General features: G+C 43.1%; 1 protein-coding gene and 1 pseudogene across 2 annotated transcripts; one reads left to right on the top strand and one right to left on the bottom strand.

Annotated features, from left to right (window-relative positions):
- Positions 1-14,545: 14,545 nt before the first annotated feature.
- Positions 14,546-15,445, bottom strand: LOC133382089 (nicotinamide riboside kinase 2-like; annotated as a pseudogene).
- A 9,475-nt stretch (positions 15,446-24,920) lies between these two features.
- Positions 24,921-66,315, top strand: RACGAP1 (Rac GTPase activating protein 1). Of its 2 annotated transcripts, none has more exons than XM_061615224.1 (17): positions 24,921-25,100; positions 42,753-42,852; positions 44,230-44,432; positions 46,060-46,190; positions 48,728-48,797; positions 49,087-49,140; positions 49,981-50,058; positions 51,634-51,751; positions 52,407-52,534; positions 53,302-53,466; positions 54,670-54,765; positions 55,006-55,204; positions 59,314-59,419; positions 59,643-59,775; positions 59,904-60,039; positions 64,390-64,498; positions 65,324-66,315. In XM_061615224.1, exons 2-17 carry the CDS (start codon positions 42,768-42,770, stop codon positions 65,397-65,399), a joined length of 1,887 nt encoding a protein of 628 aa, XP_061471208.1. In that variant the 5' UTR covers positions 24,921-25,100; positions 42,753-42,767; the 3' UTR covers positions 65,400-66,315. The 2 variants fall into 2 exon arrangements, with proteins under 2 accessions (XP_061471208.1, XP_061471207.1); XM_061615223.1 differs by having other exon boundaries at positions 24,922-25,086.
- Positions 66,316-72,089: the final 5,774 nt, after the last annotated feature.

Here is a 72,089-nt window from a genome sequence, read left to right as displayed (position 1 = left end):
ATGGCTGGAGCTTTGCTGCATAGTGCACTTTGTTGCCCAGTCTTCACTGCAATAAAATAAATGGGAAGGTTATGACAACTAGCACCAGCCTGGGAATGTCCAGACCTGTTTGCTGCTATGCTGCCACCCTCATCTTCTGCTGCTCTCTGGCAGTCATTTGTACCTCCTCCTAGCTGGAGGTTCCAGATTTAGGCCCCAAGATCCAGCTCTAATGGTGCCACTGACCAATGTATACCAGCATCTCATTCTGCCCTTTGTGATCAGGCCTTTTGGAAGGAAGGGCTGTAGCTCAGTGGAACAGCATCTGCTTTGCATGCAGATGGTCCCAGGTTCAGTCCCTGGCATCTCCGGGCTGGGCTGGGCGAGTCTCCCTGCCTGAAATCTTGGAGCACCACTGCCAGTCAGTGTAGACAAGACTGAGCAAGATGGACCCAGGTGCAGATACGGCCCAAAGCAGATACTAAAGCAGTCATAGCTCTTGCTTGGTCTTTAATGGGACGCAGAGATGCAGTCAAACATTTTACTGCTTGCAAAATGTCAGCAAGTCACTCCCTCTGGTAATCGCTAGAATCATCAAATTAGCATAAATCCTATTAACAGTTTCCCAGACGAGACGTTTTGAGGCCTGGCCCCCTTGACGCAAACAAAAGGGAAGATAATTGCTTTACAATAAAAGAAATGGCAAAAGGGGCCGTGATCTCCGCTTGCTGTTTTAATTCCTCCTTCTTTGAATCACATTGTGCATGAAGGGACCTTCTGATTCCCTCTGTTCTCATCGCTTGAAATCAATTGCATTGCCACGGCCATTAGAAGGGAAGCCTCTTTTTTTGTTTTTATACAAAGGGTTTGTGGAGCGGGTGTGTGTGTGTGTGAGGACCTAAGCAGAGTAATAGGAACAGAAGCAGTGCACAGAGAACCCTTGATCCCTGTTTATTGCACCAGAAGACAGAAGAACGCTTTGGGGTGATATATTTTGCAGGATTTCTCCTTTTCCCTAAAATACCCAGGTTAAACTGTTATTTAAAACGAATGTGTTCTTCCATCCCGCATAGTTGCAAAGATATGGTAAGAAATGGGATCACAACATTTTTGGTGGCTTCAGCACTGAACAAATTTCCCATTATTTTCTAAGCCACTAGGGGTTGCCATCCCCAGGGCTGGATTATCCATTAGGCTCAGTAGGCTGAAGCCTAACGGCCCGGAGCTCTTGGGGGCCCTCAATCCGCGGAAGCAGGACAGGAGACGCGGATCGCGGGACAAGAGCTTCCGAACTGCCCGCCATCCCCCTGCATCACTTACCTTTTTCTTCGCTGTTTTTTGCGGTTTGCCGTCAATCAAGAGGGCGGCTGAGGTTTCCCTAAGGGGCTGAAGCCCCTGCCGCCATCTTGGTTGATGGCACGCATGTGTGTTACATGCGCGCATTGCTGCCATCAACCAAGATGGCGGCAGAGGCTTCAGCCCCTTAGGAAAACCTCATCTGCCATCTTGATTGATGGCAAACCTGCGTGCGCAGTGCATGCAGCCGCAAAAAAAGCACAAAGGTAGGTGAAGCAGGGGGGATGGGATGGGACAGCAGGTGGCTCAGAATCAGCCTAGGGGCCCTCCTCAGCTTAATCCGGCCCTGGCCATCCCTGCTCACTTCGCTTGCCAACACTACCTACTGTCGCCTCCCCTTCCCCCATGGGTTGCCAAAGCTCCCCCCATAGGTCACCAAAGCCCCCCTCATCACACAGGTCACCAAAGGCTCCCCTTCCCCCCTTGGGTCACCAAAGCTCCTCCTACCCCGCAGGTCACTGAAGCTCCCCTTTCCCCCCTTGGGCTACCAAAGCTCCCCCTTCCCTCCCTTATGGGTCACCAAGTGTTGGAAATGGGGCAAGAGCAACTCCTGTTTTGTTCTTTTGTTTATGTTAGAGAAGGGAGATAGAATGGCTAGGTTTAACTACCTGTGATGCTCTGATTGATTCCCATAGGTAGACTGATATGCTTAGGGAAGCTTATCTGCTCTTCCTCCTTCTGCCCTTTCCCATCATCTCTTCTTCGATTGTCCGAGAGAGAGGAGACACCTTTGTCTCTGTTCTCTCCCTCCTGAGCCATGAGGGCAACTCCCAAACCTAGGCATTGCGCCTCCAATTTAGTTAGAACTAGGTATGCCTTTCCTATCTATTATGTATTTCTATAAATAAAGTAGCTTTTCTTATTTTACTAAGCCAGTGATCTCAATGCAGGGTAAAAGCCTGCCACTTAGGCAGGGCTGGCTCTAAAGGGTGGCCAGGTGGGGTCCTGGCTAAGGGCCCCATGGTCCACAGGGCCCCCTGAAGGGGCCGTCAGTATGGTGGGGGAGTAGCGCTCCACAGATCGCAGGGAGAGAGCTGCCCGCCCGCCCGCTCGCTGCCAGCTCTTCACTGAGACAGCAGTGTCGGTGGGGGTGCAGGCAGGGCTGGAGATTCCTTGGTAATTGCCAGGCCGTAACTCCTCAGCCGGCAGCTTGGCTATAAATCTGCCAGGCTAGCAAGGAGGAAGCAAGATAAGGGCAGAGGCCGTTCAAAGCTTACGTGCCAAGCCAGAAATCCAGAAGAGACGTCAGTGAAGGTCCGGGTCTAGTTTGCCAAGAGATCAGTCCAAGTCAAGGTTCAGGGGATAGGAAGACACACAGTGGTCACACCTGACGTTGTAGTCAGCAACAAGATGAAGCCAAGGTTTGACTTTTAAGAAGCAGGTTTGTCAGCAGGTGTGAGCCCTCAGTGTTTTGGCCTTAAGTGGACAGGCCTGCCCCTCTTCTGCCTGACCTTCTGTTGTCTACGTTCTGCAGGTGAGGGAGGAGTATCCTGTTCACTGTGTGCGTCTGGCTGAAGGGCTTCAGCTGTGTCTGGGGTGCTCTGCAGCTGAGGGGGAGAAGGAGCTGGGTTCTCAGGAGTTTCCTCCATTTCTCCTTCTGGGTCTGCTGCTTCTGGGTCTGCTGCTGTTACTCCCGAGTCATCCTCGTCTGATGAGTCCTCTGACGGGGACATGACACTCGCCGTCCTGCTCATGCCTGCCTGCTCGCTCTCCCCCCGCCCCACCTCACTTCCCCTCCCCCTGCTCGCTCACCCACCGTCCCGAGTGCCCCTCGTTGTGGTGGGGGAGTAGCATTCCCCTTCTGCGGCAGGCTGCCGTGGACCGCAGGGAGGGAGCTGTCCACCTGCTTGCCGGCCTGCCTGCTCGCTCGCTACCTCACTCGCCCTCCACCCCTGCCGGCTCCCTCACTCATTCGACCTCCTGCTTGCTCACTCGACCTCCCGCCTGATCTCCCGCTCCTCCGCCTGCCTGGTAGGTAGGTAGGTAGGTAGGTAGGTAGGTAGGTAGGTAGATGGGGCATGCATGCATGTGCCAGGGCCCAGGGCAGGCTGGTGCCCAAGGGCCCCGGTATGCCTGGGCAGGCCCTGTACTTAGGTAAATGCTCACACTGGCACACATGCATCTCAGACTGTTGACAATCTCTGCTAATATTTATACAAATTTACATAACACTAAGCTCCCCCCACTCCCCCACTGGTTGCCAAATCTCCCCCTGCCACCACAGGTTGCCAGAACTCCTCCTTTCCCCCACGGGTTGCAAAACTTTCTCCACACCTCCACAGGTCACCAGAGCTCCCCCTGCCTCCCCATGGGTCACCAAGGCTGGCCTCCCACCCCCCATCCACCTACCCACGCACTAAGGTCCAGGCCCACTCTCAGGCTGCAACCCCCTCACCTGCCAAGGCCTCCACCTCCACTGCCTCCGCAGCCTCTGCCTCTCCTTCCGTGGCCGGCTCTGCCTCCTCGACCTGCACAGCCTCTACCACCACCGCCTCCCCCTCCATGGCCTGCACAGCATGCCCCGCTACCCGACAGCCCACCTGCTCACCCAGCAGTCTTTGACACCTCGCCACACCCCTGCTGTCACATGATGTCACGCCATGATGGCGTGACAGCATGAGAGCTTACATTTTTGTTATATAGGAAGAAACACAGCACACATCATTCATTGCCATCCCTCAATGAGGTGACCTTTGATCAGTACAGAAAGCTGTTAGTGCCATTTGACAAATGTCCTTTTGTCTCTCCATTCTTTTTTAACTTGTACCCTAACTCTGGTACCATATGTTGCTGGAGAGGCCTTCTTTTAAGTCAGGATCATAACTCGGTGCATCCTCTAAATCCTCCCTGAGAGCAGTGGTGTCATGGAGGAGGGACTGGCCACCATTTATTACAAAGCAAGGACGATGACATCATCTCCAGGGGCACAGTTTGCCAGTCTCTGCATACCAAATAAATAAGTTTTGTGCCAGCTTGTTCCCTTTGCTTAAGTTTTCCTCTGTCTGGCTTCCTTTGCATTGCTGTGCCTGCTACCTGTGTACAACAGCCATTTGGAAAGCAGAATGATTTCAGATCTGCATTGGTAAAATGCTCTGCTTATGCAGCTACCAAACTGCCTGGAGATTGTTCTGGAATATTATTATGGTAATCACTCAAAGTGCTTTTCAGATTTAAAGTGAAGAACACCTAAAACGTCTGACATTCATTCTTGAAATGACCATTTCCTTTCAAAGGCAAGATTTCATAAGAACCAGATGCCATAGTCTGGCTAGCCTCATTTGCCACAGACATCCTTCCCACATGTTCTTTGGGGAATGATCTATACCACTTTATGACGCCTATGAAACCTTCTTCATTCCCTATAGTGGGCTGCAACCTGTGACAAAGTAGTAAGGATGTTCATAAACAGGGATGGAGAACCTGATACCTTCCCAATGTCATTGGACTCCAACTCCCATCAGCCTGACCTAGCGTGGCCAATATGCAGGAAATATGGGAGTTGTAATCCAGAAACATCTGGAGGGCCACAGGTTTTCCATACCTGTTCACATGGAACTCACAAAGTTGGGATTCAGTTCTCATGTTGTCTTATCTGTTTGCAACACCATTCCTGCCTTTGTCTTTCTTGCACCTATCACCATTTTGTGTCCTTTTTTAAAAAAGGGTTGTTATCTGAGATATTGAATTATTAAGAGGATAGGCACCCTCTCTGTAAAACCCATTCAGAAGAGGTCATCCTTAATTTTTCAAAAGCATGAGGCTGTCCTCCACACCACTTTATCATGTTGGGAACACTTAACTTTTCTAAACAATTTAATTCTGTGGTCTGTGAGCTTCCTCTCTCCAGCACTGCAATGCTTTTCTCCATAACAAAAATACTGCCACCATTCATTATATGTGAATATCACATTATCATTGCTGGACCATGACTAGCATGAGTATAAATCGAAGAAAAAAGTGCAATATGGCTTTCTTTTTTAAAAATCTAGGAATGCTCCTAGGCATTCCACCTAAACCAATAAATATAGGAACACGTCGCACAGTAGGAACATATAAAAAAAACCCTGTCATTTTGATGGGCTCATCCAGAACCTTCCAGCATGGCAAAACTGCAGATGGGGACACTGATGTATCATTCTGTAGGCAAGTGCATGAAGCTGATCCTGTGATTTAAGATTTACTTGGTTTATTTTTTTGTAACGCAAAACGTCACTGAAGCCCACTGGACCTTTCTTCTTCCTGTTTATCTTCTTCTGAATGTCTTTAGTCAGAATTGAATGAGTGGTTCTGAGTGCTGATGGATAACAGACAAGCAGAGCTTGGAAGTAACTAGTTACAAGTAACGAATTACTTGTAATTTATTACTTTTTTGAGTAACGAGTGGGTAATTCCTTTACATTTTGATTGTAATAGAACTAGGAGTAATTTTACTACGTTTGTGGAGTAATTGTAACGTTTCCAGAATTACTTTTGGGCATTACTTGGGGGGGAGCAGGGGAAGTCTTTTGCTCCTCTGATTTGCGGATGAATATCATGTGCCTCAAACTGGGCTTCTGTGCAGTGTCGCGCTTTCCTCATGCTCTGTGGAAGGGCAGGAGGTGACGAGGGAGGAGGCGGAGAGTGAGATGGGGTGGAGTGGAGAAAACAATTATTTAAAAAAATTGATGGTGGTGAAGAATGGAGTGGAGAGAAAAAGGATCTGGAGGTCACGAACATGGATAAAGGAGAAGGAGGGATAAAGAACTGTGGAGGTGAAAGATGACGTGTGTGTGTGTGTGTGTGTGTGTGTGAGAGAGAGAGAGAGAGAGAGAGAGAGAGAGAGAGAGAATACTGTGTTTGGACTTGGCACACAAAGTGGCCTCCACCACCCTCTCTGGCTACTGTGCTGCATTTGCAGTATTTTAACTTTTTTGCATCTCAGGGGAAAATGTTTGTGAGTGTCCCTTAGTTGGTGGCAGGGCAGGGTCTGGGAGGTGGTTAAGTGAGAGAGATTATGCTGGCTGGCAGGGGGGGTGTTGCACTTGGTTTGGCGTGCAAAGATCTGAGTAGTGGCCTCAGCCTCCCTCCCCACCACCCTTACTAGCGGAGAGACCACCATTGCTATCTTACGAATAAAAATAATTATTCTACTACCTCGTATTTGTTTATTTTTAATGTTGTTTTAGGCTACTTAGATGTGCAGCAGCCAAGGGCAGCACCTTGTAGGCGTTTTTTTAAAGTAACTGAAATGTAATTGTAGTGATTACTTTGGAGGAAAAGTAAAGCAATCAGTTACTTTCAGAGCAATTGTAATTGTAACGGTAATTACTACTTTTCTAGGCCATGTAATTTATTACTTTTTAAAAGTAATCTTCCAAGCTCTGCAGAAAAGTCCTTCTTTGCTTCTGTGTTTTCTCTGTCCTGTGGCTATGACATTCAAAAACCCTTCGTTGTGATCCAACAATTGGCAAAAACACTGTTCTGCTTTCGAAGCCGAGAAGCTGGGGCACTTGAGGGGGTCAGATATCAGAAGGTGGGATTTTTCAGAAACAAAGAAAGCTTTATAGAATGGGGAGGTATGTAAGAGGGAGATATGTCACCCATCCACTTGTGAGTACCTTGAGCCAAATAACTGCTTTTCCCATGCTGTCATGTGTTCTTTTCTTATGGGTAGCAGTATATCCACCTCCCAAACTGCTGTAAAGTTTCTCAGGTAGAAATGACTGAAAATGAAACTAGGAAAAGGCAGCGCTTCTGAGACAGACTTGGATGCTTAAAGACATGGACAATTTGGCAGCACCCAGTCATTGCTGTTCTGTTTTAAGATGGAAGTAGAACAACCACACTTCTGGCATCCAAATAACATTCAATCTGTACCCAAATGGACAGCCCTCCTTTCCCCAGTCCCAACTATTGTTGGAGGCAATTTTCATGGTGTAGTGGTTAAGAACATAAGAACATAAGAAGAGCCTGCTGGATCAGGCCAGTGGCCCATCTAGTCCAGCATCCTGTTCTCACAGTGGCCAACCAGGTGCCTGGGGGAAGCCCGCAAGCAGGACCCGAGTGCAAGAACACTCTCCCCTCCTGAGGCTTCCGGCAACTGGTTTTCAGAAGCATGCTGCCTCTGACTATGGTGGCAGAGCACAGCCATCATGGCTAGTAGCCATTGATAGCCCTGTCCTCCATGAATTTGTCTAATCTTCTTTTAAAGCCATCCAAGCTGGTGGCCATTACTGCATCTTGTGGGAGCAAATTCCATAGTTTAACTATGCGCTGAGTAAAGAAGTACTTCCTTTTGTCTGTCCTGAATCTTCCAACATTCAGCTTCTTTGAATGTCCACGAGTTCTAGTATTATGAGAGAGGGAGAAGAACTTTTCTCTATCCACTTTCTCAATGCCATGCATAGTTTTATACACTTCTATCATGTCTCCTCTGACCCGCCTTTTCTCTAAACTAAAAAGCCTCAAATGCTGCAACCTTTCCTCGTAAGGGAGTCGCTCCATCCCCTTGATCATTCTGGTTGCCCTCTTCTGAACCTTTTCCAACTCTATAATATCCTTTTTGAGATGAGGCGACCAGAACTGCACACAGTATTCCAAATGCGGCCGCACCATAGATTTATACAACGGCATTATGATATCGGCTGTTTTATTTTCAATACCTTTCCTAATTATTGCTAGCATGGAATTTGCCTTTTTCACAGCTGCCGCACACTGGGTCGACATTTTCATCGTGCTGTCCACTACAACCCCGAGGTCTCTCTCCTGGTCGGTCACCGCCAGTTCAGACCCCATGAGCGTATATGTGAAATTAAGATTTTTTGCTCCAATATGCATAATTTTACACTTGTTTATATTGAATTGCATTTGCCATTTTTCCGCCCATTCACTCAGTTTGGAGAGGTCTTTTTGGAGCTCTTCGCAATCCCTTTTTGTTTTAACAACCCTGAACAATTTAGTGTCGTCAGCAAACTTGGCCACTTCACTGCTCACTCCTAATTCTAGGTCATTAATGAACAAGTTGAAAAGTACAGGTCCCAATACCGATCCTTGAGGGACTCCACTTTCTACAGCCCTCCACTGGGAGAACTGTCCGTTTATTCCTACTCTCTGCTTTCTGCTTCTTAACCAATTCCTTATCCACAAGAGGACCTCTCCTCTTATTCCATGACTGCTAAGCTTCCTCAGAAGCCTTTGGTGAGGTACCTTGTCAAACGCTTTTTGAAAGTCTAAGTACACTATGTCCACTGGATCACCTCTGTCTATATGCTTGTTGACACTCTCAAAGAATTCTAATAGGTTACTGAGACAGGACTTTCCCTTGCAGAAGCCATGCTGGCTCTGCTTCAGCAAGGCTTGTTCTTCTATGTGCTTAGTTAATCTAGCTTTAATCATACTTTCTACCAGTTTTCCAGGGACAGAAGTTAAGCTAACTGGCCTGTAATTTCCAGGATCCCCTCTGGATCCCTTTTTGAAGATTGGCGTTACATTTGCCACTTTCCAGTCCTCAGGCACGGAGGAGGACCCGAGGGACAAGTTACATATTTTAGTTAGCAGATCAGCAATTTCACATTTGAGTTCTTTGAGAACTCTCGGGTGGATGCCATCCGGGCCTGGTGATTTGTCAGTTTTTATATTGTCCATTAAGCTTAGAACTTCCTCTCTCGTTACCACTATTTGTCTTAGTTCCTCAGAATCCCTTCCTGCAAATGTTAGTTCAGGTTCAGGGATCTGCCCTATATCTTCCACTGTGAAGACAGATGCAAAGAATTCATTTAGCTTCTCTGCAATCTCCTTATCGTTCTTTAGTACACCTTTGACTCCCTTATCATCCAAGGGTCCAATTGTCTCCCTAGATGGTCTCCTGCTTTGAATGTATTTATAGAATTTTTTGTTGTTGGTTTTTATGTTCTTAGCAATGTGCTCCTCAAATTCTTTTTTAGCATCCCTTATTGTCTTCTTGCATTTCTTTTGCCAGAGTTTGTGTTCTTTTTTATTTTCTTCATTCGGACAAGACTTCCATTTTCTGAAGGAAGACTTTTTGCCTCTAAGAGCTTCCCTGACTTTGCTCGTTAACCATGCTGGCATGTTCTTGGCCCTGGCGGTACCTTTTCTGATCTGCGGTATGCACTCCAGTTGAGCTTCTAATATAGTGTTTTTAAACAACTTCCAAGCATTTTCGAGTGATGTGACCCTCTGGACTTTGTTTTTCAGCGTTCTTTTTACCAATCCCCTCATTTTTGTGAAGTTTCCTCTTTTGAAGTCAAATGTGACCGTGTTGGATTTTCTTGGCAATTGGCCAGTTACATGTATGTTTAATTTAATAGCACTGTGGTCACTGCTCCCAATCGGTTCAACAACACTTACATCTCGCACCAGGTCCCGGTCCCCACTGAGGATTAAGTCCAGGGTTGCCATCCCTCTGGTCGGTTCCATGACCAACTGATCTAGGGAATAGTCATTTAGAATATCTAGAAACTTTGCTTCTTTGTCATGACTGGAACACATATGCAGCCAGTCTATGTCCGGGTAGTTGAAGTCACCCATTACTACCACATTTCCTAGTTTGGATGCTTCCTCAATTTCATATCTCATCTCAAGGTCTCCCTGAGCATTTTGATCAGGGGGACGATAGATCGTTCCCAGTATTAAGTCCCTCCTGGGGCACGGTATCACCACCCACAACGATTCTGTGGAGGAGTCTGCCTCTTTTGGGGTTTCGAGCTTGCTGGATTCAATGCCTTCTTTCATGTATAGAGCGACTCCACCACCAATACGTCCTTCCCTGTCCTTCCGATATAGTCTATATCCAGGGATAACCATATCCCACTGGTTTTCTCCATTCCACCAGGTCTCGGTTATGCTCACTATATCAATGCTCTTCTCTAAGACCAAGCACTCCAGTTCTCCCATCTTGCTTCGGAGGCTCCTAGCATTAGCGTACAGGCACTTGTAAGCAGTGTCTCTCTTCAAGTGTCTTTGGCACTTGTGGTTAGGCCTGTGGTAATTTTGCTCTTCTGAATTTATATCCTGTGCCCCTGCTCTCACAATGCCTACTTCTAGGCCTACCCCTTTTAAAATTTCATCATTTCTTTGGTTTTTATCCCAGGGGGGAGGTTTATTCCGAACCGGACCTTTCTCAGCTCCTGTCGGGTTTCCCCCCTCAGTCAGTTTAAAAGCTGCTCTGCTACCTTTTTAATTTTAAGTGCCAGCAGTCTGGTTCCATTCTGGTTCAAGTGGAGCCCGTCCCTTTTGTACAGGCCCGGCTTGTCCCAAAATGTTCCCCAGTGCCTAACAAATCCGAACCCTTCCACCCGACACCATCGTCTCATCCACGCATTGAGACTGCGAAGCTGGGCCTGTCTGGCTGGTCCTGCGTGTGGAACTGGTAGCATTTCAGAGAAAGCCACCCTGGAGGTCCTGGCTTTCAGCATCCTACCTAGCATCCTAAATTTTGCTTCCAGGACCTCACGGCTGCATTTCCCCATGTCGTTGGTGCCAATGTGCACCACGACCACTGACTCCTTCCCAGCACTGTCTACCAAACTATCTAAACGACGGGCGATATCCGCAACCTTCGCACCAGGCAGGCAAAACACCTTGCGGTCTACACGCCCATCACACACCCCACTGTCTATGTTCCTAATGATCGAATCACCCACTACAAGGATCCCTCCACCCCCTGGAGATATATCCTCGGCACGAGAGGATAGCTGCTCATCCCCCAAGGAATGGGTCCCTTCTAAGGGATTGTTTCCCTCTTCCTCAGCTGGATGCTCTCCTTCCCCGAGACCATCGTTCTCCATGATAGCAAGAGAGCTATCATCGTTGGAGTGGGACACAGCTATAACATCCCTGAAGGCCTCCTCCACACACCTCTCTGCCTCTCTCAGCTTTTCCAGGTCCGCCACCTTGGCCTCAAGGAAATGAAGTCGTTCCCGGAGAGCCAGGAGCTCATTGCACCGAGAGCACACCCACGACTTCTGTCCAACAGGCAGATAGTCGTACATGCTGCAGGCGGTGCAAAACACTGGAAAGCCCCCACACCCCTGCTGGCTTCTTACCTGCATAGTTTTGTTTAAGGTTTATTACGTCAATGGGTTGGAGACTGCGGTTTAGTTGAGGTCAGGGAACAGAAGGGCAGAGTGGGGGGCCCTGGCCTCCTCGCCCTGCTGCTGAACTCGCTCTGCTGCTTAACTCGCCTTGACGCTTTGTCAGCTGGGGCTCCCTCTAGCTCGTGGAGCAGGCTCCCTCGCTAGGGTGCTCTGACTTTATATGTGTGGCTGGTTCCTCCCAGCTACTGCTGCCAGCCAATGATGTGTTACTTGCGGCTGATGGCTATCAGCTGGGGCTTAACTCTTTAGTATTCTCTCAGGCTTCCTTCCTTCCTGAGCGAGGGGCGGGGCTGTTTAAGCTTTTAAGGTGTTGGGCTACGACCTGGGAGACCAGGGTTCGAATCCCCACATAGCCATGAAGCTTACTGGGTGACCTTGGGCCAGTCACTGCCTCTCAGCCTCATGAAAACCCTATTCATAGGGTCACCATAAGTTGGAACTGACTTGAAGGCAGTACATTTACATTCTTATATAGGGAAAAGGGTTAAACATATTCTCCATCCCCCTTGCTGCACTCCTGATCACGAACCCCAACGTGCAACGGGGGGGGGGAGGGAGAGAAAAGGATATAAGGCATTCCTGGAGATGAGAGGACGATAGAGAAGGAAATGGCCAAAACCTCACAGAACAGCAGAACAATGCGTTATCTACATGTCGGGAAATTTCACAATTGTTTCACTGTGTCAAAACAGTTGGATTTTCTGAGCTTGGGGGTGGGAGAAAAAAAACAACAAGCAGAAGCTGAACAGGATAAATATGGGAAGAGGATGTTTTGATCACAGCATCATGCAGATGCCTCAATGTGGAATTAGCTTTGGGCTTCAGTGAAGCCAGCAAGTGAGAATAATTATACTTTATGAAATCGGTTTTGCACCTTCATTGCCTCTACACTAGGCCTTTAGCCAGCCTTTTGTTCACCTACTTATCATGGAGCATCCAGACAACAATCATTTTCAGCCCATTGTATTACAGTGTTTTCTGTGTCATCCCTGTGACTTTTCATCCCTGATCTATGATTACTTTTTGTAATAAAATGCAACAGCACCACCAGTGTGGACATGGAAAGTGCTCGAGGCTTTTAAGGGATGCCTATCATGAAATACTTTCTGTTTACAAGGAGAGCCCATTTTATTGACCCCTTGATAAGCATAGGTGGGGGGAGTTGTAACAAATGAATTGCCCCTTGTATAGACTCTCGTAATCACTCCAGTGTCGCTTCCTGTTCCACAAGAGGAGGTTTTAATTACTGCTTTTACTCTCATTTAAAAATATCTAGTGAAACTAGGCCCCCCAGCTTGCTTTGCTCTCCAGCCAGGCACTGTTAAACGCACACACACACACACACACACTCCCAAACTCCCTAGAGTTCCAAAAGACCTTCCACCCCTGGCAGGTCCCAACAGCTCTCCCTCAGACACTCACCTCCACCATTTAGGCAGTGTATCAGCTTACTGGTCTCCCGTGTGCCCCGCTGCCCCGCCTTGACCACTTACCTGCTTCCTGCATTGTCACTGCCACCTGCTCCCCCTGCGCGCTTACCCCCCACCTGCCCACTTGTCCACCCCCTGCCTGTCATTGCCCCTCCTCCTGCCATTCTTGCTTCCCCGCTCCCTCCCTCCTTCCCTCGCTTGTCTGCCATCCTGCTGCTGCTCCCCGCCGCATGAATGACGGCTTACAAAAATATTATATAGTTAGATTAGACAGATAGCACTACAGGATACCTGTAAGATCGTCTTACTCTTTATATACCCAGTCGATCACTATGCTCTGCAGGTGAGGGCCTGCTGCAGATACCATCTTATCAGAAGGCCCATTCACACAGCATAGCATGCAGACTTTTAGTGTTGTGGCACCTACCCTGTGGAATTCCCTCCTCTTAAATATTAGACAGGTGCTGTCTCTGTTGTCTTTTGGGTGCCTTCTGAAGGCCTTCCTCTTTCAACAAGCGTTTTACATACAGACCTTATCTACATCTGTTTTGGAATTGCTTTTTAAAGAATTTTTAATATATATTTTTTAAAAAGATGTTTTTAATGTTTTATTTTAAATATGTTTTTAAGATGTTTTAAGTGTTTTGTCTCTTGTTTGCCCCCCTGGGCTCCTTCTTGGAGGAATGGTGGAATATTTCTTGTTGTTGTTATTATTATTATTATTATTATTTATTGCATTTCTATACCGCCCCATAGCCAACGCTCTCTGAGCAGTTTACAACCATTGTTGTTGTTGTTGTTCTGTTAAAATGAAAAAAAAAACGGTGAGGAAATCTCTATTTAAAATGTCCTCCACAATGGGAACAGAAACTGTCACTGGGGCAATGAAAAAAGCCTGTTCAGGAGGCCATTAATCACAAATCACCCACTCACACTTGTCAGGAACCAATAATTCTGGCTGAACCAACGAGAAGCATATTTTTAGTTATCCCTGCTGCGAACCTTTGCCAAACAGAGTTTACATGTGAATAAATATTATAGGGGGATCTCGACCATTGGAAAAGCATTGCTGATAATATCATGCTATATTAAGTGCTTGTGTAAAACTTCTATTTTCATTCTGCTTCCAGCTGACTGCAGAAAAGCAAGATCTCAGTAGTGCTAAAGCAACAAATGGGGAAGGCTGCAATCCTATGCTCACTTACCTGGAAGAAAGCTCCATTGATAATAGTGGAAACTACATATATAGGACTGCACTGTTAGTCATTCCAAGCATTTCCGTCCACTTTATAGTTACTCACATTTGTGTTGCAGACTTATTTTACAGTTATGTGAGCCTTCTTTGGGTATTTATTTGAATGTATTTATTTATTTATTTTATTTTATTTATAGACCGCCCATAGCGAATAGCTCTCTGGAACCACTAAGTACAGGAGAAGAAAGCTCTTGGGAGTTAAGAATGCCATGGATGGGGGCACTTACTCAACTGTTACCTAAATCAAAGTGTGGGGGAGGAGGAGTGTGGGGTGGGGAAAAAGAACTCTCATGAGGGATTATTCTTCTGAACGGAGATGTTTTAATAAATGATTTCATTTATGTGCTAAAGGGCTCCTAGGGAGCAGTTTTTTGTTTTTTTTTGGTGGTGGTAGATGCTTTTTAATCAAGGCCACATTTTAGAGACTTGAGTCAGCATGAAGCTATTTATTAAAAGCAAAGGGGAAAAGCTTCATAGAAGTTGGAACTTTACTGCCAAGCCAGGCATGTATAAGAAAAAAATAAGTTATTGAACAAGCGTCTTCTACTTCATAAGAATCCTCCAGCCACTTGTCTATCTCAGCAGTTCTTCCAAGCTGTTCTGAGTATGTTCATAGACTTGATTAAAGAGCTCCTCCCTTGATTTTCTTCCATCCAATTGAACCACATCAACATTAAGGTCTTCCATTAGCTGCTTATGTTTGATGTACATGGGCCAGACGTGACCATCAAACAATCCAGGTGGATCTGGTACAGTGTAATTCCTTGAACTTCTCCTCCTCTTGCATTCTTCATAGGGAATAGAAAGAAAATACCGGTAATCAAATACATCAATCAAGGGCCTGTAAGTATAAAGCAAGAATCCTTCTACAATAAGGATATGGATGGTATCATTGTTCTCCTCTGAATCCTCTATAGTTCTGGTATCTAGTGTATTAATGCCATGCGATCGTTCAAACTTTATTGGGTTTTTCTTCCAAGCGTTGATGGTACTCATCATTGCATCCATGTCCAAAGCACTAATAACTTAAAGAAGTCGTCTTGATGCACTACGCTGCAATTAGGCAGTGCCTGTTTGAGTCTGTTGGTCAGGGTCGTCTTCCCACCGTTGGTGATCCCGCCAATGCCGATGATGACTTTCATGATGATGATGACGATCCGCGAGCCAGGCGACGGCTCCCCTCACAGATGGTTCCTTGGGAGACTAGAAGACGAGGACGAGGGGGAACAGAAGGACAAAGGGGAAGCGAGAGAGCACGAACGTCAGCTGCCGAGGGGCGCCATAATCTTTGGGAAACGGCGGCAAGAGGGAGACCCGCCCGTGCCGCGCAGAAACGCTGGTAGAAAGAAAGACTTTATGTGCTAAAGGGCTCCTAGGGAGCAGTTTTATTGAGTGGATAAAATAACAGTGTCTAGTGGTGGAAAATAATGTATCTGATTATCCAGCTGTTTGCTCGCTTTGCCTCTCCCCCACTCTCTCTCTAAAAGCAACAGCCCCTGAGCGCTGAGCTTCTGTGCCTCAGTTGTTGACTCACTCTGTGTCCTTTTTAATGAGTTTTCTCCCAATAAAGTTGTTTTTAAGACAAAGACACAGACTACATCTATAAAACAAACCCATAAACTAATCAAGCTGTTTTCCCTACAAATTGCAAAGAGATATTTGCATTTTTATCTCTGTTTTAGACTGTTTGTAAGAAGTGCCAATGCTGCCAAGGAGGGACACATAATACATTACCTAAATATCTACCCGCATGATGTCTATGCTTTGGGTTCCAGACTAACCAACATATGGACTGACTGACCTTTTGCAAGTGGCTTTATTCACGTCTCTCACTGTCACTCTGTCAGCTCCCATCGGCAATGTGGAGCTAATCTCCTAATCTAAATGTCTGCCTGTCTATTCTAATCCTTTTTAACCTGGATCAATCAGTTAGTTGTGATGTGCTATTTGTCCCAAGTGGTATTTTCATTGTTCTGTCCAAGGTCCACATATATTTTGGACAATCCTCTCTAAAGCCAAGGAATGTAAAGGTGTGGAGCAGGGGTTGTCAAACTTTTTGGGCTACGGGGCACATTTCAAATTTGGCAGAATTGCTGGGGAGTGCTGGGGGCACCATTCATGAAACGGCTGCCATGGGGGTGAGTAGCACAACACAAAATTAGAGAGCAGTAGTCATGATGAAGCTTTACCTATAATTGTATTTTCTTACTAGCAAAGATTTGACCTGTTAAATTTCTGCCTGCCACACAGCTGTTAAAGGCACAAGAAACTGCTTTTTCCTCAATGCCGCCCCTAAACCAAAGCTTAGGCTGCTATCCTGTACTCATAGACCTGGAAGAAAGCCCCATTAAACACTAAGAGACTTACCTCTGAGTAGGCTTGTATACCATTGTACTGTAAGTTAATCATACAGTGAATTCTTAGAATCTCTGGTCTTCAGCTCCTGCAAAGCACGATACAAGCTTAAGTTCTTTACAAAGTTTTCACATTTGCCTTTTGGGAAGAACATTCACCTGAGCTTTGTGTAGCAGTACAGGGGAGTCACTACCGGGGTGCGGGGGGTGCTAATTGCACCCGGGTGACACCATGAGGGGGGTGACACCCAGAGCCACCCCGCCACGTGCCGTTGCCTGGCAAAGGAGCCGAGAAGCGCTCCGGGTCCTCCTCGGAGGCACACAGGCAGGCAGGCGAGACCAGGAGCAGCATCGGCGGGGCGAGGGAGGCACGCCAGCGTTCCCAGGCCTGCTTCTCCGGCTGGCTGCCCCTCCGGCGTGTGCCCTTCCAGAGGCATGGACAGGGGTGGCTGGCCTCACGCGCACGCTTGTGCTCAGCACAAGATTTGGGGGCTCGCCAAGGCCCCCCCCAGCACCCGGTCCGGTGCACGCCAAAAGCAGGCACCCGCTCGCTGGCGGTGAAGCCTGGACGGGCCTTCCACCATCAGCTTGGAGCACGCGCGAGACCAGCCACCCCTGTCCATGCCCCTGGGAGGGCGTGCGCCGGAGGTCTGCACCCCCCCACACTCCCGCTAGTGACGCCGCTGTAGCAGTATTTGCAGAAAATAACTTCTAGGCACTACGTGATCTCAGGTGAACCCAGCACAGGAAAGATGTATCCTGATTGCTAGTGAAAAAGGAAGAACAAACTGTGGAGATTCCAAGGGGTAGAAGAAGAAAAAAAGACAGAAACAGGAAAAGTGCATTAAAGGGGAAGGCAAACCAGCAACTCCTTAGGACCCCATGGATTCTTATTGCCTGGGTCCAAACAAGTCACTTATCAATCACAGCTCTGTCTTCACTCATTGGTTAATAATTCTTATAGGCTGGAGCAGCCAAGCTGGCTCATTGCACATAAATCGCTTAGAAAGATACAGTACTTGCACATTTTGCTCCATAACATTATTTCTAGGAGGGCTAGAGACTTCCTTTTTATAAATGAAAGCTCAGATTCTGGGCTACCTGATGGGGATGTCCCTGAAAGCCTTTGTGGGCATTATGGCACCCACAGGTGACAGGTTGCTGACCCCCAGTGTGGACTTTAGCAGCAGCACATATTTATTTTTAAAAACCTCATGGCAAAGGTGCTCAGTTATTCCTTTATGATAAAAGTAAATTGGAGAACTGAATTAAAAAGCTCCAGAGATCATTAAAAAAATCAAGACTTTTTTTGAAACACATTAAGTTAGAAGTATGTTTTCTTATATTTTAATGAGGAGTTTGCAGTGGTTCTGTCAAAGCTGGCTGGGCCAGAGTACACAGCACGCCCGAGGCAGCAAGGAAGCTGAGTGTGAATTGTTTCATTTACTATTACATTTTCTGAAGCTTGGTGGGCAGGGGTCACCATTTGGCTTTTCTGCTCTAGGCACCAACATTTCTTGGTATGACTCTGAAGTTGTTGTTTTTAAAGACAGGCAGATACCAACAACCCCTCTAAAGCATGAGAGAGAAGGGGAATGACGGCCGAGTAAGTGTTTCAATTGTTAAATATACACTTAGTTGTAAAGGTAGCCTCATCTCAGGGCTGGGGGTCTGCTAGGAACTCTTTTTAAAGCAAATTTGCATCTCTCTTCACTCTGTGAGTCCTTGAGATCAATTTCCTCTACAAAGCATGGGTGTCATTACTAAAGATTATGTGCCAGCTCAGCACAGTGATGCCAGGTCACAAGCCTCAAATTTCACTAGAAGAAACACTCCGTAGATTTCAGGGGCTTTTAAAAGGCATATATTATAACATATATATTATATTGCTAACATAGCAGTCCAACAAAACAAATAATCACCCACCTCCTGTCCTGGGCTATCAGAATGTATATTTACACTGCATTGGACATTGTTACTTTGATTCATAGATAGATGCATTCATGTTATAATTAGGTAGTTAAATCAGTACAGGTTTCCCTAATTACTTGTTTTCAAAACTGTGCAATCAGGACTCTAAATCATGGGGTGGGGAAAGTCTATGAGCACTGAGCAGGTTCACCTCAGGGTCTCAGCATATGGACAGTGGGGAGAGGAGTGGGGCCTAACAGGACTGCATCTGTGGCATGCCTTGCTCTCTTCCTTCAGAGGATTATGACTGCACGGAGAACAACACCTGCAGGCAGCTAGTAAGGAAGGATTATCCTGGCTGAGGGAGGTGAGCCCATACTGCTGTTTGCAGAGCACATCTAACCCTTCCAGTACAGTTTTGTTGTGTGGAACCTCCCAATCAGCTGCTAGTAAATGTTTGAGAGCCCCTCCACACTGGTGGGTGGTTGGGTGTATTCTGCAACATGTCATTGATACAATAATAATGCATTAGTGGTGGATACTGAAACATTGTTCTGTTTTATTAGTTGTTCTGCAATGCTTCCCCAATGTTTCCGCATTATTTGGATCTGGGAGACTCTGGAGGGGCAACAAAACTGGAAGACACTCCCCTCCCCAAATATTTGCAGTATGAAAAGTTACAGAAAGCTTTGGGACATGGAACCAAAGCAGTATGGCTACCCAAAACTTTTGCAGACTCAAAAGGTATTGAAAGTGAAATTGTGTATAACTGCCCTGATTCCATCCTGAGCACCGATCATAATGAATGCACAATAAAAAGGATATCCAGAGGGGCCTTTATTTCACTCGGAAATAGTCTGGAAAGGCCTTGACACTCTGCCCTTTCCCTAGTCTGACCCCATCAAGTAACCAGAGTGAAGGAGCAACGTGTGCAGGAGTTTCTTGCTGCATTTGTGGATTATTCTCTCTCTCTCTCTCTCTCTCTCTCTGGGCTCATCCAGACGACTGTAAAATGTGTGACATGATCGCTTTGTGTTTTCATTATTTTTTGGTCGTCCATATTACGCCGCGCGCTTTTCCGCATTTTCGCGTGGTTAAATCCGCTCCTGCAATACCGCAAATCATGCGATTTGCTTTTTTAAACCGGGAATCATCCGCTGTACCTTCAGGTGCTCGGATGCAATACCGTGGACTTTACAGCTGTGGGCGTTTGATGGGCGGTTCCCCATATCCCTTCCCTCATTCTCAGCCAATCATGTATTTCCACTGTTGCGCATGTGCGCGAATGTCCGCAAGAAATGGAATGTATCAACATTATAATACTTGGCGTGAGTGAATTAAAATGGATGGGAATGGAACATTTTCAATCAGGCAACTACAAAATATTTTATGCAGGAAATTAGAAAGAAGAAACGGGGTTGCTTTAATAATGAGAAGTGATGTAGTACAAGCAATTAGGAGCTATAATGCAAGGTCTGAGCGAGTTATATCAATGAGATTAAACGGGAAACCTATTAACATAACCATAATTCAGAAGAAAAGGAATTGGAGAGATTTTACGCAGAAGTACAGGAAGAAATTGATTACACACCAAAACAAGATGTGCTGATAATCATGGGGGATTGGAATGCAAAAGTAGGGAACAGAGAAGAAGTAGGAATTGTGGGGAAATGGGGCTAAGGAGATAGAAATGAAGCAGGAGAAAGACTTATTCCATTCCGTGAAGCCAATAATTTGTTTCTTGCAAACACATTTTTTGAGCAACCAAAAAGACGACTGTACACATGGACATCATCAAATAATCAAATATAGGAACCAAATTGATTATATAATTGATAGCAGAAGATGTGAAAACAAGACCAGGAGCAGACTGTGGTACAGATCATGAACTGGTAATATCGAAAATCAGAGTAGAGTTAAAGAACAACAAAGCAATCATAATGCCAAAATACAATTTAAATAACATCCCAGAAGAATATAAAGACCAAATAAGGAACAGATTTAAAGGTTTAAACTTAGTTGACAGAGAACCAGAAGAACTATGGAGTGGTCAGAGTCATCAGGGAAGAATGCAAAAAGACAATACCTCTGGTTAAGAAGAAAGGCCTCAATGGATGACTGAAGAAACTCTTAAAATGGTTAAAGAGAGAAGGAAAGCAAAGGCGATAGAAACACGGTTAGAACCCTAAATACAACAGTACAGTGACTAGTATGAAGGGACAAACAGAACCAATAATTATTGTATAGAAATAGAAGAGGACAACAAAAGGGGTAGAACAAGAGCCCTATTCCAAAAGATGAGAGAAATTAAAGGGAAATTTAAACCAAGGGTAGGGATGTAGAATAATCAACAGAGGAACACACTGACTGAGATGAAATAAAAGGAAGATGGAAGCAATACACTGAAAAACTATATAAAAGAGATGCAAGGATGACAGATTCATTTATGGAGGAACCGTATGATGAAGAACCAGAAATTTTAGAATCATAGAATAGTAGAGTTGGAAGGGCCCTACAAGGCCATCAAGTCCAACCCCCTGCTCAATGCAGGAATCCAAATCAAAGCAGTCCCGACAGATGGCTGTCCAGCTGCCTCTTGAATGCCCCCAGTGTCGGAGAGCCCACTACCTCGCAAGGTAATTGGTTCCATTGTCGTATGACTCTAACAGTTAGGAAGTTTTTCCTGATGTTCAGTCGAAATCTGGCTTCCTGCAACTTGAGCCCATTATTCCATGTCCTGCACTCTGGGATGATCAAGAAGAGACCCCGGCCCTCCTCTGTGAGACAACCTTTCATGTACTTGAAGAGTGCTATCATATCTCCCTTCTCTTCTCCAGGCTAAACATGCCCAGTTCTTTCAGTCTCTCCTCATAGGGCTTGGTTTCCAGTCCCCTGATCATCCTTGTTGCCCTCCTCTGAACCCGTTCCAGTTTGTCTGCATCCTTCTTGAAATGCGGAGACCAGAACTGGACGCAGTACTCAAGAGGAGGCCTAACCAGTGCTGAATAGAGGGGAACTAATACTTCACGCAATTTGGAAACTATGCTTCTGTTAATGCAGCCTAATATAGCATTTGCCTTTTTTGCAGCCACATCGCATTGTTGACTCATATTCAGCTAATGATCAACAACAATTCCAAGATCCTTCTCACATGTTGTATTGCTGAGCCAAGTAGCCCCCATCTTACAACTGTATATTTGGTTGCTTTTTCCTAAGTGTAGAACTTTGCATTTATCCCTGTTGAATTTCATTCTGTTGTTTTCAGCCCAAAGCTCCAGCCTATCAAGGTTTCTTTGAATTTTGTTTCTTTCTTCCATGGTATTAGCTATGCCCCCCAATTTTGTATAATCTGCAAATTTGATAAGTATGCTCTGTACGTCCTCATCCGTTAATAAAAATGTTGAAGAACACTGGGCCCAGGACCGAGCCCTGTGGTACCCCACTCGTTACTTCTGCCCAGTTTGAGAAGGAACCACTGATAAGCACTCTTCGAGTACGATTCTGGAGCCAACTTGGATCCACCTGATAGTTGTTCCATCTAGTCCACATTTAGCTAGCTTGCTAATCAGAATATCGTGAGGCATGAATATGAGGTGAAAGCTGCTCTTAAAATACTTGGAATAAACAAATCACCAGGAACAGATGGCATACCAATAGAGATGCTACAAGCTACTGAGACTGAATCTGTCCAAATTTTGACAAAAATTTGTCGAGAAATATGGAAAACTAAACAATGGCCCACAGACTGGAAGTGTTCTATATCCCAATTCTAAAGAAAGGGGATCCCAGAGAATGCAGTAATTATCGAACGATTGCCTTAATATCCCATGCAAGTAATGCTCAAGATTCTACAACAAAGGCTCTTACCATATATGGAGCGAGAAATGCCAGATGTCCAAGCTGGAATTAGAAAGGGAAGAGGCACCAGAGATCATATTGCAAACATACGTTGGATAACAGAACAGAGGAAGGAATTTCAGAAGAAAATCACGCTGTGCTTTGTAGATTACAGCAAAGCCTTTGACTGTGTAGATCATGAAAAACTAAACCAGAACTATCACTAGAAGCTAAAATGATGAAACTGAGGTTATCATACTTTGGACATATAATGAGAAGACATGATTCACTAGAAAAGACAATAATGCTGGGAAAACAGAAGGGAGCAGAAAAAGAGGAAGGCCAAACAAGAGATGGATTGATTCCATAAAGGAAGCCACAGACCAGAACTTACAAGATCTGAACAGGGTGGTTCATGACAGATGCTCTTGGAGGTCGCTGATTCATAGGGTCGCCATAAGTTGTATGGCATGTAACATAAGACATATAACAACAACAATAACTCAGAGGTAACTTAATCCTGTACATACTTACCTGGGAGAAAGTTGCATTGAACTCATTGGGTAGACATGTATGCATGAATGAACTGTCAGAAGTACAGTAGAACTTAAGAGACATAATATAGGTAAAGGGAAAATGCACATATCAAAAGTAATCCCCCAGAATAAACGTTGTCTCTTCTCCTGCAATTAAAAATATAGTTTTGCACAGCATATAGTTAAACTATGGAATTTACTACCACAAGAAGCAGTGATGGGCACCAACTTGGATGGCTTTAAATGAGGATTAGACAAATTCATGGAGGATAAAGCTATCAGCGGCACTTAGCAATGATGGCTGTGTTCTACTTCCACTGTCAGAGCCAGTATGCTTCTGAATATCAGTTGCTGGGAATACAAGTGAGAAGAGTGCTGCAAGTGCTGTTACAACACGTGCTCTTGGGAACCTGAGTGCATGACTTTGCCACCCTCATGTCCCATGAAACACACCTCCTTGAGAGGAGGGGATCTTTTGCTAGGGAATAAGAACAAGCGCTTTGCCCTGAAATGTGCCTAAATGGTATATCTATATTTTCCCCAAGAAATGCAGGTCCAAACCAAAATAAAGCAAAGCTTTCTTTTATTGAGAAAAGCATTACAGAATTACTTGAGTGCGTGGCAGCATTAATCATTAATATCCTAACCCATTCATAACTTTAAACTAAAGAAATCAAAGGACCCTATTACTATAAGAGGCGAAACGTAGGAGAGATATGCCCGGAGTGGGCGGTTGAATACAGCTGAAGCTATGTGGAAGAGCTCTGATCCAAAACTAGGAAGGAATCTCTTGGTCTCAAGGTTTTGCACTGAGACGCAGAGTCTCTCCCTGGTTCTGTCCCTGCAGTCTTTTGATGAGCTCCTTGAGAGCGTAGTACACGTGTGGAGCTCTGATGTTGCTTGGCCCCCCTTCTCTTTTTTCCACTAGATTCAAGCCTCGGGTTTAAAAGACTTTTTCCTCTCCCCCCCCCCCTGCCAAGGAGGACGCTGAAAGTCTGGTGATTTTGTGTATGTGTGTGTGTAACTCTGACCCTGAAAACTAAGGCTCCTAATGAACAATGGGATTCACTGTGGGTGAGGGAAATCTGCCAAAGGAAGAGATAACATTTCTGCAGAACATTTCTGCAGTAGCTTTAATTTTGTATCTTAATTCTGCCCTAGTTACCCTTCGCACAAATCCACTGGAACGCATCACCAGCCATACCATTAGGTGGGAGTGTGTGAGAGTGGGGGGTGGGAGTATAGTTCTTGGCCTTGCACCTCCTGGGTTCCACTTGAACCAAAATGGGGTTAGCCAAGCAATTGTAACAGTGCTCTCAGGTCCTGCCTGTGGGCTTCCCTTCAGGGCTGCAATCTCGTTTCTGGGAACCCTCACACTTGCACATTCACATTAGGCCACGGCTTGGCTTAGCGTTATGTATGGCTTCAGCATCAAACCAGCTCACACATTTTGCTTAAAATCCAGTTTGATGAAGAGTTCTGGACTGAATTCAAAAACTTGGCCACTATTTTGGGACATTTTGGTTGGTCCTCTAAAGGTAATGACCCACTGTGGATTTTTAAAGCATTTATAATGTTGCTGCAGCAGCATTTTTTTCCCTTTCAAAGCCTTGTTGCCATGTAGAACGTTTTTATTTTTGTTAATCCTCTCTCCCGTCCTCCATGTAGTTATAAAATTCTCATGAGTTCTGCCTTCCCCCCCCCCCCCGCGTCCCCAAGCTGGTAAACCCTATTTTTTTTTCTAATATGAAAGAGAAACCCAGCAGTCAGGGTTTCTGGAGCAACCTTCAGCAATCTGGATTTTAAAAATGTCCACTAGACGCCAGTATAAATGAAGTGTTATGCAAATCACAATAAACAACTTATTCCAGATCAACAGAGATTTTCTGTTGCTTGCTTTTGCCTTTCCCTTTCATCTCCCTTCCCGCTTGATTTTCTTTGCTCTGTACAAATTGAATAGGAACTGCAGAAGCGAGGCCCTTTCTGGAGGGCAGATGGCTCTCAAAAGAACACCGCCTACTTAATTGCTGCCGGCTGGGGCGGGTGGACGCAGACTTGCCCTTGAGAAAGAAGGCGCCCAGAGAGTCCCGCTTCGAAGTCCATAGATCGAAGCTCGCGTCTGTGTATGAGGAGGTGTCATGCTTGGCTTCACCATGCCAGTACTTCACAGCCAATCAGAATTGGAACAGGCGTTTGGCTGCGGCGATTCAAACTGGGAGGCGGTTCTGAACGGCTGTGCGAAGCCGTTTCTGCTGGAGTGGCCGCCGTTAGCGGCTGAGGTGCTGCGCGACGGTCCCGGGAGGATAGAGGGCATTTCCTCCCACGCGGACACCGGTAGGTAATAAGAGGTGGGCATTGCTCCGGTGCTCGTCTGAGAACACGTAGAATGCAGCAACTACCTTTTTTTTTAAAAAAAGAGTGAGGCGCAGGCCCGTCGCCCGCCTAAAAGCAGAGCTTGGAAAAGTTACTTTTTTAAACTACAACTCCCATCAGCCCCAGCCAGCATGGCCACTGGATTGAGCTGATGGGAGTTGTAGTTCAAAAAAGTAACTTTTCCAAGCTCTGCCTAAAAGTTAGGGTAAGGGACCAAAAAAAGTGTGGGTTTTTTTCCCTATAATATATTTAAGTATTCATTTTTGTTTAAAAAGTAGGCGGGGCCCATAGTCTTTTTGGGGGCGTCCCTCCCCGACAACGGACCTGGTAATGTGACTGGAAATAGTAAATGCTCCCTCTTGTAGGATATGCTCCCTTATGAAGATGATGATGATACTGCTTAGTTATGAAGCTGGAGGAAGGTTCTGGCTAATAACGAGCTTCTGTGGGGCGAGATTGTGGGAGCCACTACATTTATTTATTTATTGTATTTATATACCGCCTCATGGCTGAAGCTCTCTGGGCAGTTTACAACAAGTAAAAACATTTATACTCCATCTTCTCCTACCTTCAAGTCAGCTGGCATCATAAATTGTCATAATTAGTTCAAAAGTTTTTCCCTCAGTATAGCAGAGAAGAGAAAAAACATCGAGACTTAGGAGGCTGGTTTTGAAAAAATATTTTTGGAGAAGGATTTTCCACTCAACCTTCCTCTTTCTCCCACCAACCCCCCCCTCAATTCCATTTGGGGTAACTGCCTGAACAGGTTATGGGATATGAGATGGGAGGCTAGGATTTTCCCATCACCATACAACTTGATAAAGCGCTCTAAAGAGCTCTATTTTGTGACCTTTTGGTTGGCTTAACGAAGATATTACTCTAATACGGATTTTTTTTCTTAGGGGCCAACACAGCTACCTTCTTTTTTCTTTAATGTGTGTGTGAGTTGCTAATAGGTTGATAGAAATATAAGATATTAGCCTTTTGCTTCTATTTATACAGAGCCGTCTAGGTGCATAGTGTGTTATACTTTGCAAATGCCGTTTTTTGCCTTCAGGAACTTGCAATCTAGAACAGGGGCAGGGAATCTTTTTGTCTTTATGGGCCAGATCCTTATTAGGATCTGCCTCAATGACCAAATTTAACAGTTGGGAAGGATGCCCACCTGTCAAAATCCCTTGTGCTTTCCTTAAGTCTGATGGGTTTGGGAGAGGTATTTTAAAAAGAGAGTAGAATAATGGAAACCCCATGTTAGCCATCTTGAGTTCCATGATGGAAGAAAATATGAATGCACTAAATAAATATTAATAAGATATGGGAGGAAATTCCAGGTGTAAGAGGCAGGAAGGGAGAAAGGGCAAAGTCATTTTAAGAAACAGGACACATTCTGTACCTGCTGGAAGTGGTAATGGATAAGCAAAAGCAATGGGCAGGGATATTTTTGGATGAGGTGGGGAACTTTTGACCCTCCAGATGTTGCTGAACTGCAACTTCTATCGGCCCCTGCAAGCATGGTCAATGGCTGGGGAAGATGGGAGTTGTAGTTTATCAACATCTGGAAAGCCATAGGTTCCCCCACTTGTTTTAGGAGATGAGGGTGGAACTTTTTTGGGGGGGCAAGGCCACAGGGGGCTTGAAGTTATGGAAAGTATCTGCTGGATGCAAAAGTAAACAGGAGATCAGTGTAAGCATTTAAGGAGGGGCATCACGTGAATCTGAGTAATGAGAGTGAATGATTAGATTGCTGAGTGACAATGGATGAACACAGAGGATTGTTATTACAGCCACAAATGGAAATGCTACAATGTGAACTAAAGTTTTTTGCTGAGAGTGGAGAGGAAGGGCCATATTTTTGCAGTAATGTCTATGGAGAAGTGACCTTGATGATAACAGACTAAATATGGTACAGAGGAGGAAGCAAAGATAAAGTCAAGGCTTTGCGCCTCTTCAGTAGGGTGGAGGGTGGTCATTTCAAGCAATCTGAGGAGAGGAAAGCTTGGAAAGATGAGAACTTGGTCTTAGATACATTGGCAATGAAACATGCAAGACCAAATATCAGACAAGCTGTTGGATATGCAAGATTGAATGTAAGAGGAAAATTCTGGGGTAGAGAGACACACCTGGGTGTCATTAATATATGGTGCTAGGAAAAACTATGGGATGTGATTAGCTTACCCATGGATATGACAGAGAGACAATAGCAGAGGGCAGAGAAAAGGGGTAGAGAGACATTTCCTGTTCTGCTGTAAAATCAGGTGGGAGCAGTTCAAGTGCCTTTTTTAAAAAAGAAAATCAGTTTCAGACAGATTTTGCACCTGATCAATATATCAACCTGTTGCCCCTCCAGGTGTGGCCAATGGGAATGTTTTGCTGTAGGCAACTAGTGTGCTCATAGCCCAAGATGGGTTCCAGTGTAGAAGAGGAAAGCTAAGGAAAAGCTTCGCTCTGTGGAAATGCTGAGTTAACAAAAAGAGAGATAGGACAGTTGTAGGAAACCAGAGTATGAAGGAAATCAAGCAAGATCAGGTGTATAAAAGGCAGCAGGCACACTTGGAGACAAAGTGCAGTAGAGACATTTGATTTGGCAGCAGAATAATCATTGGTCATTTTGGTGATGGCAATTTAAATGGAAGCCAGATTGTATGTGTGTGTTAAGTATATAGAAAGGTTGAGTCAGCAGGAATAAGTGGTACATTTCAGGAAGTTGCAGGCACAGGGCAGAAGAGAAATCAGGCAGTGGTTGCAGGTGGCAAGAGGTCATGAGAATCTATACCATGAGATGTAATGATGGCCACTAACTTGGATGGCTTTCATGGAGGATGCTACTAGCACCAATGCTATGTTCCACCTCGAGTGTTGGAAGCAATATGCCTCTGAATACCAGTGACTGAGAATAGCAAGTGAAATGCTGTTACACTCATGACCTGCTTGTGGGCTTCCCATAGGTACCTGGTTGGAGTCTGTGAGAACAGTTGCTAGACTAGATGTGCCTTTGGCCTGATCCAGCAGGGCTTTTCTTATGTTGTTTCTTTCTTTGAGATTGTAGAACATGGTAGCATGTTTTAATGGAGTAGGAAAGGAGCCAGTTGAGAGTTATAAACTGATTAAGTGGTAAAGACGAGGGATAGCGGTAACCAGAAGTTGGGATGGAATATTATCAAGGAAGTGCATGGAGGTGTTAAATAGGGAAAACAGGGTATTCAGCTTGTCAAATATGGGCTGGAATGTCTCTTCTTCCTGCACAATAATAATGCCTCCTAAACTTCTTCTTTATGCTACAGTTGCTGCCTGGAGGGCAGCAGTCCTGCTTGCAATTATTCCTATAATAATCTGATAACAGCTACGTCTTTTCTGTGTCTCAGGAGATTCATCCTTCAAGTCCTTATTCTACTAATGTCTGAGCCTCCAGGGCTAGAAACTAGGAGTGGGTGTCATGCTGCCTTCTAATAGGTGCCTCTCCTATGATTGTGATATTTATTACAGTGGCCACATTTGAACTGGCTTGAGACGATAGTTAAGCAAATTAGTTTGTGCATGAGGTGTCAGCCTGGTCCCTCCTTTTCTCTACTCCAGGAAGGAAGGAGCAGGAAACCCTGAAGTGCTGGCTTACTCCCATTTGTGAAGCTAAGGTTTGTTCTTGACTTCCCGGTCATGGTTTATTAAGCTAATTTACTTATGGTTTATGGCCAGTGTTGTTGCATCTGAAAAAGCAGCCATTATAATATTAAATCTATGATTATGTAAGCTGCATCAATAAACTCAGGAGGAATGAAGGTTCTTGGTTCATGAGCTCCACTTGTTCCAAAAAAGCAATAATAGCCTTAATAATAATAAAGTAAAATGGGTTTACTGCGGCAAGATTGCTGTCTGGAATGATACTCAACTGGACAACATGCACAATGAATTAAAGACATTTATAGGCAGCTTCCCATACAAAGGTTCCAAAGTGATTTACCAAAAGAAATTCCAACACTACAATCTTAAAAACATATAAAATTGAATAAGAAGGATACACATAAAATCAACAACAAAAAATGAGCAATGCCATGGATATACACAATATCTGGAATGAAGCAATAACCTAAACATTTAATTTTGATCCCTTGGGATTAGAGCTACAAGCGGGGCCAGCAGCAAAATGTTGCAGCGTAGAGTTCTCTTGTCCACTATTTAGTCAGTTAGCCTCCACAATACCCTGTTCCATTCCCCCTTTCCACTCTTTTCCTCCCCAACATTCTGTCAGCATTCCTTGGCTGCTGAACATGCTTAGTTTTCACTGGGCTCTCTTGGAATTTAAGAGGTATTAAAATATTTTTGTTCCTGTACTTCTGCAAACCTCAGGGTTCTACTGAGCTGGCTGATAGCTTCCTCTTGTGCATAGGTGCTGCCCTTTTGGCTACATAAGCTTGAGCACTTACACCTGAGCATCAGAAATAGAGGGAATTATATCTGTTCTTGAATGGACTGATATCTGAAGGGTCTCTGGTTACAGAAGAGATAGGTCCATCAAGATCTATTTTGGGGTCTCTTCCTGTGTACATAAAAAAAAAACTTTTGTTGGAAATTTATACCTCTATCTGCCTCTTACAGACATGTAAGAGAAGTGTACCTATGCAGTATTCCATGTGCCTGGTTTCATTTTTGGCGGGGGTCTTCTCTTACTGTGCATGTAATATTAGCACATGGTGTAGCAACCATTAATGTCATAGACTCATGGTATGACAACATGGTGTACACATGCAAGACAAATCAAAATTATATACTAATTGTAGAATTTTGCACAGAGTGTAAATGTTTTTGTATTTATATGACCTGAATTCTAATTTAAACTCGGGGTTTGTGACCCTCATTGAGTTAGAGAACTTTTCAATCTGGGCATGCCTGAAGATGCTTGTAATTTGAAAGAGGATGAAATGGAGTTAGTCAGCTACTGAAAACATGGGAATTACCTACAAACAATCCTGTGCGAGATTGAGCAGTTAGCTTTAACCCTTAGTAAGAGTGCCTTGCATTTTCTTCTCTTTTTGTGCCTTATCTGTGACCTTTCCTTCTTACATTTTGTTCTGAAAACATGGCATTTATAAAGCAAAAGAAATGTGTTGTTTTAAGTATCCTTGTCTGAAGTATACGCATAATATTTCAAAAATGACTTTTCTTTCTCATTTCTCTATAGTAAAAGTACTGTCCCTGTTTGTTTTTTTTGCGATATATATAAAGGTGTTTTTCTTCATTATACTAATAATTTAAAAAGCCTAAAGGAAATGACAATATACACCAGCAGTATTCACTATGTGGACTGAATAGTGAATATTGTTGGTGTGGATTTAAAGTGACAGCACTATTTATTTACTAGCACTCCATTGTGTGCTTACCTGGAAGTAAGACTCATGAGTTCAATAGGCCTTACTTTTGAGTAGACATGTATATGATTGTGCTATTAGTATTACTGGGCAATAGTTTTAACCTAAGTATTTGGGACAGGGAAAAATATAAACAGTTCATGCTTCCCCAGATGGTAAGTAGTAAGCCTTTTGCTGACGTTCAGATGTGGCTTTCATTTATTTATTTGCAATAGATCCTTGTATAAAAATATACAAGTTGAACATGGGGAAGGAAGCCCATACCTAGCCAGTTCTGATTTTTAAAGCAGCTTCCCTTCATCCCACAACAACAGCTGGGGCTGTTTGTCAGTTGGGTCTACTGCAAGACTTCAGATTTCTGTCTCCATTTTATCTGCTGCTATTTCTCACCAGCCCTCATCCAAGCCTCATCCAAGGTGTGGACATTGCCTAGTAGTTGTCAAATACCATCAGTGTTCATTTAAGTAAATCTCTTCTAGTCATCAGTGCCTTTAAAGGCATATCATTAGTTATTGCATTTATTCTAAGCTTTTATATAACTAATTTCTTGCTTGACAGAACAATGTTCTTGTTACAAAATGTGACAGAGGCATAGATTAAGCCAGAGCTGCCCATCTTTTTGGGACATGAGCACAACTCCTGCTGGTTGCTTCTCTCCTCCCTCCCCCGAATACATTTCCTCTTCATCGTGGGAGACAGAAATAAAGAAAAAGTATCCACACATATTCTTTTGCAAGAGATCTGAGTAAAAATCAGATCCAGTAAAAAAAATTTTTTTAAATCCTCTTCAATTAATATGATTCTACATGGGGTTTCCCCCAAAAAATCCACAGTAAAAAAAAAAAAGTCTGGTGATTTTTCATATAGGATGCTAACAAGACCACCACCAATCACAGAACACAACTTTGTACAGAGAAGTAATCTATGATCGATGGTGGTTTTGAGGTGATTCCTTGAAAAAAATTGAGGATTCATAAGTATCTGTGTCTCAGTTCCATGCTTTTGTGCCATGGCAGTGCTGGAAAGCCCCAATTCTATGATTTGTATGGTTCAGTCATTGGAGACAGATGTAATCTGTGATTTGGTAGTGGATATGGGTCAGGGAGAGTGACCCATGAAAAAATTATGCAATTTTAAGAGGTTTCTTTTTACTAGATCCAGTGTGTGTTCATGTGCGCATATACCTTCCCCACCTTTCTCTCTCTGATACTCTATTAGGTCTCCCCTCTGATTCCTGTGGCATCCCACTTTTTCTCATACTGTTGTTCCATTTTCATCCTTCCAGTCTCCAGATTGCTCCCCCTTTCCTTCTTCCCTCTCAGTTGCTTCATTTTCCGTTCAGCTACTGGGGTGTTCATCAGTTTCTGGAAAAGCTCAAAGACCTGAAAAAGGAAGTGGGAAAGAGTGACACCTTGAAAAGTACAAAGAGTTGAAGGGAGGAAGATGGAAAAGGTAATCATCCTCACCATCTCATGATAAAGAGAGCAGTTAACAGGGGGGGTGCTCATAGGCTTTGCGAGCACCAAGGACAGTCCTCAAATGTGCAATTATGGCGACCCCAGGATTTAGAGATTTTGAGACACCTTCAAACAACCTTCTAACCCTTGGGCAAATCTTATCATTTATTGCCTAATGGTGAAGTATCTAAAAGGGTAATTTTCTAGGCGTAAACTGTAGGTTAGAAAGCATTTCTTATTGCATAATACTTGGTATGTGGGATGTGATTAAAGACTTTTCTGTTGTGGAAAAATATAATTGTGGCATTCTGCTTGAGTGGGGCTGAGAGGAAACATTTTTTTCAAAAAGCTATTTTTCCTGCAGAGATGAAAACAGGGCAGTTTTCTACTTGCCTTTTGTGCTTCCCATAATTTATATTTCAGCCCCCGGTATAAGTTGTTAAGATACAGATACTTTGACTTTTGATAAAATAGTTGGCATTGCTGTTGGCAGCCTTCTAGAGTGGCCAGCCTCTCCTGATGGTTCAAGAGGCTGGAATCAGGGCTTGTCCATATAATCTGTAATGTAAACCCCTTGTGCCTGCATTCACCTTCATCCACATGACCTTCTCCAGTTACTGCCTTCCCACACTTTCCCCTCCCATGGTCCGGAGATTCCAATACCAACTATACACTGAAAAGGAGAGAGTTGCTGAGGAGAGATGCAGTATGCATTGTCTTGCATTTTCACCTCCTTCCATGCCTCCTGCTTCTGTTGGGTTCCCATTGGCTCCCTCACCCCTCTCCCTTCTGATCTGAGCCAATCAGCAACACAACAAGATGAGAAGGAAAGAAGGAGTTTGTCAACAAAAAAGGGCATGCCTACAAGAATGGATGAGAAAAAAGCTTGATTTGAGTACAAAGAAGACATAAGACAATTAGGTTTGGACTGCCACAGAACAATTCCAATAAGGAAAATGTGGATCTTTAATATGGTCAGGATGAGCCCACAATTATGCATGACTGATTTTAATTTTTTATTCCGAACAGATTTCTAAACTTTCCTCCAGTTTAACAGTTGAAATATCCTTAGACCTGGTTCATATGTGCTAAAATCCCCATGGGGTATGGCTGCAGTTGCATTGAGAAAGTCATACATGAACCAACAGTTTTATACTGTTTTCTAACAGTTATCCTTTCAAGCATGGTAGGTAAATTACAGTTCAACTGATTCATGCTAATATGTAGTCCCATTAGTTCATACGTTTGCATGGTTCACAAGCAATGTTAAGATATAGTTTAAAATAAATTATGATTGAATGTGAGTGAGCAATGTGCTAGTGCATGGTACTCAATATTGCCTGATTTGTTCCTCCTGCCTTTGCTGTGCTGGGAGGAAACAAGGCATTAGTGTTATGTGGAATCAGCACTCTGGTTTGTTTCTCCACAGTGCAGTGAAGGCAGGAGAAGGGGATTATATTAACAAAAATTTAAAAACAAGTCTACATAACTAGATTATATGTAGACTTGCTGATATAAAATATTTTTAGCAGGTGTCCAAAACAGTATAGCGAGGGTGCCTTCCTAATGTTAAATTCCAGAGCATAGGTTCTGCCACACTAAAAGACTGATTTCTCACAGATGTGGAATGAACATCATATGGCATTTGTAAAAGTGTAGGTTCTGCAGATTGAAGCAGTCGAGCATACATGGGTGGGGCCAGGCAGTCCTTCAAGTGAAGTGGTTTTACATGTGCAGGCCAGGTCATTTGCTCTGGAGCCATACGGTGGGGATTGTAAAGTATGAAGTGGACCTCAGCTGGTGGTAATAAATATCCAGAGTTTGTGACTTGAAGTTTTCCACTTTTATTAGGATTCTTGGGGGGCTTTGCCCCCACTTGCTTCGCTCACCAATCAGGGACTCTAAAACGCACAAGCACACACAGGGATTCCCAAACAGGTCATTCTCTCCCCCCCCCCCAAAATGGAACACCAAACATTCTCCTCTCCTTTAGACATTCTCCTGCAAGGAAGAAGGAGGTGGCCAGCTGAGGCAAGCGACACATGAACAGTGGGGAGTGGTTGGGGCAGTGCCTCAGCAACTGTCTTTCTCTCCTGCTGGTTCCCTCATCCTTGCCTTCTGCTGCTGAGGTTGTCGGGGGGACAGCAACAGCAGAGCAGTACGGTTGATAAAGAGCTTTCCTGGGCTGTCCTGACTGGGCCACCTTCTCTCCCACCTTGCTTGCTTGCCTCATGCCCTGCCTTGCTTGCCCACTGGTCTGCTGTCCTTGCTTGTCTCACATCTGTGGCATGCCCACAGCATGCCTGCCACCCCTCACCCCCGTGGAACGCTGCTGTCATGCTGGATGACAGCATGACAGCTTACAATAATATTATATGTATTAGGGGCTCTGCCCCTGCTCACTACACTCGTCAACCTGCCCCCACATGGGTCGCCAAGCTTCCCCTTCTTCCCTGCTGCCACATGGCTCACTGGCTCGCCCACTGCCACAGTGTGACGGCATGGCAGCTTACATTTTTATCTAGATAAACAGAAAACAGAAGCTCTTTAGATAGGTGTGGGTCTTGATTCTTACCTTCATGCAGAATAGACTTGAAGAGTGTTGATGAATATCCATATAATTGTATTCACCAATAGGCAAAAAAACCTTGCGGTTTAAGAACATACCTATAGCCCACAGATATTTCTATCAAACTTTAAAAAGCAGGGAAATTGGGCAGCTCTAATGAATGCACCAGGGGAGCTGACCTCCTCTCTGAGATATTGTACTGTCCTACAAATTTGTCAAAATGCAAACACAATTTGGGTTGGTCTTTCACAGTCCAATCCATTTCCTGTGTAGCTTGGAAGAATTTAATAAATGTGCCTCTGAGCATGTGGTGACATGTGGCAACATCTGCAATCAGGACTGCATCTCCAAAGATGGAGAATTATATTTTTGTATGTTTGTTGGTGTTCTTACTTTGCTTCTTTCCTGTGTTACTAATGTTTCTACAGAGAATCTAATCCAGAAAATTTTTTCCCTCATTATTCATCCTAGAAATCTGTGTCAAATTTATTTTTATTAATTTCAAAGCCTTTTTATTGGTCAATGTCATATGATGGCGAAGACAGCCTTTTGTGTTTCAAATTGGAGGTTATGTTCTATTTCTATTTTGGGTGCATTAACAGTTAAATTTGAAACTGCAGTTTGAAGTAAAATCAGACTGATTACAATATGTTGCTAAGCAATATGTACTTAAGCAATGACTCTAGCTGCTGGAAAAAACAAACTTGGCGTGCCCAAGATGCATGTTTTCAGCCTGCTATGCTTAAAGCATTCCACTTACGGAAAGGTGGGCATGGTCAATTAAAAACAGAGCACACCTAGAAATTTGCTAGAACATATTTCACTTCCCATTATTTTATCTTGTGCAAACAGAGACACTTCTCATGTCCATTGGAGACTATTCTACAGAATAGTCACTGCCATTATTCCACAGTTGTTTTTGGAGTTTTTTAGTGTAAAATTTGGAAAGCATTGCTGTACTTCACATATTCATAGAAGCAAAAGAAAATGATTTACTATAGGAAGCTTCACTAAAATTGCTAAGTAAATCAAACATTTAAAGTGACTATCTGAACTATATCAACTGTTTTAATATTGTTGCTTCCTCCCCGCTAAAACAAGATCAGCACAGGACGTGTCTTGTTTCTGTTATTTGGGCTGATGGCAGGTGTTGCCACCACTCACCATATGCTCAGAGGCACATGTTACCAAATTCTTCCAAGCTACACAGGAAGTGGATTGGACTGTGAAAGACCAACCCAAATTGTGTTTGCATTTTGACAAATTTGTAGGACAGTACAATATCTCAGAGAGGAGGTCAGCTCCCCTGGTGCATTCATTAGAGCTGCCCAATTTCCCTGCTTTTTAAAGTTTGATAGAAATATCTGTGGGCTATAGGTATGTTCTTAAACCGCAAGGTTTTTTGCTTATTAGTGAATTTCTCTGCTTTTTAATCCGGGAGGCAAGAAATGGGATCCTGTGCAAGTTTGCTGAAAATGTATTGATCATTTGCATGCTTATTGAGTTGAGTGGGATTTACTCCCCTGCAATCATGCTTAGGATAGGTGAAACTGACCACAGGGGATGAGGAGCGGAGGAGGAGGGAGGGCAGGGAGGACAGAGGGGGGGAGGGATGGGAGCAGGCAGGAAGAAGAGGGGAGGAGAAGGACAGGTTTGATCGTTTGCATGTCTAATGAGTTCAGTGGGATTTACTCCTGTGCAATCATGCTTAGGCTAGGTAAAACTGACCAGGGGGGACGGACGGAGGGAAGGCTGGAGTGGGCAGGGGAGGAGGAAGAGGGGAGGGAAGGAAGAAATGAGAGGAGAGGGGAAGGGAGGGGAAAGGCAGGTCTGATCATTTGCATGATTATTGAGTTCAGTGGGATTTACTCCTATGCAATCATGGTTAGGACAGGAAAAACTGACCATGGGGGAGGAGGAGGGGGAAGGGGAAGGAGTGGATTGTAGGGGGGCAAAGGAAGGGGGAGGGGAGGCAGGTTTGATCATTTGTATGCTTATAGACTTCAATGGTATTTATTCCTGTGCAATCATGCTTAAGATAGGTAAAACTGACCATGGGAAGGGGGAGGAGGGGGAAGCGAAAGGAGGGGATTGGAAGAGGATTAGGAATAGGGGGCACTATTTTACGGTGGTTCCATTCCTATCTCTCAGATAGGCATCAGCGGGTAGCATTAGGGGATGAGGTTTCAGACCCTTGGCCTCTCAACTGTGTAGTGCCACAGGGTTCTATGCTCTCCCCCATGCTATTCAATATCTATGTGAAACCGCTGGGAGCCATCATCAGGAGTTTTGGGCTGCAGTGTCATCAATATGCAGATGATACTCAGCTCTATCTCTCATTTAAGTCCTCACCAGAGTTGGCTGTGAATACCTTGTCCAAGTGCCTGGAGTCTGTAAGTGGATGGATGGGAGAGAACAGGCTGAAGCTAAACCCTGACAAGACCGAGGTGCTGCTTGTGGGTGACAAGGGAAGGTTGGGAGATTTAGACTTGGTGCTTAATGGGGTGAGATTACCCCTGAAGGACCAGGTCCGCAGCCTAGGGGTCATTCTCGACTCCCAGCTGTCCATGGAGGCTCAGGTTTCGGCAGTGAGCCGCGCAGCTTGGTATCAATTACATCTGATACAGAGGCTGCGACCCTACCTCCCTGTGCATCTGCTCCCACGAGTGATACATGCCCTGGTCTCCTCTCGCTTAGACTACTGCAATGCGCTGTATGTGGGGTTACCCTTGAAAACGGTCCGGAAATTGCAGCTGGTACAGAATGCGGCGGCACACTTGATAAAGCATAGCTGTCGCCGGGATCATATTACTCCAGTGTTGGTAGACCTACACTGGTTACCAGTTGCTTACCGGGCCCAATTCAAGGTGTTGGTGTTAACCTTTAAAACCCTATACGGTTTCGGCCCAGTTTATCTGAAGGAACGCCTCCAGTATCACCAATTATGCCGCCAAACAAGTTCAGCCTCACAAAACCTTCTCTCGGTCCCACCAGTCAAAACAGCTAGGCTGGTGCGGACCAGAGAGAGGGCATTTTCGATTGTGGCCCCCACCCTCTGGAATTCACTTCCTTTTGACCTTCGACATGCCTCCTCCCTGATGGGTTTCCGCCGAGCCTTAAAGACCTGACTATTCAGGCAGGCCTATAGGATTTCAGGGGTGGATTAGTTTTTATGATGTATTAATTGAAGGATGGTTTTAGATTAATTGATGATTGTGGTTTTTGATTTGTATATTGTATTTTATATTGTTGTATGTCGCCTAGAGTGTCCGTTAGTTCGGACAGATAGGCGACTAACAAATAAAATTTTATTTTATTTATTATTTATAGGATGGGGATAGGTAGAGAGGGGCAAAGGAAGGGGGAGGGAAGGGGCAAGAGGGAGGGGATGGGGGAAGGGAGGGTGGGTTTGATTATTTGCCTACTTTTTGAGTTCAGTGAGATTTATTTCTGTGCAATCATGTATGGAAATGGACTGCCTTCAAGTCAATCCCAATGTATGGCGACTCTATGAATAGGGTTTTCATGGTAAATGGTATTCAGATGAGGTTTTACCATTGCCTTCCTCTGAGGCTGAGAGGCAGTGACTGGCCCAAGGTCACCCAGTGAGCTTCATGGCTGTGTGGGGAATCTCCCAGGTTGTAGTCCAACACTGACCTGGGAGAGGGGCAGGGAGGGTAGGAGGGGGGGAGATTGGGTGGCTGGGCACCGGGCAGAGGGGAAGCACCTTTCCTTTCCAAAAGGAAAACATTGCGAACAGTATCATTGCTTTTCAGGGTTTCCCCCACCTTTTTATTCTACAGTAGGCACATGTAGCTTCCCACCCAAATTTAAACCAAAGCTGTCCCTGGCCACATCCACACCAGGCCTTTATTTCACTTGGGATAGTCATGGCTTCTCTCAGAGAATCCTGGGAAGTGTAGTTAGTGAGGGGTGCTGAGAGTTGCTAGGAGAGACCCTATTCCCCTCACAGAGCTTCAGTCAGAGCAGCTGACTGTTAAACCCCTCTGGCCACTGGAGCTCTGTCAGTGGAATAGGACTCTCCTCTCAGCACACTTCACAAACTACACTTCCCAGGATTCTTTGGGGGAAGCCATGATGGTCTCAAGTGAGATCAAAGTCTGGTGTGGGTGTGGCCCCCTGATTAGGCAAGCCAAGCAGCTAGTAGTCTGGCTTTTAGAGCACTGACAGTTGGTTCTTGCTGACCATGCCGAACATTGTTCAGTGCAAACTTTCTTACATTAATTAAAAATCAGCCAGGCATTTTTTAAAACTTTTAAACTGCAGAAGATGAAGGTCAGAGTATGGGGCAAGGTCAGTAACAACAGGATTACAGGTACACTGTGAACATGGCTGATTTTTAATGAATTTCAACAGATTATGAGAACTCTGACAGAAAAAAGTCCAAAAGGGCTCTGGGTTTTTTCCTGCTCTTTTTAGTCTTTGAATTCTCTGTTCTCTCTGACAGTTTTGTGTATCACCATGAAAATTGACAGGGTTGTTAAGCAAGCGTTTCTGAGTTCAGGACTATAAGTTTATAAGGTTTTGTTTTGAAATGAGCTTATGGGAAGCATCAGAATGGCATGGGGGGTATTTTCAATTTAACATTGTGGAATGTGAAAAATCCATGCTGGCTATAGCATACAGCCACTCCCCTGGCTGTATAATACACTTCCAGTGTACTATGTACTATGGTGCTGCTTGTGTCACTGTAGCTGCACCTAGATCTTATATAAGGCAAGTGAGGCAGAACTATCAAGTTGTGTCCCATTTCCCTTCAGGAATCTACTATATCCATACCTCCTTTCTAAACTCTTATCCCAGAATAAAAATGAAAATTCTTGGGAAGCTTTATAAGAAGTTATTGCTGGGCGTTATCTCTCTCCCCCTGCCCCTCCTGCTCTCCCACTGCTAGTGAGCTGTTGGGTTGAGGTATAACAGTAATAATGTCGCTAAAGCCTTAACATAGTCCCTACCACACTTGCTTGGGGAGGGGATGGAGGCAATACAGTAGGGCCTAACTCATATGGTGGGTTATGTTCCAGATCCCTGCCAAAAAGCAGAACTCTGTCAATAAAATGGTGCCCAACGCCAGAAAAATGCAGTAAAAGCGGAACAAGTGCCGTATGAGTGGGGCCTTACTCTAATTGAAAGCTGTATTAGCAGAACACCGAAAAGTGGGGCCCTACTGTATAGAGAAAACCCTGAGCAGAGGGATTGTCTCCACAAAGGTTTTCTTATATTTAAAAATTAGTTATTGTGTGACTATCTTTGTAATGATAAGTGATTGTCTACATTTAACATGATAAAGTAATCATAAAAGTATTGATTTGAGTTTTTTATTGCTCTGAAAAATCAGTTTTTTGAACTGATTCTTGACAAACTTGTAGAAAAGTTTCTACTTGTAAAGATATACTTCTTCAATATTTAAACTACAACTGGTAGATTTATTTACTTACTACATTCACATGTCATTTTTCTTTCTCTAAGGAGCTTTGGCGTTTCCCCTCCCCCTTTAATCCACCCAACAACACTGTGGATAGTTTATGCTGGGAAAAAGTGGCTGCCTTTGAACATTATGCTAAACAATTACATGAATGAGCCATGCCTCCCCACCTTTCTTTTTGGCATGGCTTGAGGAGGAGACTGGAAAGTACTATTTTGGATTAATTGCAGTTTACCAGGTCATTCAAACCCTAAACTGCTTAATTTTAACTATAGATTGTGAAAATGAGCCAGCTTCATAAATAATAGTTTGAAAGTGGCTTGTTTCAACAAATCCTAGCTAAGATTAAGTACAGTTTGCCTAGGTTTGGATGATACAGCAAGCTGTGGTTAATAAAAAATGGAAACAAAAGCTGACACCTCTTCTGGCCCTTCAGAGAGGGGAGCACATCAAGCTTCAGGGGGGTAAGCTTGTTCTTGTAATGCTAAATTGTGGTATAATGTGATGTCTTAACGTGGCTTGAGATCACCCAGTGGGTTTCATGGCTGAGATTAGTTAGTTAGTTAGTTATTCTTTATTTATATCCCACCATCCTTCCAATACTGGAACTCGCGGCGGCTTCCAGATAAAAGCACATATAATTAAAACATACAGAATCTACATTAAGATGAAATTAAACTACATCCAATATTAAAACCAATCATGTGGTTCTCCTCAGTTCTAGTCCAAATCTAACCACACTGGCTCTTTTATTGAACTCAGGTGACTTCAGAAATCACAAAATGTTGTTCTGTAGTCTACAGCATATAGGGTGAATTTGATGTTTTTCTTCTTTTAAGAGTGTTGCTGTTGGGGTGTGTGTGGGGGGGAGGAATTGGCCAAAACTTTCAATAGGCACCTCATTCTGTGGAGCCTTTTTTGAACATCTGAAATCTTCCATGCTGAATAGATACTGTAGCATGCTTGCTCAGGGTGTTTTTTGTATTCAGTACATTGTATACTGTACAATGTAAGTGTTGGCCTCTACTTGGTGATAATTTATTAGCTATAGTTCCCATACACATTTCCAGCAGCTACATGGATTGAAGAAGCAATTTCCGCACAGCTGAACTAGCAATTTCTCCCTTAATCACTGCAATGATGTCACTGGCTCTGCTGCTTGGGAAATGTGCTGACCATGTCATGGATTCTAAAAGCAACTTGAAATAGGAACAGTAGCTTTGTAAAAATAAAAATTTAAATCCAAGCCTGTCCAGAGATCTCTCCCCAAATACACCTTTTATATTGTGTGTTAAATGTTATGCTAATGTTAAGCTTCACTTGAACCATTTTTCTAATCCTCCAGATAGTTTTGATACAGAAATACTGATTTGTATTCCAGCCCATTCTGAATTGAGAAAAATCCAATATAAAATAATGATTTGAATTAAATTTCCCATTTTGTAATTCATGTCTTTTATGAACAAGCACACTTGCTAACTAGTTGTTTGAACAGTGAAAACACACTTTTCACAGCTTTTCAGCCTAGTAGTCCTTTAATACTACCTAGGAATATACTTGGAAAAATATGAATATGCAGCCAAAATGCCCATAATTACTGTTACAATTATCCTGTTTTTCTCAGCAGTGGATTTCTGCCTGGCACCCTCTAGACATATGCAAATTAGCCACTTGAAGACTAAGGCCAGGATCCAAAGAATCATAAAAAATGTTTCATGAGACTTAAGGAAGCTTAGGATGCCTTAAAAATAAGGGGGATGTATTGGTAGTCAGCTGTTCAAACATCATTGTGTGAGCAAACATAGGTCTTTGGATCCCAACCTTAGTACCCTAACATTCCAAAAGCAAGCGATCATGACTTGAAAAGCACATTTTCAGTACTGTATAGACTTGTAACAGTTATAAATATTTGTAGCTTTCCATAAGAGTAACATGCATAATTTGTTGTCATACTTATAGTACTTAAGTTCATCTCAGAAATGCTCCCTGTATTTTGAACTTTGACATTAACATAAAGCTTGCTTTTTTTACATGGTTCTTGGAGGGTTATGAATTCAGTTATAAGATATTGGGTTGTATCCAATGCTGCATCAATGGGGTTCCACTGGTGCAATGGGGCTTCCCTCTCCTCCCCCTCAAATCAGCTCTAGAGGGTCCCCCAACCCCCCAGAACTGATTTTGAGAGTGTGCAGGGGACAGGTGAGGAAGAAGCTATACTCCATTCATAGAAGTCTGTTGCATCAGCGGGCCTGCAGCATTAAAAATGAAATATACTGTAGTGATGCCTATCTATTTTGTGCTTAAATGTTTTTGTAAAACACTTTATTCATTGTGTAAATAAAACAGCGCTACAAGTCTGACATTGGGCTAGCACAGGTGTGGGGAACCTTTGGCTTTCCAGATGTTGCTGAACTACAACTCCCATCATCTGGTCATTGGTCATGCTTTTTGGGATTTGTTGCTGTAGTTCAGCAACATCTGGAGGGCCAAAGGTTCTCCACATCTAGGCTACTAGCAGATGGGAAGGGATGTCGATATCTTACAGCGCAATCCTAATTATGTCTACTGGCTTCCTCCTAGATTAGTGGGATTAAGACTGTACCCATAGTAACTTTTTGTATATGGAAAGTGTAAATTAATACAATGGCTATGTTACTCAGATTTCAGTTTGCCTGCAAATAACAACCTCTATAATGTGTGTTGACTCCTGAGTTATAGACTTAATCTTGCTGGCAAGAATTTCTGTGTCTGGCAGAAGAATGGGGAATAGCTAACTAATTTCTGAATCATTTCAGTTCCTTGGCACAAAGATGGAGACACCAATGCTGAATTTACGGAATCTCTTTGACCAACTCATACGCCAAGCAGAAATCCTAAACGAAGGCAATGAATTACGTAAGTTGTCATCTTTGTCAATATTGGGCCAGTGAGGATACAGAAATTGTTATCATATTTGAAGGTCCTTTCCTGATCTGTAGTCAAAGGATCCCTTGAATGGCTTGGTGGGAGTGAAACTTCCTCATTTTTTAGATCTGCCAGTTAATATGTTAAAATTGCACTGAAAGCTTGATTACTGGAATAGATGCCTTGCTTCTATAGAAAACTGATCTGCATTTCAGCCACCGGTTTTTGTACGATGTGGTTTCTAGGCAACCATGCAGAGCATGTGGTTAAAATGTTAGAGTTCCAGGAGTTATCTTATTCTATCTGTTGCCTTAGGGATGTGATGTTGCATTGCCATGTGCTATTGCAAGAGCCCAAGGGAAGTCTACTGCTGTGTTACAGAGTAACGGCCTCTGTAAATGTAGTGGTGGTGATGGGGGCATTGGCTGGAGGCAGGTTTGTCCAATCTTCTGTAGAAGATTGTAGCTTTGCAGGATGGAACATTTATATTCCCTTTAGGGCAGTGTTAAGCAGCTAAAGGAAATTGGCTCTTTCCTTTTGAATCAATATTTGTTTAATTATCTAGCTGAATAGAGTTGCTGGCCCAGACACCTATAATACTAATCTACATCTACTGAAGCATATTATAGCAGTTAACATTTAAATTTTACTGTTGAATGTCTTTCTGATGTGCTAATATGTGACCATAAAATAATCTGTCCTCAAGTTAATTATAGCTGCAGCTTCATCCTTGGATATGACAACTGTCAGCAAGTTCATATTTTTATTGACGTTGCCTTAGTCACATACGTATCTTCTAAAACACTTATCAATTTGTTGTTCTTGACATGATATCTGACTGAGTAGCCCAATAGAAATCCTTTAATTTAGAAAATGGGAGAAACTGACCTAATCCATGATTATAGCTCTCTTGTAACACAATATTTCACATGCTTACTTAGAAGCAAGTCTCAATGTGTTTAGTGGGGTTTACTGTCAGGTAAGCATGCATAGGCCAGGACAGCCTGTGGCTATAATCACTCTTATGCTAGTGGAATACCTTCAACTAGTGCTAAGGGATTTCTTCCCCATCTCCTCCCTGTGTGCCATCCCCAAATCTGCTCCAGGGGGTTGGGGGGATCCCCAGAACCAATTCAGAATATGTGCAGGGCACATGCAATTGCAGGAGGAGGAGAAAATCCCCTTGCACTAGTTAAAGTTGTTCCGCTAGCACAAGAGGTTAGTTGAATACTGTCCTACGTTCTAAATAATACCAACATGCCTATATTGTAAAAGATGATAGATTTCTACTGAGAAAATGTTTAAGGAGGAAATGCAGATATGAGAGAGATAAGCCATTATAAATGGATTCCAATGTGTTTTTCGCAGAGTTTATCCAGCTGGCCAAGAACTTTGAAGACTTCAGGAGAAAGTGGCAGAAAATGGATCATGAGGTGGCTAGGTATAAGGATCTACTGATGAAAACAGAAACTGAACGTAGTGCCCTGGATGTGAAGCTGAAACATGCCCGAAATCAAGTGGATGTGGAGATCAAGCGGAGACAGCGAGCTGAAGCAGACTGTGAAAAGCTGGTGCATATAACATTGCTTCAACTTGTCTTAGTAAAGTAAAGTGGCAGACTTACAATGCAATCCTAACCATGTTTACTTAGAAGTAAGTCCTAGTGAATTCAGTGGGACTTATTCCCAGGTAAGGATGGTTGTGATCGCAGTTGTAGCATAAGAACATAAAGAGCCTTGGCTAGATCGGACGTGGGGTCCATCTAGTCCAGCATCTTGTTTCCAGTAGTGATTACTGGTATACCTTACCTGTGGAAAACCTACATATAGAGCAAGAAGGCAGCAACACTCCCCTGTTTATATGTCCCAAGCACATGGTGTTCAAATGTTCCATTTCCAAGAAAACCTTAGGGGCTTTCTAGATTCTGTTTATAGTGCAACAGATGCCCAGTTGCTGGTCACCTCTGTGATGTCTTGTTCCAAGGAAGTGCCTCTGCTTCCAGGATATTGCAGTTTTCCAGCTTGTTGTGAAAACATGACTTGCTTGACTTGTCCTGAGTGCCCGCCCATTCCATATGACCTGGACTGTGGCCTTTGAATTAGGACTCGTAAAACTATCCCACAATGGCAAGCATATGGCAGGGAAGACAGGCAAGAAAATATTTAGAGATGGTCATCTGCGCTCCCCAATGCTCTTCACCTTCCCCCTTCATTGTGTACCCCTCCCTCTGTTGTTGTTCCATGCATGCAGTCCTGTGTGTACTTGGCTAAACATTCTTGTATTAGATGAAACTTGGCCAAGTCTGCACATGGCCAACTGCTCTTTGAGGCTTGGGCAGGAAGGAAGAAACCAGTTCCCCATGAACTGTTGAGAATTTCAGGTACTCCAGGCCTCAGAGGGCAGGAACCCCTTGAAGTCTGGAAGGAGGGAACAAGCCAATGGTTCCTCCCTGTCTTTGTTGCCTTGCTTGTTCCCCTGGAAGACATGTACTGAGTGAGAAGTGAGGAGGAGAGAACACTGTGTTGGGCAATGGAGTTTGCCTCTTTGCCTTATTGTAGAGTGGCTGGATCTGCCTGCTCTATTTCCTCGTTGAGAATGCATGCACATTATGACAGAGGCATCATCCCAGATGTAAAACATTGGGTCCCAAGTCTGGAAAGGAGAGAGTAGGTCCTGTCCTTATCTGCCATATTGTTGCCCTGTGTTTATACAGGCTGTGCTATAGAACCTGCATGTAAACCTCTTTATGAGCCTTCTAACCTGAGTCAGCAGCTTTTTAACCATCCATTCATGCATTTGGGTGGTGGGGAAGATGCTTTACTGATTCCCTAGGCACATGGAAATCATTCATTTTTGGCCACGTTAGAAGTACCTCCTCTTCACCCCCTGCCAGCAAATATGGTGGAAACTCTTGCTATTTGCAAATAGAACTGGTAAAATAGCAGCAAATTGTTTATGGCTCAAAGAAATCTATTTGGAGTACCTTATCTTTTTACCCTGGGCAGCAATTTGATCTAGCAGAATCTTTTTGCTGCTGCTTTCAACTACGTTGATGCTATCACTTGGGAAACAGGTGTGAATCTCTTTATAGATATTGATATGCTGGTAGCGTAGCAGTTTTCCTCAGAAGGCTATATGTATTATCGGCTGTCTCATAAATGTAAAGCAAGACTACTTCTGATGTTTCCTAATGTTTAGGAGCGACAGATCCAGCTGATCAGAGAGCTGCTCATGTGTGATTCATCAGGCAGTATTCGACTGAGTGAAGAACAGAAATCGGCACTGGCCTTCCTAAACAGGCCTCAAACTTCCATTGGTGGGAGCAAAAGGTCAGCTGCTCTGATATTACCTTGGTGTAGGGTGTTTCTTTATCGGGTTAGGTTGTAAAGAAGATAGACTGCCAATCAGATTTTATTTTGCTATGGCTAGGGAACACCTTTCCAGACTCCTGGAAACTTTGCTTGGGTTCAGAAAGTTAAAATATTTATGGAGTAATCCAAACCTTTGACTAATCATGCTGGAGAGGGATGGACTGGAGATGTCTCTCCGCAAATCCTGCCAGCCTCTACCACAGGGGCAGCTCTTGCTTGTCAGCAGGAAAGCCCCATTAGCATAGAGCACCCCAGTGCACCTGCCCAGACATTGGGTGGAAGCCCCAATCCCTGCCAGCCATAGTTAATGGAAATCCCAGAAGGGATGGGGCTAGCATAAGATCTGCTGGATCCCATGCAGACACTGCTGCTGTTGCATGACCGCAATGGGCCCCAATCCAGGCCTCTTCAGTGTGCCAGCCTCAGAGCTGGCACAGAAAAAGGGGATTTCTTTTGCCCTGGTTGGTGCTAGCGCTGGGGCTGAGGATGTGGCACTGGCTCTTGGCCAGGGGTTAGGATTCAGCCTTAGATTCATATTCTCAGAAGAGAGTAATTTTATGATACCATTTGTTTAGCCCTAACACAATTTGGGTGTGTGTTGAACAGATTAATTGCATCTGAAATGTTTGTGTAGAAATATCTGACAGAATAGCCTATTGTACAAAGATAAGAATCACACCAATTTTACCTCTGGCCTTGGCTACCACTAGCATGTGGCCCCTGAAACTTTACCCACAGAAATGCAGCCTTAGGCTGAAAAGGTTTCCCTTTCCTTGGCTTAGAGGCTAATTTTCAGAACACCAGGGCTCTGAGGATTGCTCAGTGTGGCTATAAGAAACACTTGTGTCAAATGGTGTTTCTTTGTATAGAACACTTTTTTTTGCATGTAGAACTGTTACAGGTTGTACCTATAATTCAACCACTTGTTAACAGATTTTCCTCTGATGTAGCAATGCTAAACTTAATGTCAATAACTGCCTTTACCTTAGCAATTAACCTGAAGGTAAGAGCAGCAGTTCACAAATACCTTTCAGCAACTGACCTATTTCCAAACAGCAATTGTATTTCTTGTCTGGCAAAGGGTTATTTGATCTGAATCCAGGTTTAGTAGACATTGGGAGAGCTCATTTATTTATTTATTTGGGTATTATTAAGCATCGGTGTCTGCTCGATGCATCAGTAGTCAGTGAAAGAACTGCAAGGAATGGCAGAGGGAGACACGGATTTATAATAGCACTTCAATCAATATTTATACATTGAATAAAAAATAAAGCTGTATGGTTTCTCAGGAACTGCTGGGATGTACTTAGATAAGCCCTCATATCTAAACAAGAAAGACTGTATATAAAAGATACAAAATTTTAGATACACTTCCCTTTATTGTGGAATGATAAAATAATGGAATGTGAATTGAACATTCCTTATTACAAAGATCCAAATGAAATTCCAGGAGATTAGAAAAAGTCATGCTGAATTTTGGTACTTGTATTAAGTGATTGTGCTGTCTGTGTTCATAAACTTATGTACTATGTGCATTCTAGTAGTAGTTGCCCTCTTTCCTCTTCTGCAATAAGAGAAAACACAGTTCTGATCAGAATAAATCATGCATCCAAGATGCAGATTTCAAATAACTTGTTCTTCTGGTCAGTAGTGGCAGGAGTCCAAAAGGAAGGGAATGGTGGGGAGTGAAAGGCATAAATATGGAATATTGCTAGGTAAAGAGGACAAGAGAACCAGTCATACCAGTAATTGGCAGCTTTGAAGAGCATTGAGAAATCCATCCCGAAGCTCTGGTTTAATTTCTGAAACTTCAGTCCACAAGTTGTTAAGAGGACTTCTCTCTGTGTTAGGGTGGGTGAGGTAGAACCATCTTTTTTTTTTAACTGTAAGCTGGGATTCTCAGAATTCTAAATTCTGTACCAGATGCAGCAGTTTCATGTATGAGCAGAATACATACAGCACTGCAAATACCCTGTTTTTGCAAACAGAATAGATTACACCAATAACCACATTTCTGCTTTTATTGCAGTCTCCTTTCAGAAACCAGTTTTTTGTTCTTTAGCAGGGATTGGGGAATGGAAAGAAGAAAAGATATGGCAATTCAAGATGCCTGTGCTGCTAACCACAAAATCAAGTCCCATTGATTTCTACAGGAGATCATTAAGAGACATGCTTAACTTTCTCCATTAAACCCAATGGGACTTAAAAGTGTTTTAACTCTGGCTGTTTACATCCTTTGCTGCTTATAAAAATGAAGATCTTGGTATACCAGTTTCTTCTATGTCAGGCATTAAATCCCATGTTTGTGTAGCAAAATTGCCTATGTACAGAATACATAGCGTTAGGCATGTGTTGGAGTATTCCTCCTTCATAGGGGATTCTGCCTGTGTCCAAAAGCTAAGGAATTGAGCTAGTAAAGTCTTGACAAAGGTGAAATCTGGGAGAATATTATATGCATAGGTGTGATTTTTAAAACATAATTTTCTTGTGTTTAGACTGTCAACAATAGATGAATCGGGTTCCATTTTATCCGACATCAGTTTTGACAAGACTGACGAATCGCTGGTAATGTAACTATGATATGTCTTCATTTCTTGTGGTTTCCTAGAATGATGTGGAAAATATGACCATGTGTAAGATATGGGCTAACTATATGAATTGTCCTTGTCTGACTGTTCTTCAGTACTAACCTTTTGCTCCCAAATTCCATTCCATGTTATATCGAATACATGCTGTGTGGTCTAGCAGGTCATAAGATTAATAGTTTTCGTAGTGTAAATTGTAGATAATAAAAGTGAACACATAAAAGTTTGCTGTCTGCGTAATGCCAATATTTTTTTTCTCATATCTACAGGAGTGGGATTCCACATTAGTAAAGACTGTCAAACTGAAGAAAAGAGAGAAAAGGGTATATACTTTTTCTTTACTGGCTTTTAGTGGTCTAATGCAAAGTGGGAGTTTCACACACGTTTGAATTCTCCAAATGTGTTAGTAAGCATATTTCTGTGTACTTCACCTAGGCTATCATGGCATCAAGTGGCAATAGTTTCAAATGGTCAAACTGGCAAATATTTTCCACATTCCTTGAACATAGCCTTTTAAAGTATATATCAACATACCTATGCAACAATTTGTCTCTTCCTGGAGGGATAGATTTCCCAGTCACACATGAGCTCTCCTTGCGTCAACAATACAAATACCCTTTTCAGGCTGGCATTATCTAGAGTGCCGCTTACATTTCAAGTTATGTTCCATCTAAGCTGCTTGTTCCAAATCTGGAATTTTCTTTTAAAATGTTTTAAAGTGGTATTCTAGGGCTTTGTGACTAAGTAGTTCAGTTCTGCAGTCATGACATCTGAGATGGAAGACACAATTTCCACTTCATTTTGGCTTGCAGGATAATACAGATGAAACTTTGAATTCTGTTTCATTTATACTAAAGGAAAACAATCTTAAAGTAGAGGTTGTCTTTTTTTAATTCCCTTCCTGTTTAATTCTCTTCACTTTCATCCAGTTACTAGGTAAGATGTGCATGAAGTGTTATCTTCCTAGCATATCTCAAGCAGGAAAGGACACTTCAGAAATGGGTTCAATGCAAATTCTAACTAGGTTTTGCAAGACTGTCACACATACAAATATGTGACAGCATTTAGCATCAGAGTACTCCAGCTGAACTTATTCTTGCTTTTCTCAGAAATGTTGTAATGTTTTGACCTTGAACATGGTATTGCAAATGTTTTCTTGACAGCGCTCATCCAGGCAGTTTATAGAAGGCCCACCAGGTCCTTTAAAGAAAACTCGTTCAATTGGCTCTACAGTGGACCAAGTATGTGGTTTTGCATAGATTATACTACCTTCCTTTTAACAAGAGTGCCTGATTTTTTTTTTTGATAAGTGGGGGTGGTGTTCTGTATTATGCACTAGTCAGTTCTAAGAAATGTGTAACACTTACCACACAGAGCACAATGTAATTGGTATGACTGCTTCTCCATACCCCAAATGCAAGGTGTAGAAATGTGACAAATTTCCATCTCTTTGTTTTGGTGGAAATTAACTGTACAATGGGAATGATCCGCACAATTGGCATCTCAGCACCTATAGAGAGTGTGTCAAGTATTGTGTAGATGAACACCTACTTCTCATGAACTCACAGTTCAAGTCTTAATATAGGGCCCTATCTGACGCAGTTTTTTGGCTATTTATGTCATCATTTATTGTACTTAGGGTTGCCAGGTTCAGGGCCTGAGACTGATCCTTTATCTTTAGGAGAAGAGAAAGTCAGCCAAGTGCAGATGTTCTTGCAACCCTGTAATGGGAAAAACCACAAGGTGTAATTCTTCGTTTCCCCTGCACAACTTTTAAAGATACAGAAGACCTCTTGGAGGCTGGACCTGGCAACCAAGAGGTCTTCTGCATCTTTAAAAGTTGTGCAGGGGGAAGGGAGAATTCCACCTTGTGGTTTTTCCCATTACAGGGTTGCAAGAACACCAGCACTTGGCTGACTTTCTCTTCTCCTAAAGACACAGGATCAGTCTCAGGCCCTGAACCTGGCAACCCTAATTGTACTACATCCTGTTTTCTCCGCAGAAAAGCTTGGAGTGGCTTACATGGCACTCCCAGTGGCTTCCCATCCAGATGATAGCCCACACTTGCTTCATATCACCATAGTGCAGCATTATGTGCTCCCAGACCATTCAAAGAGTCTACGTTTTGCATGCAGATTTTGTGAATGACTACACACTTTGTTCTTGGACAATTCTGTAAATGGTAAAAGTTCAGATACTTACAGGAGGGTTGCTTGTAAAGTCATGCGCCATCTCTGTTATCTTGTCGGTGCCTATTGAAGACCTTCCTCTTTCAACCCTTTTAAGTTGAGACCTTATCCCAGTCTGCGTCTGTGTTGGAATTGTTTTTTAATATGTTTTTAAACTTTGTTTAAAGATGTCTTGAAAGCTTTTTTATAAAGTTTTTAAAGATGTTTTGTTTTAATGTATTTTAAAGTCTGTTTTTATGACGTTTTAAAGTGTTTTTAGTGCTTTCATTTGCTGCCCTGGGCTCCTGCTGGAGGAAGGGCCAAATAGAAATCAAATAATAAATAAAATAAATAAATATGTTGGGAGTCATTGATATATGATAATACCTATGCATCTTTTCATTTTATCTGATTGGAGAAGGTTCTATCATTAATATAAAATGTCCTCCTATATCCCAGTTTCTGACTTCTCAGTCTCACTGTGGATGCACTTATTTTGAAGCCAGGATGTTAGTGTGCAGAGTAGGTGCTTGAGGCTGCACCATTAAAATGGATAACAGGTTTCATATGCTCAAGAAGAGAGAGCCACTCGCATATGTCCCCTAGCTGCATCTTACACCTGATAATCTCTTGGATGTCTCATTTCAGGGAAATGAATCAATAGTTGCAAAAACAACTCTCACAGTACCTAATAATGGAGGTCCAATTGAAGCAATCTCCACTATTGAAACTATACCTTGCTATGTTGTAAGCCACAGGAAGGCAGGTAAGTATCTGCTTTCAGATTATTACTTACATTTCAAACTTAATACTGTGACTTCCTTCTAAGTACATCCTGTAGTCCGTTTTGTAACCATGCAGTTGCTGATACAAATGAAAGTGATTTTATGTGACGAGGCACTTCAGAGGAGACTGTCGGCTAGTGAAGTTTGAGAGAAAGTGGCAACACATATTTGAAATACATTTGAAATCTGTTTTGAATAAACTAAGAGCAGCCTCTTCTCTGCCATTCTTATACTGCATAGTTTTATTCATTTTAGTCTCTTATTTTATAATATAATGGAGGGGAAAACACCCCTGAAACATATTGTCTGTTCTGCTTAAATCCATCCCACAAATCTGTTTCTATTTCTACTGTGATAAGGATTAAGGAGGTGCACTGATAGCTGACTGCCAAATATCCCTCCCTCCTATGTCTGAGCTTCTATAATGGGAAAAGGGTCTAAAGGTAACCCCCATGTGTGTGTGCGTGTGTGTGTGTGTGCGCGCAAAGTGAAACCTTCATTATTTTTATATGAAATAGAAAAGATGAGACAAAATGACATATACACTAGCTTTTAAATTGGGGATCCCTATTCTCAGTTTGAAACCTGTTTCAAAGACAGAATCTGTAAAATGACTGTGACTTGCCTCCACTCAAGCCATTCTACAGCCTTGGAACAGTGACTCAAGCCTGGGAAGCAGGAAGTTGGAAAATAAATCTGAAACAGATGGATCTAGCACTCCTGGGAGCACTGGGATGAGGCTACATGAATTTGTATCAAAAACGGTGAGCAAGCAGGCAATGATCAGCCTATCTGAATTCCTTTTTGTTGTTTTTGGGCAGGTTTATTAGTGCTAGGCAGGTTACCACTTTTTGGACCCAATTCAAAGTGCTGATTTTGACCTTTTTAAAAGCTCTTTAAGTATTTTGGGCCCAGAATACCTGAAGAAACACCTCCTATATGTGAACCTCTTCTCTCCCCTTGACCCTGGGCTTCAGCTGAGGCTCTCTTCTGAGTACAACCATCTTTGGGGGTATAACATACCAAAACAAGACACTGTGGTGGTACTCTTTAGCACAGTACAAGCATGTTTAATCATTTGTTGCTTTAATCTTAGTTTCAATGCCAAATATACAGTGAAATCATGGCTTGGCTTTCTAAGCCCAGCCGGGGGGGGGGCATGTTTAGGGAGACATGGACATCATGTAAGCATGATTAACTGCTTTATTTATGGGTTGATCACCAAAGCCTGCATTTGTAACAAGGCTAGTGTGTGGCACAATGTGGCCTAGCTGCTGCTGTGCCATAAATGTCAATATACCTACTTATCTGACCAGAGAGGCTCATATGGCAATCTCACTGAATCATGTTGCTGTTGTGGTTTGTGCTTGCTATTCTCATCAAGGATTTTATAATGTTTTTTAAAACTGCTAACTGGTAGGATAAAAAATCTTCAAATGTATAAACTACTGGTTGTACTTTAAAAAAAAAACTGGGCTAAGTATATTTCATTGCTTATCATGCCAGTTCATTACATATGTACTCTCTCCAGGTTATTAAACCCGAGTCATGTGTTCCATGTGGCAAGCGGATAAAGTTTGGGAAAGTGTCCCTGAAGTGCAGAGACTGTCGAGTCGTGACACACCCAGAATGTCGAGACCGCTGCCCCTTGCCCTGCATCCCTACCTTGGCAGGAACCCCTGTCAGAATTGGAGAGGTATGCTTCTGTGTGTGGAGTATCTTCAGTGACCTATAGCTGAATACTCTACTGTTGGGTCTAAAGAATGAAAGGGATTTTATCTATAGATTTCTATTTATTCATTGTTCTTCACACAGAGTAGAGTGTCCCAAAGCACTTTGCAGCATAAAAGATATTAAAACTCCATATAGAACAATAAAAGACAAGACCTAAACATGCTCATCCAAGAAACTGGGGATAGGTGGTCTTTGAAGCATTGGGCTCTTGAGCCACATAAAGAATGAGGTTAAATTAGGTAGCATGGTGTGTAGCACAGCTGTGAAAATACCTTTGGGGTGCATTGTGCTAAAAGTGGCAGTTCTGAGGGAAACTCTCCTGCTTTACAAGGGCTGCTGTTTGAAATGACACATCTGTTTATTAACCCTTTCAGTAATTTTATATGGGGTGTGCATGTGTGTAAAGATCTTCTCTAGCCACTGATCTAAAGAAAAGCTTATACTTTATGCCTCCTAGTAATACCCTTGAGGTTATGTACAAATATAAGGTTTTTGTGTTCTTTATCCCTAAGGCATGTTTGTATCTGGCCAAGTGTAACGTGAAAGTTGAGCAGAATAACATATCAAGCAACAATGTCTGACTTCTTTTTAACTTTTTACTTTTGCTAGGGGAATCAGGATTTAACAACTGCTCAATTAGATCTTACTCGTTGTTATGCTTGCCTAGGGTTTTCCATAAAGTTCCTGAGATATTATCTTCAGATCAGTTTTAAGCAATGAGGAAAAGAGGAGAATGTGATGTTTTTGTGGTAGAATCTTTGTTCTATTTGTGCTTATTAACAAACACATCCTTTACTGTGGCCAGTGAATATGTGAAATTTCTTCAAGCATTTCTAATGCCTCCCCTATTGATTTCACTGAGCAGTTAATGCTACTCTGTCTCTCTTCATATCTGGGCTATGATCCATAATAAAGTTCAACGGTTGAAGTTCTTACACTTGAGCTTTAGAATGCGGCACTTGGCTACCAAGTTTGGTTAAAAGCAATTTTGTTCCTATTTTCCGAGAGTGCAGTTATGTGCTGTTTTTCATCAAGGAGGAGGTAGGTAGGTTATTGTCAAGTTGTCTACTGGAAGACTTGAAATCTGTGCCTTTGTTTCCCTAAAGAGTCGTCTATGAGATTTGAATTGGGTGCAGACACAAAATAACTGTGCTCCTCCTTTCAGGGAACTCTTATGGATTTTGTTTCTCTGACTCCTCCAATGATCCCGGCCATTATAGTTCACTGTGTGAATGAGATTGAGCAGCGAGGACTGCATGAGGTAAGAATTTGAAAGGTGTACATCTTCATTCCAAACAATTACATAACAAAGAAAATTATAGAGTTGCTACCCTTGGGGGCCCTGCAGCCACTAAAATAAAAAATGCTTGTACTGTGATGAAAATCATACCCATAAGCACTAGGAAGTGGGGTCTACTGAAGCCAGAAGGATTTCTGTATAACCGTGCTTTGATCATGCTTTAAAATATCATGCTTTTAAATATCATGCTTTTTTCAACAGACAGGCCTCTACCGAATTTCTGGCTGTGATCGCAAGGTGAAAGACTTGAAGGAGAAGTTCCTTCGAGGGAAAACTGTGCCCCTGCTTAGCAAGGTGGAAGATATCCATGTTATATGTGGCCTCCTTAAAGATTTCCTCCGCAACCTTAAGGAGCCCCTCCTCACCTTCCGTCTCAACAGGATTTTTATGGAGGCAGCAGGTAAATAAATAAAATAAATATAAATAAATTTAATTTTTGAGTCGCCTATCTGGCCGAAACCACTCTAGGCGACGTACAACATTAAATTCAACAATACATAATAATACAATACATAATAAAATACAGCGCATTCAACAATAACCATTTTAAAAAGTGGCAGTGCAGGGCCATCAATAGACAATTTTAAAACAATGTTTTTAAGGCTCGGCGAAATGTATCTAGGGAAGGGGCATGGCGAAGATCGAACGGGAGGGAGTTCCAGAGAGTGGGGGTCGCCACTGAGAATGCCCTCTCTCTAGTCCCCACCAACCTAGCTGTTTTCGTTGGTGGGACGGAGAGAAGGCCCTGTGTGGCTGATCTGGTCGGGCGGCTTAGTTGGTGGTACTGGAGGTGCTCCTTCAGGTAAACTGGGCCGAGACCGTATAGGGATTTAAAGGTTAAGACCAACACCTTGAATTGGGCCCGGAAAACAACTGGAAGCCAATGTAGATGAAATAACACCGGCGTGATGTGATCACGGCGGCAGCTGTTTGTAAGCAGGCGTGCCGCCGCATTCTGCACCAGTTGTAGTTTCCGGACCGTTTTCAAGGGTAACCCCACGTAGAGCGCATTGCAATAGTCTAAACGAGAGGTAACCGGGGCATGTACCACCAGTGGGAGCTGATGAATAGGAAGGTAGGGTTTCAACCTCCGTATGAGGTGTAGTTGATACCAAGCTGCCCGGCTCACTGCCGAAATCTGAGCCTCCATGGACAGCTTGGAATCAAGAACAACCCCGAGGCTGCGGACCTGATCCTTCAGGGGCAATTTTACCCCATTAAGATTCAGGTCAGCAACACCCAACCTTCCCCTGTCACCCACAAGTAGCACCTCGGTCTTATCAGGATTGAGCTTCAGCCTGTTTCTTCCCATCCATCCACTCACGGATTCCAGGCACTTGGACAAGGTCTCTACAGCCAACTCCGGTGAAGATTTAAAGGAGAGATAGAGCTGCGTGTCATCAGCATATTGGTGACATTGCAGCCCAAAACCCCTGATGATAGCTCCCAGCGGTTTTACATAGATGTTAAATAGCATGGGAGAGAGGATAGAACCCTGTGGTACTCCACAAGTGAGGGGCCAAGGGTCTGAAACCTCATCTCCCAATGCTACCTGTTGATGCCTGTCAGAGAGAAAGGAACGGAACCACTGTAAAACAGTGCCTCCTATTCCTAATCCCTCCAGGCGATCTAACAGGATACCGTGGTCGACGGTATCAAAAGCCGCTGAGAGATCCAGGAGGACAAGAAAGGTGGATTCTCCCCTGTCTAGTGCCCTCCTCATATCATCTACCAGAGCAACCAAGGCTGTTTCTGTACCATGCCCAGTCCTGAAACCCAATTGGTATGGATCTAAATAATCCGTTTCATCCAAGTGTGCTGACAACTGGTTAGCCACCACTTGCTCAATGATCTTGCCCAAAAATGGCAAATTCGAAATGGGGCAAAAGTTGTTCAAAACTTGGGGATCCAAGGAGGACTTTTTTAGAATGGGTTTTATAATTGCCTCCTTGAGGGCCGGTGGCATTACACCCTCCTTCAAGGATGCATTTACCACCGCCCTGATCCCTTCGCCCAATTTCTCCTTGCAGTTCATAAGGAACCATGATGGGCAAGGATCAATCAGACAGGTGGTAGGCTTCACCGTTGAAAGTACCTTGTCCACATCCTCAGAAGGAAGAGGCCGGAACCGATCCCACTGAACCGGATTGCAACTGGTTAACTCTGGATCCTCTACTGCATCCACAGCGTACGGAATCGAGTTCTTCAGATGTTCGACTTTATCGGCAAAGTGCCTTGCCAATTTGTCACAGGAAGCCTTTGAATGCTCCAAGGGTTCCTGAGCGACTGGACCGACCAGGCTTCAGACCACTTGGAACAGCTTCCTGGGACAGCACTCTGCGGATGCAATAGAGGCAGCAAAGAAATCTTTCTTTGTTGCCTTTATTGCCACCTGGTAGGCAGCTATTGCTGCTCTAACCTGTGTTCGAGCATCTTCAGAGCGGGATTTCCGCCACCAGCGTTCTAGTCGTCTCACCTCCTGTCTCAGACTTCGCAACCGAGGTGTATACCACGGTGCTGTCTGAGTTCTGTTCAGGGGGAGAGGACGTTTCGGAGCCACCCGGTCTAATGCCCTGGTGATTCCCTCATTCCACTCCGTCACCAGGGTTTCGACTGGACGACCTTCAGCAGGTTCCAAATCCCCCAGCGCAGTCGGGAATCCATCCGGATCCATCAGGTGCCTGGGGCGGACCATTCTAATAGGTCCTTTACCCCTGCGGAGGGTGTGTGGCATCGAGAAGTCAAAATTCACCAGATAGTGATCTGACCATGATACGGGGGTAAAAGAAAAGGCCCCCAACTTCAGAACACTCCCCACTCCCAGGACAAATACAAGGTCGAGAGCATGACCGGCTACATGGGTGGGCTCAGTGTTACTAAGGTGCAGTTCCCAGGAAGCCATGGTTTCCAGGAAATCCCGAGGGGCTCCAATGAGAGTGGTCTCAGCGTGTACGTTAAAATCCCCCAGTACTAACAGTTCTGGGGTCAACGTTCGCACATCCGAGACCACCTCCAACACCTCGGTCAGGGAGTCTGCCGTGCAGTGGGGCGGGCGGTACACAAGCAGGATCCCCAAACTGCCCTTCAGGCCCAACCTCCAGTACATGCAATCAACAAACTTGGTCCTTGGGAGCAGAGGCCTGGTGAACATCAAAGACTCCCAATAGATGACTGCCACTCCCCCTCCCCGCCTTCCCACCCTCAGTTGCTGCGCATAGCGGAAACCTGGCGGACACATGGCCTCAAGAATGGGAGCTGAGGCCTCGTCCAGCCAGGTCTCCGTAATACATACCAGGTCTGCGCATTCATCCAGTATCATATCATGGATGACAGATGTTTTTTGTGTCACAGACCTGGCATTACATGAATCATGTAGTGACTAGGGCATACAGAGTGTGAACTTGGCTTTTCCCCAGTGGGCAAGGTCAAGGTTACAGAGTATTGGCTCCCAGTTTTTCATCATACGGAGTTGTCCCCGTATGAGGAAAGTACTATTTGATCCTTTGCTGTTGTATTGGAGACAGACAAAAATACAGACTCCACCTTGCCCAAATGTAATGGCATATGAAATGCCATTTGGGACTTATTTGATTACAGTGTTTCCCCCAAACAACTGCTGTGACATGGTACTCTTAATTATTTGACCAGATGACACAAACATCCTCTTATACATCCATTCCCATCTCTTGTTTCCCATGCTTTTTGTTAATTTCCTATTTGTCTGACTGAAAATCCAGTCTTCTGTTTTCAATAAAGCTGCAGACGCTTAAGACTTAAACAACAAAGACATAATTACATTATTAGAAGCTTCTTTTCTTACCAACAGTGTTATGTCACCCAAAGGGATGATATCTATTTTCCAAAGAAGCTCTCCCCTCTAATTTTAGTGTGTTCATTCTTCTCCATTCTATCACTTTTTATTGTTATACATAATGAAAAACTTAATTCAATAATAGGAAAGCAATAGATTACTTTCCTGGGAGCGTTTTTATACCTCCCCTGTTGCAAAATACTTTTTTAAAAATCCCCAACAAAACCCCCAGTATTGCAACAAGCCTTCAAAAATTAGCGGATTGGTTCATTTGGCTCTTAGCAAAGTTCAGCACATATAAAACTGGGCAGGGCATTTGAGTGGTGCCCATCTTTGAAAGTGTCATAAAGAAGTTTTACTCCACTAGCAATTGTTCTCTTGGTCCATGTTGAACTATAGCACTGGGAGGCACATAGCTGATATATTTTTCTTTCTCATTTGTCTTGCTTCTGTAAATATTATAGTTGGGGAAATCCCAAAAAATATGTCTTCCTTTTCCTAGCAATGAGACTGGATGTTCTACTGACTGGATGTCCTAGGATCTTAAGCCACAGTAACTCCTGGTGCTATAGACACCAGAGTAGAGCTCTGTACCCAGTAGCTAACACATGAGACACAGCACCTCCCTGTCTCTAAATGAAACCCTACTGATATGTTGAAAGCAGTCATATAATTTTTTAATACATTTTTTGTTTAAGAAATAATGGATGAGGACAATAGTGTGGCAGCCATGTATCAAACAGTTGGGGAGTTACCCCAGGCTAACCGGGACACTCTGGCATTCCTCATGATACATCTTCAGAGGTGAGTTCAACCAGGTTATATATTCTGAAAAGAGTTAGTACAGACGGAATGGTATAATTCTGTTTTTCCAAGTGTGTGTGTGTGTGAATGTGCATCGTGTACATGGGATGTCAGTAAACTAACCACCAAAGAGCTCCTAAGCCAGGAAGAATGGCAGACTTGCCATTCTGGACTGTTTTTCTTTACACAAATGCACTGTCTGAAATGTCTGTCTCTTCTCTAGAGTGTCTCAAAGTCCAGATACAAAAATGGGTATTTCCAACTTGGCTAAGGTCTTTGGGCCTACAATTGTTGGTCATGCTGTGCCAGATCCTGATCCCATGACACTACTCCAAGACACAAAAAGGCAACCCAAGGTAGGTAACCAGTGTAAGTTAAGGCAGAATATGAATTTTTGGCAGCCAAAAATGTGTGTTTGCATTGCTGCTATTTGTCTATGCTATTCTGAAAGAGGAGTTAGTCACATGTGAGTGTGATTCTGTAGGTTGTGGAGCGACTGATTTGCTTGCCTGTGGAATACTGGAGTCAGTTCATGATGGTGGAACAGGAAAATATTGAGCCAGCACATATAATTGAAAACTCAAATGCCTACTCCACACCCTGCACACCAGATGTTAAAGGTAATATGTTCTACTTAGGTACTGGCAATGATCCAGCAAGTTTGCTAACTGAAACTTGGCCCTTTCAACAAATAATCAGCTGACCTTGCTCTTACTTAATGTCTATTTTCCTCCAATGGTTCGCAGGGAGGACGCCATGTCAAATTGGCTCAAAGCCGAATGTCATTATGCACATTGGATGGCCAAATTTACTCATGCACTCCCTATAATTGCAGGTGATTTTAATGCATGGACTGGAACCTATTTGGTGGATGTTTCCACCTCTGGTGCTCATCCCTCTGCTAGCAGGGGATATCTTAAGAGTAACTCGCGCCACTTGAAATATACTTTTTTAAACCCTGCAGGAGTAGGTCTGCTCCAATTTGTTTCCAAAACTGACCTGTGCATTCTAAATGGCTCCAGTGCTGGTGATAATTGGGGGAAGTTTACTTATGTTTCTTCCAGGGGCTCGAGTGTGGTCGACTATACTATTATTCATAAGGCCCTGAAAACTCTGGGTTATTATTTCAGAGTAGCAGCTTGCTCTGACAGCGACCATCTGCCACTGGAATTTCTTTTTGCTATCCCAGGTGTGCTAGAGTTGAACACGCTACATCATGTACTCTCTAGCCCATCTACAACGGTTAGCTTTAAAAAGATCAAGTGGTCCAATAAAACAGGACAGGCCTTTTACGGTTTTGTTCACCTTCCCCATACAATAAAAGCTTTAGAACAAATAGCAACAGATAGTTCGCCAAAAAAGGGCATAATGGCTTTTGAGGAGATGATGCAGGATATGTATTCCATTCTCCAAACTTCAAACGGTATTACAAAACACCCAACAGATAGAACAAACAAGTGGTTTGACAGAGAATGTGCTGGTCTCAGGAAAAGAATTTGCTCTGCCTGTCGCTGTTACCGAGTAAATAACGAGCGCCAACTCCTGCACTCATACTATGTGCTAAGAAAAGAATATAAGAAGCTCTTATATCAAGGAAAAAAGGCTATCAGGGACTCATGGCAAATGCTGATTGCAGCATCTATCACTTGCAGCACCACTAAATCCTTTTGGAAGCTTGTCTCCGGAGCTCTAGCTGACCATAATGGAAGCCCAGATTGTTATATCCCAGCAAATATCTGGATCACTTTTGTGCTGTTTTCAACGACCCCAAAATATCTAACTTTAGTCCTCCCCCTTATCTTCTCTCCGATATTCCTGACTGGCCCCCTGTTGACACTAATACTATTGAGGAACTATTATCCCAGTTAAAGACAGGCAAGGCTCCTGGACCAGATGGTATCCCCTCGGAGCTGCTGAAAAGTAATATCAGCTGGTGGGCCCCTCTGCTGGCCTCCCTCTTTACTCTAATAAACAAATCAGGAATAATTCCCACAACTTGGCTGAAAGCCTTCATTGTTCCCATCTATAAGAAAGGACCCAAGAACGACCCGAGTAATTATCGGCCAATCAGTTTGTTGTCTATAGTGGGGAAGGTGTTCGCCAGCTACCTAGGCTTAAAACTGAAAATGTGGATAAGTGACAACAACATCTTGAGAGAAGAGCAGATAGGATTCAAACCAGGATGCTCCACAGTTGACCACTGTCTGGTATTGGCCCACCTAGCACACAAATATTCTAAATCGCTAGGAGGCAAACTTTTTACAGCCTTTATAGACCTAAAATCTGCTTTTGATTCTGTCTCTTGTGACTGTCTGTGGAGCAAATTAGAACTGCTTTCTATTGAGAAAAGGCTATTGTCCCTGATTCGCTTATTGTACCAAAATACATCTATCCAGGTACGATGTAGCTTTCGAGGTCACTTCTCAAAGGAGATCTCCTCCTCACGAGGTGTCAGACAAGGGTGTGTTCTCGCCCCCACCCTATTTAACCTATATTTGGCTGATCTTCCTTCTATCCTGGGAACGACACAATCCCATCCACCCAAGATTGGGCACACAAAAGTATTCATTCTGCTTTATGCAGACGATGCGGTTCTAATCTCCCAAACTCGGCTGGGTCTTAAAGAGACTACTCAGTGGCTTTGTGGAATATTGTAAAGATAATTACCTTACAATTAACTATTCGAAATCTAAAGTAATAGTATTTTCCAGGAGAAAGGTCAGGTACCCTTGGTTCATGGGGAACGACAGAATTGAACAGGTTGACTCCTACAAATACCTGGGTATCTGGTTCCATGAAACAGTCAGCTGGAGAATCCAAGGCAAATATGTTAAGGCCAAAGCTGAGAAAAACTTGGGTGCAATGACCCGCTTCTTTTTCACAAAGGGCGGGAAATTTTTGCCAGCAGCAGTATGTGTTTTAAGAACTAAAATAGTCCCGATGATACTCTATGGGGCACCAATTTGGTATCCCTACTTTAAAGGATCACTTGAAGGAATTCAATCCTTCTTCCTTGGATCTATTTTTGGTGTCCCAAGATGTGTTTCTGGAGCTACCCTTAATTTGGAGGCTGGCCATAACTCTTTAAAATGCTTAGCTTGGACCTATGTCATTCAATTCTGGCTATGCTGCTGTCTTATGCTCACTCAAAGCTCACTTACATCTCAGGTAATGAGAGACCCTCTTAAGCCATCTTGGACCAAGGTGGTGGTGGATAAAGTTGTTTCAGTTGGCCTTTCTCCTTCTGACTTGCTCTCTATGGAATTTGGTAGGGCCAAGGCGATTGTTAAACAGCGGCTAGTGGACATTGACATCCAAGAGCTTCTTGTAGCTGCTTCGGGCCCCTGTTCTCCTCGATCACTGGGTCTAACAGGTTTCCCTTGTAATGATGGGATGCTCTACCTAAGTTGGCTATCTGTACCTAAGTACAGAAGGGCATTTTTTTGGCACGATTTAACGCCCTACCTTCTAAACTTTTGGAGGAATAGTAGACGCTGCCCCTGTGATAACGCCGAAGTGGAGTCTGTTTTACATGTTTTGTTTAATTGTAGGTATTATGAAGGGGCCAGAAAAGATCTGCCTGTTTTACTAGAGGGCTCTGACAAAGCAATTACTGTTCAAGTGGCCAGATTTTTGAACTTGGCCATTGTGACCAGACCCTGTAAGATTGTGAATTGCAATTAATTTTATCATATTGTTTTGATGTCTGCCATAGCTCTGTCACCAAGTAGTCTCATGTTAATATTTTATATTGTATTGTGGTCGGTTTACTGAAATACATTATTCATCATCAACAAATAATCTTGCTTTTTTCACACAGATTCCTAGTGCCAGACAATGGCTTTAATAAAGATTCTGTCTGTTGCACTTTAGTGCATGTCACCTTTTGTCTACTTAACTCCTACGTAGCAACCCCTTTTTTTCCAATTCATTCTTGGTCATCTCTATACTGCTAAAAGTTGAGAGTGCACTATTCTGAATGCATATTCCTAGAGCAAAAAGCTACAATGTGTGACTAGATAGGCTTTAGAACAGCCTTTCCCAACCTTTGGATCCCCAGATGTTGTTTGGACTACAACTTGCACCTGCTGGGAGGAAGGGCGGGATATACATTAAATAATAAATAAAATAAAATAAATAAATAAAACTCCCATCAACCCCAGCAATGGTGGGAATTGTAGTCCAGCAACATCTGGGGATCCAAAGGCTGATTTATAACATGAGGCAACTGCCAATAATGGCATCTTCATGTTGAATCCACTCTCTCACCTGCATCACATTGTAATGGAAATGCGTGGCAGTACCATATAGTGCTTTTCCCTGCCCGCTGCTATCCAGAGATGGGGAACAGGGCTTGATGCTATCAGGTTATGCATTTGTGTTGGAATGCATTGTAGAAGTGGCCAACATAGTGACCTCAGATGTTCTTGGGTTACAACTTCTATCATCACTGACCATTGGTCATACTGATGGGAGTTGGTCTAACAAAGTCTGGAGGGCATCATGTCGGCTATCCCTGTGTTAAAGAGAGGAGGATTTGACATTGGGTTCCTGTTTCTAGAGATAACCATTTCTTTTATTTCTGGGACTACATTTGATTAGGAGAACTAGTTATGCTACTTGAATCTGCATAATTGTGCTTCGTGGTTGCAGGATTTGAGATTCTTTGTCAGAAAACTGTATGGCATTGGTGGGTTATTGGGGACATTATTTCATAGTGATAACTTTAGTAGTAGGATGTATATACTTGTGCCTCATTCTGTTCATTCCAGAAGAGGATGAACTCGGCCTCATGAACTTGGCAATAGGAGCCAGAATGAGAGGTGCCACTTCATGGAATCGTATATTATCTGCTCCTTCAGACTGTACATAATTATGCCTCTGATGTTGGAAGTACTTTATCATGAATAAGACATTGTGAATTAAGAATGCTAACTGCAATACCATGCCTGTGTTGTCTTGTTTCAAAGTGAGCATGTTGGGACCACTCACCACTCCAGAGCAGCAACTGGTAAAGACTCCTTCAAGCAGTTCGCTGTCCCAAAGGGTCAGGTCTACATTCAGCAAAAACACACCCAAGTAAGTTGGGCAATTGCTTCCTTGGCCTAGTGGACAAAATATTTTCCTCTCACTTGAGCGGAGGATCCCAGAACTCTAGCAGAGTCACTGTAGCAAGTCAGTTTAGCTGGGCAATAGACAGTAAGTATTGTTACCGAGGAATGCTATGACTTTATGATGGTGTGGTCTGTAATCTTGCAAGACAAGCTGAAGTAAAAGTGACTAGTTGATCCCTATCCTGAGTGTAATATTCCAGAGAATGTAGTGATAGTGACCTTCAGCAAAGTTGGTTGCAGTGCTTTAGGCTGCTCACCAGGCAGCTGTGGTGTTTTGCCCCGGATGCAGGTCTTGAACATGATGCTGGGTACAACTGCTCTCCTGTGCCTCTGCCTTTAGCTAGTTTTGCTATAGCCAGGGAAAGGCAAAGTAACATAGTTGAACTACAATTCTGTTTGTTCCAACATCAGTGAAGTGGCCAGCCTAAATATAAGCATTGCTTACTGGAGACCCTGGAGTGCTGAGTAGAGTTGGTGGGGGAAGATGGGAAGGCAATGTGTGTAAAATGATTTTAGTTGCAGTAACCTTATGTCCTTGGCTGTATCTGCCCAAGGTATCGATACACTGGAAACCTGTGGAATTTCCAGTGGACAGTTCCAGCATGAGTGGTATAAGAGCTGTTCAAAGGTCAACAAAAGTGAAAATGTGGATGCAGAGGTTGAGCAAATACTAATGACAAATGCGCACGGTCATTTTCCAAGATGGAAGATGCTTGTCCACCAAGCAAATGCTAGGACACACGCTGGGAAAATCACTTCATGCTGAGTCTTTCCATGTCTTCTTTCCTAGATTTGCAAGCAAAAGCAAGTCTGCAACCAGTATTGGACGCCAGGGTAATTTTTTTGCCTCTCCCATGCTGAAATGAAATACGGTTCTGTTCTAAATATCATCTTACAGTCCGATTATGAACAGTTACAATAAAACTCCAAGTTGTTCCTTCACTATTCCCAGCAACATTGTGTATTAAGATCAACTGTATGTTTTTTGTTAGTCTTTATTGTACAATGTAAAGTATATTGCCATATTACATTTATTGCTGGGGAAATAACTGCAGAACCCACGGCAAGAATATTCTTTTAATGTTATCTGTAGCTGGGAAGCTGCCTCCATCTGTTCAAAGCACCCCATTATTGTTGTGTATTGTGACTGGAAAGGATACATTTTTGCACCAGCAGTAATCCTCTTCATTTCCAAGAACAACTGTAATCCTTGGGGAATGAGCGCTGATCCATTGTATAGGCAAACCATGTGTATTGAACCAAACTTGTACTCTCGTTAGTCCGTTTTTAGTAAAACCAATGACTTTTTTTTAAGTGAGCACACTCAGAACTTGGTCATGTGAAAAATTGAAATTCAGTGTTCTATAGTGCATGCACACACTACTGCACATTTCTCCCTTGTGTCCCAGAGGAGGGTACAGAGTAAATAATATTATATTGAACTTAACTGTACAGCTGTTTTTGCTTGCAGCCTTTCAAAAACCTGGTATGGATTATTTTAATTGCCTAGATTGATGGTAAAAGCATGTGTTAAGTGGAGGTTTTCTTAATGCTATAGCCATAGCAATTTGATTTTTACCCTTGTATTTATCTCCTGTAAAATCTTTTCACCAATATGGATTTTTATAAGGGCATTCAGTGGACAGAAGCTGAATGTGGTATTTGTTTCTGAGATGCAATGGAAAAAATCCTCCAATTTGGTTCTTCCCAAATTTTGATTTTGCCAGCTTGTCTTATTTTGTGGTATAGCCTGACAGAAAAGTAAATTTTATCTTAATATGACCCATATTGTTTTGTGGAGTATTGAATAATACACTTCCATCAATTTTCAGGTTAACATTGTGTCCATTTTCAGGTTAATCTTTGCAACACTCAACCTCACCCCAAAATGCTACAGCGTTGTCAGTCCATCAGATTAAGAATTTTGTATTTTCCTGTTGGGCTATTATTAGCCCTAACCCATGGTTTAAATGTTATAAGCACAAGATAGGAGCCCAAGCAAACCTTGGGCTTTTGTGTTCCTTCTTCTCCTGTGTGGGCAGGGGAAAGCCTTTGCATTTACTTTCAGTTTCAAGAATCTTGGCTTGTTGCATATGGACCAGAAATTGTAGTTGAAAACATACTGGTCCGTTTCTAAACAAGCCATGGGTTTTAAAGCTGGCTTGTTTAACTAACTAGATTCTGTTTCCAGCCTTCCCAATCTTTAGGGCTCCAGATGTTGCTGGATTACAATGCCCAAGAGTTCCAGCCAGCCTGGCCAATGGTCAGGAATTATGGGAGCTGTAGTCCAGCAACATCTGGGGACCCAAAGGTTGAGAAAGGCTGCATTAAACCACAATTTCTGGCTGGTATGGTTCTTTGAAAGCCATGGTTCTTTGAAAGTGAACTGCATGGGATAGGAGGGAAGTATCCAAGCTGGAAGCTTTGCTTGGGCTTGTTTTAGTTTGTGTATGCAGTGCAAAACCATGGCTTAGAAGTATGTATTAACCAACCCATTGATTCTTGATGGCCATTGCAGTTGTGCCAGTTAATGGAGGATATCAAAGACATTCAAGTGTAGTATTAAAACAAATGTAGATGAGACTTTTCAGTTGATGCAACTAATTTTTGTTCTAAATGTGAGAAGAGTATTAGAACATAGAAAAATGAAGTATACAGCTTTCTCAGTAAACTTTTAAGGACTGCTGTAAACAGTAAAAAAAACCACCTAGGTCATCTTCCTCCTTCTGGAATTGTATGTTGAACTAAGGCTAATTTATAAGCTGTGTTCCCTTTTTAACTTTTGTGTGAGATTTCTCTGCTTTCTGTAATAGAGGGAAATTTCTTGCATGTGAGAACTTTGGGTTGTATTTAACTAAATCCAACTCAGAGTGGACCCATTGAAATTAATGAATCCAAGTAATTTCTATAACTTTAGTGGATCTACTTTCAGTAGGACTAACAATGAATACCATCCTGTATCTCAGGGTGCTAATGGAGGTGAAACCTTCCACTTATTATCCCTTGATGGAGAATTTTCTCCTATGGAATCTTTTACTGGGGGTCCTTGAAGAAATTTGAGGACACAGACTTGAAGCAAAAAGGTAGGCCTTTATTCTTTACAAGCATAAGCAGGGTCAGCCTCCCAGAGAGCCTGGAGAAGACTGTACTGAAGCACAGTCTGCATGGAGTTTTTATACAGCACTGAATACACATGTGACATTAGTTTACCAATTCCATAAGTTCTTCCCTCCTGCGATATTTCCAACCAATCAGATAACTTTATTAAAATAAGTACATGTATATTCATAATTTACAAACACCTCCCATCCCATTGTTCTGCTGTCTTCTTTGACTAATGTCAATCTGTTCCCTTGACTAATATTTCCAATATTCCACTCTCTTCTTGACCGATGTTACCACTATTCTGTTGTCTCCCTTTATTAATGGTTTTAGGCCAGATGAGACCAGTTTCTACCATACATTCTACTTATTGTGAGTGGGCCTTCACGCGTACTTTCATGGCTCCTGATCAGCCAATCTGACCCAGGGACACCTGAGGACATTACAACATGTTCCTTAAGCAATACCACAATGCCAGGTTGAGTTTGGCTAAGTTTAGGGTGACTGGAAGTTCATGAGCACCACAGGTTTTAATAGGGTTTCTTATTTCTTATATTTTCCTAGAAATCCCACTGGTAGCTTATAAAATACATAGTTTATGAGAGAGGATTATATTTAAAACACTTGGCTACATTTGAGGACTGCCCAGTCTAGAGAAGGCATTGGGTGATTCTGGCCAACCAGTGTCTTTCAGCCCCAGAGGAATAGAAAAGGCAAGCTACCTCATAATACCTTTTTACCATGAAAACACACTTACAAAGTTGCATTTTATTTATCAAAGTGAAATTAAACACCCCATATTATTGTAAAAATCAGTATAAACTCAAAGTTTTATCTCATTCTCACTTTGGTTATGTTGTAAAGTTTTTCCCCAGATGGGGTCGTTGCTTTACAGCATACGAGACCAAGAATCACTAAAAATCAGTTTCCCAAGATCAAATAGTTAAAAATATATCAATCGTAGATTATATGCGTTTTTGCTTAGGACAATATACTCATTTATCAAAGTCCATCTTTACCATGGGAAGATCTAACCATGTACATCCAGTACTTGTTACATTCATATCACATGCGTGCTTGCTCATAAACAATGCATCATTACTCCAAAGTTAATCACACACATGCCTGCTTGCTTCAACTCATGGGTTGAGAAGTTCCAGCTGAATTCACTTCTCTATAAGGCTGGATTTAGGGGTCCCAAGGCCTGAGTGCCTTCTTTGCTTAGTTCCTTGTGATTATATTATATAAACCTATACCTTCTAACATAACACCTATGTTTATATATGTGAATATATAAAAATTCTCCATTACCTTCAACATTTAAACCAAAGGGCAAGGATCAACAAGAAGGTGGCAGAAATATGTAGACAGTTTTCACAAGAGAAGAAAATAGTTTCCCAAGAATCTTACTTACTAATTTACTTGAACATTGCCTAGAGTTAGTGAGAGATCGTAGTTTGCAGACAACTCCAGATTAGACTGAAGATCTCCAAAACAAGCCCTTGAACTAAGTGTAAGTTAACAGAACGAAGATGAAATTCAGTAGAACAGCAAAGTAATACACATAAGGACAAGAAACTTGAACTTCTGTATTGAACAATGCTATGCTGCAGCAGTGAAAAGGGTGATAGAAAAAAAAATAAACCAATAGTACATTGCAGCCAGTTAGAAATATACCAACTAGAACTGCAGGTAGTATCTTTTTTTATGATACTGTATTGTGTGAGGTATGGCTGCTGACAGACAGGTAAAAAGGGTCCATTTCTACCAGGCCCGGGGCCAGCAGGGCCCCCACATTATTAGTTTTCATTTTTTTAAAAATAAAAGTTTCAAAAGTTATACACCAATATGTGACCTGTCCCCTTCCTGCAACGCTTCTGTGAAATGAGCTAGTCAGCTTCTCCAATCCCTACTCTTTCAGGTTTTTAGCTGTAAGTGACAAGGGATTTGTTGAACACCAGACGATAGCTAGATACCCTTGCAAGTTCTGAAGAGTTGCCTTTTCCTGCTTGTCTCTGCACATTGGTTAATGGTGTGCATGTGCACATCTCATGAGTTGAGTGATCTTACAGCTTTCAGCAGCAGCATGTATACCTGCCCGCCCAGTTTTCTCTCTTTGTGCACATCCAGCATGAGGTCAAGAACAAGATCAAAGAAGCACACAATGACCAACTGGTTTTGGCAATAAACTATTATACGGAATGTATTTTTACATCTCCTGTGTGTATGTATATGGAGCCTTTCCAACATCCCTGTGGGGAAGGTTAGGATAAGAGTTGGTTCAGTCAAGCTGCACATGCTTGGAGAATGTGTGTTGGCAAGGTTTTTTTGTGGGGGTAATTTGCTGTAAAATATCAGGACTGGAATGTTGCAGTTAAAGCAATGGGGAGGACACTGCCTTTCTGCACGTTTTCCCCCTTCACTGCATGGTTTGTAAATATAACATATTTGCACCTCACTTTTCTTCCTGAGACTTCCTTCCCATTTTTTTATTTGCAACAACCCTGTGAGGTAGGTGAGGCTGAGAGGTGGTTCTGTTATCAATGTTGTGAAGCTGCAGATACTTTGAGGTTTTTTTGTTTGTTGTTATCAGGGATTCAGAATAGCTGTTCATATTGGTAATATATGTACCTAAGCAGCAGTCTTGCTAGTAGTTTGCCAGGAGACAGGGGTGGGAATGTAGGGGAGGCAATCTACATACAGTGCACTGGGCCCAGGAAATCCTGTTGGCACAAAAAAGCGCAACTAAAATGACCTTGGGGTTGAACCCACTTTTCAATGGTGGGATCTCTCAAGTCGAAACAGGGTAGAAGAGAATGCAAATAGACCTGTCTCAAATGAGAACTGCTGGCACTTCCAATGAATTTGATGTACAGTAGTTTCAGGTCCTCATTTGAAATGTTGTGTTGGAGAAGAGTTTGCGCATACCATGGACTGTGAAAAAGACGAATAATTGGGTGTTAGAACAAATTAAACCAGAACTATCACTAGAAGCTAAAATGATGAAACTGAGATTATCATACTTTGGACACCTAATGAGAAGACCTGATTCACTAGAAAAGACAATCATGCTGGGAAAAACAGAAGGGAGTAGAAAAAGGAAGGCCAAACAAGAGATGGATTGATTCCATGAAGGAAGCTACAGACCTGAACTTACAAGATCTGAACAGGGTGGTTCCTGACAGATGCTCTTGGAGGTCACTGATTCATAGGGTCGTCATAAGTCATAACTGACATGAAGGCACATAACATAGCTACAGGTCCAGCATAGCTTACTTATACTGCTACTTATAGAATTGTTTGCTACAAAAATGGAGACAGCCAGTAACTTGCTTTTAAAAATAAACTTATGAAGGATTTATTAAGAGCTTTACGTTCAGATTGCCAAATTCAGCCTTATCAGAAGCAACAAAGTGCCTATGCTTACTTCTGTCCCTCATGTCAACTGTTTGAGCATCACAGGATTATCTGGGTATAGAAGACCTAACAATGCTGAACTTGTAGAAATTTTATCTGATCTATCTTGAAGTTGACGGTATTGCTTTCTAGCTCCATCTTGTGTGCAGTAAGAACAAATGCAAATTTAAGGAAAATTTTTATGTACAATCAAAGCCCAGCAGCAAGGAAGACAGAACTGTGGTTTTACCCAATCAGACTTCCTCAGAGGGTATTTTGTTCTCCCAGCTGGAGCTTCCTTCTCTTGGTCTTAAATGAGCTACTTAAGAGAGAGGAATTTGTACTAAAACCTAGCTTTACTTAATGTAGCAGGAGTGAGCGAGCAGCAACAAGTCTTTACTTAAAATGTTCTGTCTTGTGACTATAAAAGAATATCTACTTCTTAAATGATGCCACGCCTGTCAGAATACAGATTTCAAGGGGTATAGAGTAATACCTAATATTCCATAGCTGGTGGAGCAGCTCTAATTTCCAAATAGCTTTATCAAAGCTAAAGGATTTATAAGCCTGACTTAAAATACAAAAGGGAATTGTGACTTATATGAAGTAGGGAGGTAGGCAGAATGGTTCTGCCATAGTGGTCTGTTATCTGCTACTAGCCCCACTTCAGCAGGTTGTATTTATACCTCTACAAAAGATGACTGGCTATGATCTCTTAGTGCACTGGATTATTAGGATTAATGCCTTAGGCAGCTAGGCAAGGGGCACCACTTACCAAGAAGAGAGCAAAACCTTTATGTAATTGAAGCTAAAAGACCAGCACAGCCTTCTAATCTCGGATTAGTGTTTTATATTAGACATTTCTGTTCCAGGGCAGTGAGGGAAATACTACCGATGTAATGATGACTTACCAATCACTCGGCCTGCAGAAACACTAGCACTTGTTCCCTGAGGAGTGGTTGATATGAATAACCTGCTCCAAGGAGTAACTTTCAGTGGTTTCTTTAGTGCAGGGGTGGCTAAGCTTTGGCTCTCCAGGTGTTGTTAGACTCCGATAG

Source organism: Rhineura floridana, chromosome 3, assembly GCF_030035675.1.
Source record: "Rhineura floridana isolate rRhiFlo1 chromosome 3, rRhiFlo1.hap2, whole genome shotgun sequence".
NCBI classification, from domain to species: Eukaryota; Metazoa; Chordata; class Lepidosauria; order Squamata; family Rhineuridae; genus Rhineura; species Rhineura floridana.
Note: the sequence above shows the minus strand (reverse complement) of the source record. Positions and strands in the feature narration are given on the sequence as shown.

What these genes read in the sequence shown, in the direction of transcription:
- RACGAP1 (XM_061615224.1), top strand. Translation starts at nt 42,768, where the DNA reads ATGGAGACACCAATGCTGAATTTACGGAATCTCTTTGACCAACTCATA. An exon ending in GATTTTTATGGAGGCAGCAG is followed by an intron (nt 55,205 to 59,313) that starts GTAAATAAATAA and finishes TTTTTGTTTAAG; the next exon opens with AAATAATGGATGAGGACAAT. An exon ending in ACACAAAAAGGCAACCCAAG is followed by an intron (nt 59,776 to 59,903) that starts GTAGGTAACCAG and finishes GTGATTCTGTAG; the next exon opens with GTTGTGGAGCGACTGATTTG.